Genomic DNA, 55,512 nt, shown 5'->3' on the forward strand with positions numbered 1-55,512 from the left:
GTGAGCTTTTTTAATAAAAAAAATGTTTATTTAATTTTTGATTTCTTCTTAAATTTAAATTACATGTATCCTGAAATCCAGAAAGTGTACCATACCAAGTTCGTTTTTGCGCAATATCAAAACAATGGAACTCCTATACCTGTTTATTATTCAATACTTATTGTATTAATATGTTAAGCATGACGTTTATCGAAATATATTTTAGTTTGATAAAATGTTCAGCTAAGAAACTTAAAAGAGTCTTGTTTTGTTTATAATTCTGATAAGTTTCATGTTAGGGTTATAGTATATCTTTTTGTTGAAAATAACTAATTCCACTTAAGACGTGCGCTAATTAACCAAACAAAAACTTCAACGGTTGATTTAAGTTTGGCGGCTATATTCATGAGAGGCTTTCTAAATGAAAAAGCTGTTACTTTTTTCCGAATTGTAATAATTGCTGATGGTGGCTTTATGTTTATATATTTAGCTACTGCGAAAATACCTAAACAAATAGTTCTACTACTTTAATTGTTACCTAACATGTTTTATCAGCAAATATATGAAGAGATTATGATCTAGACTAAGCAAAAAAAAACAGTGCAAATCCAGATTGTGGCATTCATGTCTTTAACATCAAAATAAAACTTACAATCCAAAAAGAATTCGGTACCGCATAGTTATAAACACAAGCGAATCAAAACGGGGGGAGAGGGGGGGGTAAGAAGCAACCCTCCCTCCTCCCTCTCGTAAAAACGTTCAAGTTTACTTTTTAAATCAACATCGGAACAAAAAGAATAAAAACACTCAAATGCACCATTTTGGACAAGAAAGTGTTCAAGTTTCGTGGTGGTTTATCCACATCCACCCTGCCATTTTTTTAATTATTTCAATTTCGGCTCTGAGGGAGGGGCGAATGTCAAAAAGTTGTGCTCCTATGTAAAAAACACTCTTACATCAATTCCTGTGTCCGCCCCTGAGGTTTGTTTTTTTTAACTCAGTTTTTTGTAGCCAATTGGTTATCTATGTATGAAAACCCCATATACAATTAATAAATTCAATTAAGTATGACCAAATGATTGACTATATTTGGTATTGAGTATAACCCTTGATCAACTTTCAACAAGGGTCATTTGTCACGCAATGAAGAGTCATTACTTAACGCTTGGTGATGGTTGGCGGGATCATTCTTAACGTTAGAAATTGACCATCATTCGTCGTACAACAGTAAAAATAACACCTGGGGTCAATATTTAACGAGGGCATTATTAAATGTTACACCGGCGTTTACATATAACACACTAAATATTAAGCATTGCGTTTTGTTTGCAACCTCTTTTTTTCTGTTCATATTTCAACAATTGCACTGATTATAAATAAAAACATTACATCGTTTCTATAATCATCTTGTTAAGGGTTGTTTTAGTTCACACAAACACACACACATGCACGCACGTTTACGCCCACACATATGCACGCACTCCCACACACATGTACGCACGCACGCAACACACGCACACACGCACAATAAGATGAAATGTATATTTCAAATGGTCAAAAAATATGAACTTATTAGTGCAGTAAAATGCTTTTTAATTTTGTAAATCAACGCATTGGTTGTTGTCTCGCTTAATTTGTTATTCTGTTTTCCTGACCTTATCCCGCATTCAAAGTCTCTGTTGTGAGTACTAGCAATTACATGAACCTTCTTTAAGTGCAATTATGCCAAACAATGATAAAAGTGGTCTGTCGTACATACACCTGCTTATTATTCAAATATATTTGTTTTGCAAAAATGTGTGAGCATTTGCTAGCGTGCGTGAGTTTGTGTGTGTTAGCGCGAGCACGTGCGTGAGCGTGTGTGCATACATTGGTGCGTGAGATTGTGCGTGTGTGTGCGAACCTGCGTTTGAGTGTTCCTGTGCTTGTATGCGTGTGTTTGTACGTCAGCTATAACAACTATAAACAAAATGAGCTTATTGGAACTATTAAATGTGTTCATTTATAATCAGTGCAATTCTGATTCAATCATATAATGTTGAATTAATAATTTAAGAAAAAAATAAACGATAGCTGTAACAAATATTTGATCAGAGTTTTATACAACACTAAACTCTCTGAAGTGACATGACCATTTTATTAGCATGAAGAATCTGTCGATTAACGTCGTGCTAAACGTTTTAGTACAATAAGTTTTGAATACGAAACAAGAGTAAGGGTAAGTTATTTGATATAGTGCAAAAAAGTCGGTAAGATACGCCTTTCGACAAGATACTCTTCAGTTACATGAGCTACTTAGTAAGCTAAATAACTATATATATATAATATAAAATGCATTAATTCCGCTGTTGACATTATGCGCAGGTACAAAGGTAAATTTCATTTTCAAGTTTTGAAGTAGGTGCAAAGTTGTTTAGTCATCAGTTTGAGCCACATTATCAATTGTAACGAACACTCTATTAACATACGTTTTGAAGAGCTTAAGCTGTGTATTTCAAAAAATCTTTTTATTTCGTTGACAAGAGCATTCAGTGCAGCCACTCGCGTTCAGCAATTGCATATGATGCTTTATTTCAGCATAACAGACTTGGATGGGTGCGCTTGGTTATATTAATTTAAAACATTATAATATGTATATATTATTAATAATTGAGACAATGACCTCTTTTACATCGTCAACATCTGGAATTTGAAATAACAAGTTATCTACCATTTTAATGTATTTATATTTCGCCCGAAGTTAGTTTGTTCCAGGCGTCATTAGTTAGTATAACAAAATTATCGTTAACGTCAGTTTGTGTGTTAGAATCTGCATTCAGAGTCATGACAAATGGCAAGTGATCAGACGTCAATATCCTACTGTTATCAATGGTTTTTATTGGGTTAAACAATACTTATTGTGTATAAGTACATTTGGCAAATACATAAATTATATACTTGATATGTAAAGATTTAGGAGATACTGCATTTATACCTCTGTCCTTGTCGGCGATTGAAATGACATATGCATATAGTTAGAACGTAACTAAAATATGATATTTTATTATTCGGTAATTTAGAGGCTTTAATCGTGCGGTTTGCTATATGGTCAAATATTAACAGATCCATACGAGTCTTTTATGCAACAGACTTAGGACTATGGTCATGAAGCTTTGCAACACAATCACCAGCAACTATAACAGTCATGACGGAGTGTACAATAAGAGGAAATAATCGCTTCTAGACCATCAGTAACCTAAATATAAGATGTCATATCGTTTTAGCAGGCAAAATTTACACAAAAATATACACAGGTTTATCCAGAACATTTCCGGCGAAATGAAATATTTGTGCGACAGACTACAGAAACCAGCTCAGTAGCAAAAACTTTAAAAATAAACCGGTTTAATGACACTGGATAAACGCCAAAGACATAGAACATAAAAACAACATAAAAACTCACAAACAAGAAACATGGAAGAACAGCACAAACCTCCACAAACAGCACAGTGCATACATGTTATATATACAAATCTAGGTATGTTGATAAAGGTGTGTTAGGTACCGCATTGGAACGGTCCGTAAAATGTAAATTTACTGGGGGTTTAAACCAGATTAAGTGCACAAACGTAATTCCTATCCCAACGATCCTAAACAAAGAAAAAAACGTAAAAGGTAATTCTAAACCGCGAAAACAAGCTAAACATGAAACACTATTATTTTCAATTGCGCTTATTTGACATAGAAAGGAGCACTGACGACATCTGATCAAGGACGGTCCATGACAAACTTTCGAGAAGTGTATAAACCAACTAGTATATACGTTCACTGTGCTTGCGTTCGGCAGTTTACCCGTAAATATAATTAAACGGCATTACTTTGCTTAAGGTGTGCATTATCCTGAACATAACTCTGATTATGGCCTTAAATCGCGTTACTCCGAGGTTGAATTTTATCGCCACCTAATTAGAGTATAGTTTGTTTTAACCACAAACATAATTCAGTTGTGGTTTGAATAACTACGTAGTATCTTGGTCTATGTCTGAATTCTTTTCTAGCTCGTTTCTTGTATAATTGACACTATTTCTCCAGACGAAATGCATTGCTTCAGAGTATGCGAACAAGCAATAAACTGATTAAAGGGACTTTCGTCATCAGACAAACATGCATTAACGTCATTTGTTTAATAATAAATCTAGGAAACCTGATGTTGCTTAACTTTTTGAGATAGAAGGGTCTACTCCTGTCATTCCTGGGCGACTTCCTTGTGAATAATAATCTGATTGGGATGTAAATTATTCTAAGAACCCTATTACAACATTTCATTATGCGATTTCGATTTATGTTTAGTGCATATCAAATTTACAGATTTAAGTTTTATCTTTATGATAATTGATCTCCGATTAATAACATTATCATGCTGGGGATCGGATCGGAGGTTTGATGTTTATTGTTTAAACTATAAAACATAATTTCCCATTGTATTGTGTTTACCCAAAATAATAAAGATACACGTTTCAAAGCTGTACTTCATTATTTTTATCTAGACGATAAATACACTATTGGTTTGCATACAATTATAAATACAACATAAATGTTTTAAATGTTATAGAATATTAAAAAAAATAAATAACGATTGTAAACAGTGTTATCGTTTGCAGTAAACTCACAACTTAATGCTGACGATGCAAATGGTGTGTTGAATTAACATTGCTGTTGTATCCTGTACGTCTGGTTTATACGTAAGTATAGCTTCGACTCATGTTAGATTGTGTCACTAACTAGCAAAACTTGTCAAACTGAGTCGAGTTGAGCAGCGTTTTGAAATGGCAAAAATGCAGATTGGACTTTTAGTAACTATTGCAGGACTTACCAAATTACCGACTGATTCCGTTATGATGTGTATATTAGGAACCAGTAGAATTGACAAGAACAATGATAAAGATGAAAGAAAATGACTAAATAATATACAAAATGCATGCTCAAGTAACGTTAAACACTATTGCAACCTTTTGTACTCTTATTAAAACCTCGTACCAAATTCATATTTTCACAACAGCTTTGTTTCACAATTATTAAATAAAGAAAAGCAACTCTGTATCACGAACATAGATCCCTTTACATGGCGATGTGTTTTCATAACAATTAGAGGATATTTGTTGAATTCAGTGTAAGATCGTATTTTATTTCACGAGTGGTCACATTTTTTTTTCACGAGTGGCGTAGCCACGATTGAAAATATTATTTTTCTGTGACCGCGAGTGAAATAAAATACGATCTTACACTGAATTCAACAAATTTTCTTTTTATTTCATGCATATATCGTGTTTTTTCAATATATTTCCCCGCTAGAGTAAATTTTGTGTGACGAAAGGAAGTAACTGGGGCATAACCGCAATGTCAAAGTTACCTCCTTTTTGTGCGAGCAGTCCGTCCACTAAAAAAAAATCCACACTTTATTGAAATGGTTGTTGGAATTGATTTTTTTTAGATAAATCCCTACTTCCATCAACGAAACCTATCATTTTTATCATTAATTGAGGCACAAATCAAGTATTTAAACAAAAGCATTTCGGAAATAAAAAATATTGTATCGCGTAGATTACAATTAAATGAAACTTGAGCATGTGACATTTTTGTACATTCAAGAACAATTTCAACAGTTTTAAATTAACAATGATGGATTTATATAAGTGTGTATTTATAAAAGCAACGGAAATATGTGTTTTGTGTTTTTCGTAGTGTATATCTAGTCATTGTCGCTCTCAGACTCTGGATCTTACGGGGAGTTGAATGTCACGTTTCCGTTAAATTTTGTGTTTACGAAGACCCCAGAGGAAATGTCGAGGATGTGCCCGATGATGCTTTTGAAAAGGATGGGGCGCAGACTTTGAAAGTTTTCTCGACAATATGTCGGAAAACACCATGGCCTAGTATTTAAAGGCTAGTTTGTTTTCAATCTGCTTTAATTGTTCAGGTTTTTATGGCCGATGATCTGAGCTATTTGATAAAACTGGACTCATTATCGTTCAGCTTTTGGACAAGCCTTTTCTGAGCATTATTATTAAAAAGAAAACTGAATTTTTGAACTGATGAAGGTAAGCAATTGAAGGAAATTGGTCAAATTTAAAATGCTTGTGCATACATGCACGCGGTTAGAGTTTGTAGGAAGAAATGATCCTACCAACTCTATTTCTAGCACATGTGGTCAAGTAAATATTCAACCGATACCTTCCAAGCGGGTTAATTGTAACAATGAAATAGTTCATACATAAATTAGTAAGTTTGTTCTTTTTGAATAGTTATAATCAATCGCAAAAAATGTTTGTTTTATTAGAACTATTGCATAATTTGATTTTGACAATTCTATACGATTCGGACAATGTGTATATTACTGCACTACAGCCGACAACAAACATGTACTTGTTACATACATGTACTTTCCAAGTCAAGGGAAGCAAATCTTATAACAGATGGAAAAAATAGTCCCGAGTTGTCTGTACAGAGTGGAATGATCAAATGTTATCATTTCACTCGAGCCAAAGTAAAATGATCAAGTTATCATTCACCAAAATATTTCATTCTTCCACCGATATGCATGAAATAATATGTCATCACTGTGCAATAACATGTGTTGATTTGTGTTTGTTGTTAACTAGTAAGAGGGACCTTGATAATTTTAATTTCTAGTTATTAGTTCTTAATTAACAGTATGAGATGTCAAACAAAATCACTGGACAATATGAAGTTGCTCGTCTCAAACATAAATGTGTTTCAGATTTTTTATGTTTTCATCTTTATACACTGAAATCAAAATCAGATTCGCCTGGTAACACTAATCTTTAATAAAATTGTTTGTACCGCCATGACATTGCATACAGGATTTGTGTGGAATTATAAATTCAATTTGATAAACGGTTATATTCAGTTTAATTCTTAGGTAAATCAAAAGTATTTTGTAATTCAATTGTTCTCGCAATGGAACTAATTACCACCCAAAATGGAAACAGAAATTACACTTAAAAAATGATAATTCCACACTGAGTGTTGAACTCGTACTTTCGTCAAACGAAATACGTCTTGCAATCTCAACTCTTAAACTTACACACTAACACACTAATCAACAAATATGATAAAGAATTATACAAATAAACATAATAATACTAGTATGGATCATTAAATGATACAATAGCCTATTACAAATAGTGTAGTAAAACTCGTAATAATAGGCAAAAATAATAAATTATGACAATCATGTAGTTTTGTTAAATATCATTCATTTACACCTCAACTTCCATTATTAATCGATGAACGCAACATCTTCGTTTATATTCGGATCGCAATTCATCGCATAACAATATACAAGAAAACTATTGATCTTGTTATTGTTTGTATTGTGTCAGCAGGTCCCATAAAATATAAATCAACATTTTAGAAAGTGTCAATTTATATATTCTAAATGTAATGTTGCCATAAGTGTTTCAATTCTACATTTACAAGTGATTTCAATTGTTGATCTTTTCCCGCGTAATTGTGACGTCATTTGAAAAAAATGGTTCCGGTTACTGTCGGGTCGTTCTATATACAGAATGGGTAAGAAAGGATTACTGAAAGGTTTTCTTAAATGATGTGAAGATTTTTTTTAACAATTATTGAATGAAATAATGAACTATTGGTGCAAATATAAGAAATGAATTGCAGAACGACTCCACGCGTACTTTGACCAGCCCAATTGCGTTCATATCCCCGATAATGACATCAACCCCGCAATTCATTCCTTAAATAAAAGTTTATTATTTAGACCGCTGGGAAACATCGTTTTAAGTTTATGTATTCAGAATGATTCCTTAGTAGGCATTCTTGATTATTAAAAACAACATCTATAGGTAGAAAAGAAATATCTGACAACGAGCAGTCGTTATGTTGTAATCCAAATTGGTTAGCAATAAAAGGTCCCAATACGTATGTATAATATCACTAATATTTTGTCATGATGTACTTAAACATATTAGAAATGGTATGACTGATTTAGCATTAGGTTTTGTTTGTGTACAGCATAACCCATCATCCTGTGTCGTATTTCTAACTAGCGCCAATCCATCCTCTATAACATCTTTAGGGTAATTTATTTCTTCGAAATATTTTTGCAAACTAGTTAGAGACCTACTGAACACATTATAATTTGAGTTATTAGATATGTAGCGTTTAGCCTGGCTATATGGAATGCCACGTTTGAAACCAAACATCTGTTTCAAAAGGCACTAAAGTATTGTTCTAATTTACCCATAGATAGGGAGGCATATGATGGAGCCATAGGACTACCGATAGCGGTACCCATAGTTTGCAAAAAACTTCCATTGTCAAAGTCAAAGCAATTGTTTTAAATTACAACTTTTAAAAATTTGCAAATATTATTTGCAATAATATTTCGATTTTCAGTATCTTTCTCTAGAATAAATGAACACGCTTCAATACCGTCTTTAAGCGGAATATTCGTGTACAATGACGAAACATCAAGTGTTACTAAATAAGAATCTTTTTCCAATTTGATATTCTTAACATTGTCTATAGTATATGTAGTGTCCTTAAAGTATGATTTGAAACTCTGCATAAATGGATTTAAGAGATAGTCTATATACTTGGATATATTTTCTGTGCTGGAATTGAATGCAGACACAATTGGTCGACCCTGGAAACCAAGCGGGAGATCGTCATCAGCAGGTTTGTGTGTCTTTGGCAGTATATAAATTTGTAAATTATATATTTATATAATCGTTTATATTTTTTATGTAAATGTTGAAATTTGTTTTTACATTTGTTTGTATAATTTGCACAAAAAAAAACATAAACCACAAATGATTCGTGCGACAGTTCCCTCAAAGGCAAGTTTCGCAAGCATTCAGAAGCGATGCCTTACTACAACTAATGATCAGTATGATCTATGTGGTTTTTAATACGTTCTTAGAGAGTTGATATGATTAATATGCAACCTTACTTCCTTGACTTTTTCCCATTCCATACCGTTCCGAATGTCTATTGCTTAGAGCCAAAGACGAGCATTTTGTCGATTGCGGGTCAAGCACACTACAACATTTATATGTACAGCCTATCACTTTCACTTATCTAAATCAAAGCCAACTTCTACAACAGTATCAACTCATGTATATAAGAAGAAGAATATTGACCATTTACCGCATAGACAGCCTACTTTACCTAGTTTGTAGTAAATGTAATAAAACAAACCTTTAGAAAAGTATCGATACAGCAATGGTTGTTTCTAGCCTTCGGACGCATCACAAGTTTTCGAACATTTGATAAATGTTTTGCAACCATTCCAAAAAACAATGGGATATAATGGGAAAAATGAAAGAGAACCAAGTTAATGTATTACCCACAATTAGCACGGTATGCTGATTCCAAGGTTACATAATACCGCAAACTGGACTCTGATTCGATAAGAAAACAATCAAACATCAATGAAAGTAATTGAAGATATTCAATAACAAATACATCGTCAATATGGCAAATTTCTAAATACCTACAAGTGTTTAGGGTTGAGCCTGCAAACCTTATGTAAGCACATTTGAGTTTGTGTTGATTGGCATATTCCGATATTTTCGACGTGTCGACGCCAAAAGTCAAATTTATGTTCCACCTCTTGTCACGAATATTAAACCTTTATGTACAATCTGAAGAATTTACTTCAAAATCAAATTTCATTTTGATTTGAAAAAAACCCCCATAGAAGTTCTACGCCAACTAATAGTTATATGTCCTATATTATTGACTGCTTTGGTGTAGCTATACTTTAACTTTGCCCTTTAGGGCAGGTTGGCCCGGGCATTTCAGAGAAACGAATAGGCTGAGTCTAAGGGAACACAATGTACTTTATTAGTGTTGGATATGCACGCTCCTTCTTTCGCATTTCTTATTTTACCAATTAAATATACATGCAAACAAACATACAAAGTAGTTGCCCCACATGTTCAATATTAATTTAGCAATATGTCTTTGTTTGCATAATTTGCGACCTTAAACCTGACACAACACTCCCACGATATTTAACGGTGAACTTTGTTTCAAAACTACACTGGAAAGTCGGTCACCTGTTTATTTTAAGCAATTTCAGCAATTTATAATACATATATAATTAGTCGCCCAGATATGTGAAATGGAAAACATATCCTAAAGCCGACTGATTAGTTATTAACTCATATTAGAACGATACGAAAACATAATTGCCTGACATGAATACAAATGCTCATTCTTGCGCAATATTTGTATCACTTATTTTGCTGAGATTGTATGCTTTTGTTCGCTATTCTAGACTTATTGCAATGTGGTCAAAAGAGTCATTGCTAGAGCGCTGGTATTGCAGGTTAGCCAAAGGGGTAAAGTGCGCTAGAATACTCGTATATTCGTGTCAAAATGTTTAGTCGTAATTGCTTTATCATCGAACTATCGACATTTATATGTACTATGAAAATATAAACAACAACAAATGGAGTTACACTACTATAATATTAGATTCAATACTATACATGAGCTGTGTACATGCTGTACTTTGCTTGAGCTGCGATGCTATATATGAGCTTTATAATTTATATGATACACGAATATATACTTTATTCAAGCTGCAATACTTTATTCAAGCTGCAGCACTTTATAAAGTATGCAATACAAGAAATGAGTTGTTAAACTATATGAGAATTGAAATTATGCATATAAGATGCAAAACAATAAACGAGATGCATTTATATTTTGATAGCTGTGTGAACTTAAATTAAATATTATAAACTAAGTGTTTGGATTGGCCTTTATATTTAGCTGAACAATTTTTAATGGAATCACTGAGGCATGTCTAAGGTTAAGGATAAGATCAGTATTGAAAACAGGTCCTTGTTTTGTTACCTGGAAATGACTTTGCCTTTCTGTTAATCGGTTACGAGTTTTCGCTAACTAAGTTTTCTGCTTAATAAAAATAATATATACAGTTTGGCCTTAGTTTTGTTTTGGCCTAAAAGTGGCATAACTCTTAGATAACTGATATATAGGTGATTATCCCAAAATCGAACTTGACCAAGACATTATGTACATACAACAAGTACAATAAACCATGTACAGATGACCAACTGTAACAGGGTAACCCCCTGTCACCCCCCCCCCCCCACACACACACACACACACATACACCCAAATTCTCCCTGATTGTTCATTTAACTGGCTGATAGACTTTACTCAACAACATTCAATGGTCTTGAACAGATTTTGTTGAAACATAATTTTTGTTTGGCACCACTTTTAAAACAGTATAATGAGCATACAATGTACAAAACATACCCCTTTCCTATCTGCAGTATTTGCCATAGACACATTGCCTAAGAACAGCCCTACGTTCACTTGTCTTTTCAGTCGAACATAGGGCATAACTTTAAGCGTTAGAACAATGTATTTAATCGTTGCTAAATTAAACGAACCCAAAAACACTACACCATTTAACTAACTGAAATATCTCTTTTTAATGACATGAAGTTATGCTGCAAAATGTACATTGTCTTTTATGTGGAAGACCCCAGGAACACGCTGAGTGACACAATTTCCGTGAACGTAATACTTTGTCAAAGTTAATTGGAATGAAACAAACAATAAGAAGTTTGTAAGCATTTATTTACAATTGCATGCACACCATTCATATCAATCCACCGTCATCCACCTTTTTGTTTTTTATAGGGACTATATTACCGTGATGGGTTTGGTTGGTCAATCAGAGAGGAGTATTACAAATTTCAGAAAGAGACGAATATACAACAAAACCTCTTTTAAAACGTTGCATATTCAAACTAGAATAAGAAGATATTTCCTGACATTTTAAGTCAATCAGTTGTTTTAAACACACTATATGCAGAAAGGGGAAATTTAATGATTCTGCTCAAACACATTAAACAGAGTCACCATATCCGAACATCTTGACAAACCAAGTTTGAAAACTGTCTGTAAGTAAACAAATGCACCGAAAATGACAAAGAAACAACTAGGCATTTGTTACACCCATGGTAGAGATACTTCAAGCCCTGTCATAATAATGAAAAATGAAATTAAATAATCACTTACAGAACCTAAATTCTCTGCACTTGATCCAGTCTTGAACAATCTTAATATTTTGGTATAACATTCCTTACTTTATGTGATATATTATTATCAAATTAATTATTGCGCCTCCCAATCCCCTGTGCATCAAGAACATGCTTTAAATACAGGTGTATTTATTACAAGATATAGTTTGTAGAAGTATTTTATTGAAGCAATTTGGAAACGGTAGATCTACTCATAATGATGCATCAATCTATGAACATGTTAAACGTCCAGTGAGGCTTACACTAATGAAAGTCGTTTAGTCTATTCAAGTAGTTAATAAATAATACATACTATTTTTAAATCGACAGTTAAAAAAGGCAATTCATTCTTTTTACAGACTTTAATACTAAGAACGATTAAATTACTGTGAAATTGTGTTTTATTTCATTAGCCTTTATATATTAATAAAATGTTTAACGAACAGGAAGCTATTTCCTTTTTAAGATATATGAGCTATCCAACAATGTGTTTTATAAATTAGAGTTAAAGACCGTTCATGGATGACGAATTATCAAATAAAAGAAAACGTCATACAGGCGTGATTCAAGGTACCGTTTACAAAATAATGCATGTCTATGCTCTTCACTGCATATAAAAAACAAACATTCAAAAATAAGCAATTGTATTAAAAGTGTTTCCGATGTCCTTAAATGCTAAAAACAAATCCATGGCGTATACAATGGAACGCTTCTGTAAATTGTTCCCGATACGTAGTCAATTATATAAAAAGACGTCGTCAACATTGACATATAAGAGCCATAATGTAAAAAATGTTTTCGTTTTTACTCCTCTCCTCTTCCTTTACAGGCCACTGGCGCCATCACTGTAGTGCCTTCGATTGTCTGAATGAGAAAATATATTTAAGAACAACATAAATTTGTATATATATTATTTTATTAAGATTATTTCACCAATTTTATGCATGTGGCTGTGGATAATTACGTACAGTTTTTGTGTTACAAGTTGCTCTTATATCGCTGTTATTGAGAGTATTGACTTGATTATATTGAACACAAAACAATTACCTGGGCCAGGTCCCGTCGTTATTTTTCAGTTCGATAACGACAACCTGTCCAGAGTAGAGACCCGCATCCATAAGAGTGTTTTCATCATTGGTAAGCGGTTCGTACATGTTGGTCATATAACGGTTCCACAGTCGAACCTCTGTGCCGCTCTTAATGTTAAACATCAGCAGCATTTCCGACTTCAGGTAACCTTAAATAAAGTATTTCAATTTTTCGGCGCATATAAGTTTTGGTGTTGCGACAATTTCCAAAAAAGAAAACAAAACAACAGGTAAGTAAAGAAAACATTAGCGTTTGCAAAAACGAGCACATAATTTCACAAGAACAGATACACGTTAACATTTAGATTTTTTTAACATGCATTAATGATGTCGAATGCTATAAATGTATCATGATTTATGACATTACATCTGTATACGTTATATCTGGCTGTAAATATATTAGAAAAAAAGTTTGCTTTGATGAACCTGTTATACATTTATATTTTGATACCGGTCGTAAATACCCAAATTCGTATGGAAATGAATTCAATTAAAGAGACTACGTACCTACTGTGTCTGTACGCGAGAATTCTCTCAATACCTGATCGTTTTGATTGGCATGGTCACAGAGCTTTAAATTCCATCGATAAACTTCTACTTTGAGAGATCTGCTGTACACACCCTCGACTATCACTTTTCTTGGCAAAGGCTCCTGCAAATATATATTTCAAAAATGAGGACGTTCAATACAAAAGCATTTGGCATGACCAAAGTTAAACACGAGTTGATGCACAGTTATGACAAGTAGGGTTTGGATAATATCCTTAAGGACAAATGTTATGCATACACTTTTAATGCTAAAAATATTAGTACTAAGGGACATCCAAACAAGTATAATTTTATTAATGTTTGTACAAAAACTCATTTCTAACCAGCACGTTTTCAGGCAATGTGAATGCGTTGCGGATGATTTATCAAAGGCACCCTCAATTTGACTACTATCCTGTATTTAAGATAATAATGTAGTCATGTGACGGTTATATATAAGTTCGATTTTGTTATGCATTCATTGATAAGACATTGATCACAAGACCACGCTCCATGCAATACCCAAATTTTGAGAAACAGCGTGTTATTATATTATACGTGTGTGTGTGTGTGTGTGTGTGTGTGTGTGTGTGTGTGCGTGTGTGCGTGTGTGTGTGTGTGTGTGTGTGTGTGCGTGTGTGTGCGTGTGTGCGTGCGTGCGTGCGTGCGTGCGTGCGTGTGTTTGTGCGCGCGCGCGCGCGCGCGCGCGCGCGTGTGTGTGTGTGTGTCTGTGTCTGTGTGTGTCATACGCTGGATTTCATGGACGTTTTTGAATACAACGAAGGCTTTTCGGAACTCTCGCGGAGAAAAATTTGGAAAATGCAAGATGTTTTTTGATGAATACATTTCGGTTTTTTATACGAAATAACGGTGGAACATAAAAAAGCCAATACAGCAGCAGGTTTACAATTTAGTTTGCATATTGAGAAAATTGTAATCAGAAACAAAAGATTGCTTTATATAAATAGTATATCTTACCTAGAGTTATCGTTGAATATGATTAAAAAAGCGTAAATGCCGCATGATAGGAATTGACAGTGACATATTTACAAATCACAACTTAAAACACAACACTGTTGAGTGTGTATTTGTTGATTGTTAATTTCTTGATTGTCTTTCTTAAAAACAGAAAAAAAAACGTTTTGTTTTTGATTCCTGCAGTACATAAGTTTACATTGCACTTTAAAATTGTTGAAATAACTAGTCAGAGTTATGCTAAGGGACAATTAGTAAATTTTAGAAAGAATTTTAGTTCTCAAACAATGCACTTCCTTTCATTTAACTTTCACGTTGTATGAATTATAATTAAATTCATCCGGTATTTGTCAAGTAATGCTCCAGACAAGAAAATGTAAACAAGAGGCCCATAAGGGCCTATGCTCTACTGGCATGGCTCTTGTGGTCAATTTTAATCCAGAGCATGTATCTATGGGTAAAAGTTAACAGACATATAGTTCACGTTTTGTGTTTGGGTTACCAAAAATCAAATTGTCTCATTTTCATCTTAGACTTGAACTTACATGTAAACTTAAATAGAATTCGCTCATGCAGACCTGGGTTAAACTAGGTTAGCTAAAAAAAACATTTTTTTTAAACTCTCAATGCCCTTACTCTAGGCATGCATGGGCGGATCTGGCTAGTTTTCGAAAGAACCGAGCTCTAATGGATATCTAAATACAAGTTTCATTGAGATACAATCAAAACTGAAGACTGTAGCATGTTCACAAGCAATTGTTTACACACGGACGCTCGGACGCACATACTACGTACAGAATTAACATCGCATAAACTCTTCTGGTCTTTGGCCAGTAGAGCTAAAAAGGAAAATAACTCAGTGATTCTCTTAAATAGAGTTATGGACTTCGAATCAATTTGCGTTACAATTCTTTGAAGGCTAATCATATTCCATTATGTAATTTTCAAATTTTGCTCCGGACAAGAAAAGAGTTACGTAGGGCAGTTTCTCTGTAGTCACCCGAAAAGAGTTATGGTTCTTGTACATTGCACTTTCTTGCATTATACTTGACAGTAAATTGAAGTTTTATAAAATTCCACCCAGAAGTTATGACCAGGTTTTGTGGAAACAACTATTTTTTTTCCATTTATAAGACTTTTCAATAATCCTTTTCTTTTGCTTTTAAAGTTCTGACATGATCATTTCCATTCGTTATCATCGAACTGCTAGAATAAAATGTAAATACCTTGCACATTTGCAACAAATGTTCAGTTCATAAAACTGTTCCTACAAATTGTTCTGCTTCTTTACCCTTTAAAAGCATTCATTTGTATGTTAATGTTATTCATATAAAAAAACACATTTGTTTTGCATTTCTTTTTAAAATTTTGAAATCATCTATTTGTATGTTGTTGTTAAAATTTTTATCTAAAAAACGAATGTATTTTAATCTTTATTACTCAAAACCAATCCTGCCTTTTGTATTGGACTCTTCTTAAGACTGCTTCACTGTGTTGTGCTTTTTTGTATATAAGTATGTATATCTGTTAATATCCATTCATCCCATTTCAACGATTCATTTGAAGGGACTGTACACCAGATTGGCACCAAAAAGGTGTTTTTTGCAACAAATCGCATGACAATTATTTAACTGAAGGTGTTACGCTTTGATATCATAATTGTAAAAAAAGGTACCAAAATGTAAAAAAATGCGTCGGAAACCGGGTTCGAACCCGCGTCGCCAAAATTGCAGTCAAGCGTCGTACCCACTGAGCTTAGTCCAAATAATTGTACGTTGACGGATTTATTTTAACGATTTTTGATATGGCAAATCCTTCATGTACAAATTGTGTTGTACCAGAAGTAGGTAGATGTTCCGATCGGGACTCCGGGTTAAAGCATATTGTGTCCATAAAATATCATAAAAACAAGAAATATTACTAGATAATGTTATTTTATATTAGTTCTGTACACAAAAAAATAAATATCCAACGAATAATTATGAGTTTGATGGGGTTTTCTTCATTTCATTCTGTCAAAACATAACGCAAGGCTGCAGTTCACAGTTCTACAACAATCGGAGCACTTCGGTCATGGCCGTTTCAACGTATATTACTCAAATCTGTAAAGTATAATAAAGCTTGAAAGTTGTTCTGCATTATTTGAATACGATTTGTGAATTTATCCATGTGTGCAGTGTATATATGTTATAAAATAAACATAGGCTGATTAAAATTTCCATGTGTCAGTACTGAAACCGCCCAATTTACAAAATACTATTTGTACATAGCTAGGGATCGTTTTAAAACAAGCCTTTTTTGCTGTCTCCTACAGCAATTTTGTACTTGTAAGCTAGAGGTATGGTTCTTGTAGAATGCACTCTTCCTCATTGTATTGTGCCAGTGTATAAAGTATAACGAAAACCCATCCAGCAGCTTTCAAGTTATGGTCCGGACAAGAACAATGGCAACAGACGGACATACAGACCGACCGACCGTACGGTGACTTTAATATACTCCCTTCATTCAAACTTCGCTTGTCGGAGATACAATGATAATTAATTTCAGTACTATAATGGATACTGGATAATTCCTTCATGTCGTAAAGATATTTAATAACTAACTTCCAACCACACCCGCTCAACTCTGACAAGGTGTAAAACGATTCATTCGTTAAATTGATAGCGATTCGTTCAGGAAACGGCCAGCGATCTATTATAATTGTATTTCAAAAGTATTTGACAGGATGAGCCGCTGATATTTTGTTCATGCTATTAAATTATAACTAGATGACCTACTTTAACATAGTCACACAGTATAGAATTCAGAACGCAGTATCCCTGTCATTGATGTGGATATCTATTTATTCATTTGGTTGAAGATGAGTGTGGTAATGTGCACCTTTGATTATTTGACGAAAAACACCACACTTTTGGGAGATTCTTTTATTTTTTTAATACACATGACACAGTTACGTTTACATAAACATGTAACCGGTAAATTTGTCCATAAATAAAAACAATTGTAAGAATACTATTACTACATAACATAGTCTAGATATGATATACATACCACACATTAAATAAAAAGTATCGGTTACATTAAATTATTACTTGTCATCTTCTTGTATAAGTTTCGATGATTAAATGTGACACTTGTAGTAATTCAGTTAGTAATGTAAAAGATGCTTTCATTAACCAAGGTTTTCGATTCCTTAAGCGCATAGCAAGAAATACGCAATGAAAACATGTAAAGTCTAGGTACCAGTCAATAGATATGTATTAATATGTTATATTTTAAATGATGAATATACGTACTTATGGTGATTATTTTCATTCGGATTAAAATTAAAACAAGTTGCTACTTTATCCGTCATAACCTTTTGGAGTGAAGGACTTTGGAATGTTCATGCTATATGTTATTATTCAAGACGTTTGTTGTATTTTAAAGAGCACCATTTGAATTTTATTATAGTAATCATACGCATTTTTAAAAAATTAATATGAACGTGACAATAAACAACAGAATGCTGTATTCCACTGGGTTACTTTAACCCATTCTAACTAACTTTTCTGGATGTAACAAGTTCAGAGGCGAGTCCTCAACTCAAACTGATGCTATTAAGAAACTGCTTTAGTTATTATTAATTATAGTTTGGCATAGTTCCTCTAATGAGTTTAAACATGAGGTTACTTCTTGATAATTAGGTTTTTTTTGGGATGCGCTACGTATATCACCCACCCATTCACACAAATATTATACCATTCAACACTTGTAAATATCATTTCCTTTTTTAAGTCATATATTTGAGATAAATATGTACGAACTAAGGATGACTTCGCAAACGTTCTAAATGGTAATGTTATGCCTAACCTGTTGTTAGATGATATACGTTCTCTATCTAGACGGATTTGATAACAAAAACACACTCTCTTACCAAAGGTTATGAAGATCGAGAACACCGTGCTAAAACGTTTTTTAAAAGATTTGAATTAATGATGTAATTTATATGCAAGCATGGATCAGTACTTATAATGAACTTTAACTCGACTCAGGTTTCACAGATATGAACAGTATGAACATTATGAAGAACTGAACTCACAATTTAATCAGATACGCTAGTATGTTTCAATGAACTTGGTGAAAAGGAAGACGACTGATTGAGCATTAAAAAACAAAATGTTGACGACGTACAATAGACGACCTCCATGGAAATGTGAACTATATCTGTATAGGCGGAACAATAACTATGCGAAGTGTTAAACTATTTTAGAGATTTGCCGGACAACATACTTTGGTGTCTTTTTTCAATTTGACAAGGGAAATACTTCTAGTTTGACTGACATAGTTCCATTTTAAGGTTAAATGTGTGATACAGTAATGTTTGATTATATATGATGTAACTTACGAATACAAAAAAAATAAGTTTTTCGTTTTTTTTTTTTGTTTTTTTGTTCGTGGGGGGTGGTCCTACATATGACTTTGAATTCAATTTGAATAGGTCAAGGGACGCAACACTTTTCCTATTGCATACTAGACTTGCATAATAGTATACGTATAACATATACGAACTATTACAACTCTTATCTTGGATTAAATGAAAATGCATTCGTGTTTTACGCGGTAAACAATCTCAACAAGGCAGTCAAAGGACGGCTATATCCCCCGCCGTTGTTTTTAGTATATTTTGTTTTTCTCGCAACCTGACTGGTACGTTAAATCTGACCAAAATAGTACACCACCACTAGTCAAGAGTGGGAATATAGAAAAAAAACCAAGTTGTTTGATCGGTAATCTAAATATTCTTGGATATATGAACATATTATAACAGGATATTTGTTATTTATATTGTGTAGTGTAGCTCAGATCAATGTCAAGGTTATTATGGCTAAACAATAAGGAAAATGAGTCATTGATTTATAATATCGATGAAATAGCAAGCCTTAAGTTTTTTCGATAAAGTAATATGGTAATCAATCAATGCATAAGTAATTTATAGCTCGGAAACGAGCATGTGTACTCTGACCTATCTCCTGTGACCTTGAACTTTGAGGTATGGACCCGGGTCAAGGTCATTGCACATCGTCTCAATGAGGACAACATTTGTACTAAGTAATATGGTAATCCATCCATGCATAAGTAAGTTATAGCAAGGAAGAGAGTATGTGTACTCTGATCTTTAGATGTCTCATGTGACAATGACCTTTGAGATATGGACCCAAGTCAAGGTCACTGCACATTGTCTCAATGAGGACAACATTTGTATTAAGTAATATGGTAAATTAACAATGCATTTGTAAGTTATAGCGCAGACACGAGTATGTGTACTCTGACCATTAAATGTCTCTTTTGACCTTGACCTTTAAGGTATGGACCTGGGTCAAGGTCACTGCACATCGTCTCAATGAGGAAATTATTTGTTCCAAGTAATATGGTAATCCATCAATGCATAAGTAAGTTATAGCGCAAACACGAGCATGTGCACTCTGATCTTTAAATGTCTCGTGTGACCTTGACCTTTGAGGTATGGACTCGGGTCAAGGTCACTGCACATTGTCTCAATATGGACAACATTACCAAGTAATATGGTTATCCATCAATGCATAAGTAAGTTATAGCGCGGACACGAGTATGTGTACTCTGACCTTTAAATGTCTCGTGTGACCTTGACCTTTAAGGTATGGACCCGGGTCAAGATCACTACACATCATCTCAATGAGGACAACATTTGTACCAAGTAATATGGTATTCCATCCATGCATTAGTAAGTTATAGCCCGGACACGAAATGTTACAGCCAGACGCACAGACGGACGAAGAGACAGACAGACAGGCAGACAGACGGACGAAGTCCATTCCTATAATCCCATTCCCACTCCGTGGCGGGGGTTGAAAAATTTTAAAAGTTGTGCTGGACATCAGCTTGTTGAGTTACATTCGATTTAAAAGATAATCACAACCAGCCATTTTTTGAAGGAAATGTGCATGGGACGGGAGAAGGGGTGTTAAATAAGACATTGTCAGATGAGTTATATCTTATTGATGTTGCTATGGTTACTATTTTGTCTACATAATCATCCAATTTGAAACTGCGTAGATATTATGATGGCTGTCAATGTAATATTTTTAGTCTAATAAACTTCCATCTCATTGGAGTTTGCCTTTCATCAAAACAATGCCTTGTTCTAATCTTGATAATGTTTAACATGGTTGTAGTCTCCTTTATTCCTCTCTTTTCTAGTATATTTTTGAGATACTTAAAACACAGTTGTTAAGTCAGGGAAATGCACATATGTGTATTATGCCCTTTATTTAATAATTAATTTATGACTAAAAACTGAATTTTCATGAATAACAACATTGTTTTTATTTAACCATTGCGCGGCAACCATTTATGTATTGTATTGTCACAAGAGGGTTACAATTCTTACTTATAATTTGCAGGTTTGTTAAACTTCCATCTCCTTGAAGTTAACGTTTGCCTTGTTTCAAACTTAAGGATGAAATGTTAAATGGTTTATTTGATCATTTGTATGTTTGAAGTCTCCTTCATTCCTTTATGTACTAGCATATTTTTGAGATGCTTGGAACTTAAGGGACATGGTATAATACTATAAATAATCAATGACAAAAAATGATTTTTTAAAAAAACCTAAAAAAATCAATATTTTTTTTTAATTTTAGGAAAACCCATTGCAATCTTATATTAATAGTGTCACCAGAGGAAAACAATTGTTGTGCTTTTTATACAAAAGTTTAAATAGTATGTCTTGGAACAATACTTGATCTAAATGATGTAAAAATGTTAATGTTTTCTGTATGTATGTTGATAATCATTAAGAAGTAAACATTATCTAGAAACACACTTTCTTGTTGTTATACCTCATCTATGGAATCTTTAATTTCTTAGTCAAAAATTTGAATTTCATAAAAAGTTAAATGTATTTGTGTTTGTAAAAGAATGAGCTTTCTGAATATGATAACTCAATATCGCCCAGATACCATTTGGGCCCATGGTGAGTCACAAACCATAAACAAACAACTATCATTTTTCATAATGATTCATCATAATTGTTACCCTCTACTGAACCGATTTATAAACATCCAATAATTTTATCATGAAAATCTACTAATATAATAATTCAAACTGAAAACTAAAAACACAAGTATTAACATACACTTCAATCATTTTGTTTTCCTAAAAAATATTATTTTAAAGCTTAATTAATTTTTAAAAACTTGTTTAAAAAACCTGTAAGAAATGAATTATAATATTAAACATATTTTAAGTTAAATGTGCTATATATGAGGTTATTTGTGTGTTTATAAATATGGATGTGAACTCGTTCTGAACCAATCGCTATCGTTTACTATACAAATCGTTTAACCATTTGTGGAACGGGTATGCAAATGGTATACTACCATGGTGTCGCGGGGTCAATTTGCCCTGCTCTATATGTTTGTGTTAGTGTCATATGTCTACATGTATGTTTATCCAGTACACATACCTTCCTAGTCCATATTTCTTGTAATAATCCATTTTCTATTATTTCATTCCTTTCATTCTTTTTAGTCATTCCTATCATCCACTAATTCATATACTAATTTCACTTTCATTTTCGCTTTCACTTTCTATATTTACTAAAGTAGTTCGCCTCGTGCACAGCTGGTGGCGGTATTTTCCTCGTGCACAGCGCACTCATATTTTGTCGATGGAGACGTAAACATCGTTTGATAAATTTGGAAACTTTATTGTTTTATTTCTTCATAAATGTGTATTTGGATAATTCCAGTCGCCCTGAGAGACGAACCATTTTCATTCGCGACAATTCTATCCAGACTGATGTCAAAATATGTGACTGATGATATTAGAGAAAAAACACTTTGCTGTGAAACCTACATTTTTTAACCATCAATTGTTTCTCCACTATATTGCAACAACACGTTTTACCATTTAAGTAACGTTTAAAACCGAAACGAAATTATGGACACATACCTGGTGATCTGTAATTGAATACCACGAGACCAGCGCAGTCCAAGCCTCAGATGGCACGAGGGTGTAGTCAAGGTCATCTATCAAGTGTTTTTTAATAGTCTTAGTGTTCTCTGAAAGAGAAGAAATGTTTGTAAAAAATTAAGAGAATAGAGTGTTGAACAGTAACAACGCCAATTTAACATATTCGTCATTAATCCTGCCTCAGAGATAGAAATAATCAGGATCATCAAGCGTCTATGAAACGACATCGTTACGCATTTCTGTAACCCTACATGCCTAAATGGTCCACTAGCAACTATGTCTCTAAATACAGATATACCCCCATTTTATTTAATGAAACCAGTAAATACACGTAAATCAAATTGCATACAATATCAACAGTGCTAATTGTGACCAGTTCAAAAGTCCAATTATTCTACCATAGCGTAACAAACATTGTATGACGACTCTATTTGAATATGTATATATATTTAACTTAGTACTGAATCATTAATTGTCTACGTTCATGGTTATGTAAGCTAGATTCCTAAAAGTAAAATATGGTATTTTTACATTTTTACATTGTATTAAATCATGATCTGCTTATATTGTTCTAGAATGTTACTATATATTTCATGCAAAGACGTTTTTGTATAAACAAGATAATTACAGAATTTGATAGAAAGTTATTACAGGATTTGTGTTGTATGTTCTGGGATATTCCTTTTTATACGTTCGAAGGGTCGTATTATGTTATGGCCTCCATCGTCTGTCCGTCTGTCTGTCCGTCTGTCCGTCTGTCCGTCCGTTAGCAATTCCGTGTCCGGGCCATTACTTGGTAACTAATAAAGCGATTTTCAAATAACTTTATACAAATCATCACTACATTAAAAGGATGTGTCGCGCGCAATTTCCAGGTCCATACCTCAAAGACTAGAATCACCATGGGGGTACGTTAGCAATTCCGTGTCCGGGCCACAACTTGGTCACTTATAATATCATTTTCAAATAACTTTATACAAAGCATCATTACATTAAAAGGATGTGTCGCGAGCAATTTCCAGGTCCGTACCTCAAACACTAGAATCACCATGGGGGGCGTTAGCAATTCTGTGTCCGGGCCACATCTTTGTTACTAATAAAGTGATTTTCAAATAACTTTATACAAATCATCACTACATTAAAAGGATGTGTCACATGCAATTTCCAGGTCCATACCTCAAAGTCTAGAATCACCATGGGGGGACGTTAGCAATTCCATGTCCAGGCCATAACTCAAAGACTAGAATCAAAAATGGGGGTCGTTAGCAATTCTGTGTCCGGGCCACATCTTTGTTACTCGTCCGTTAGCAATTACGTGTCCGGGCCATTACTTGGTAACTAATAAAGCGATTTTCAAATAACTTTATACAAATCATAACTACATTAAAAGGATGTGTCACGCGCAATTTCCAGGTCCATACCTCAAAGACTAGAATCAACATGGGGGGACGTTAGCAATTCTGTGTCCGGGCCGCATCTTTGTTACTCGTCTGTTAGCAATTCCGTGTCCGGGCCATAACTTGGTAACTAATAAAGCGATTTTCAAATAACTTTATACAAATCTTCACTACATTAAAAGGATGTGTCGCGCGCAATTTCCAGGTTCATACCTCAAAGACTAGAATCACCATGGGGGTGCGTTAGCAAATCCGTGTCCGGGCCACAACTTGGTCACTAATAAAGTCATTTTCAAAAAACTTTATACAAATCATCATGACATTAAAAGGATGCGTCGTGCACAATTTCCAGGTCTATACCTCAAAGACTAGAATCACCATGGGGGGCGTTAGCAATTCTGTGTCTTGGCCACATCTTTGTTACTAATAAAGTGATTTTCAAATAACTTTATACAAATCATCACTACATTAAAAGGATGTGTCACATGCAATTTCCAGGTCCATGCCTCAAAGTCTAGAATCACCATAGGGGGGACGTTCGCAATTCCATGTCCAGGCCATAACTCAAAGACTAGAATCACTAATGGGGGGCATTAGCAATTCTGTGTCCGGGCCACATCTTTGTAACTCGTCCGTTAGCAATTCCGTGTCTGGGCCATAACTTGGCAACTAATAAAGCGATTTTCCAATAGCTTTATACAAATCATCACTACATTAAAAGGATGTGTCGCGCGCAATTTCCAGGTCCATACCTCAAAGACTAGAATCACCATGGGGGGCATTAGCAATTCTGTGTCCGGGCCACATCTTTGTTACTCGTCCGTTAGCAATTCCGTGTCCGGGCCATTACTTGGTTACTAATAAAGCGATTTTCAAATAACTTTATACAAATCATCACTACATTAAAGGGACCTCAAGCCGAATCTTCTTCGGGCGTATAATGCTCCGTTTCGGGGTGCTCTTGTTAGAATATACGGACATTTTCTATAAAAGTTTTACAAGTGATCGAACCTTTCTTAGTATTATGTGAGGATTGCTTTTCAACCGTTTGTGGGAACTATTTTGAACGTGTTGTTATAGTGTTTCAATTATGCATGTGTATTAAAATCTGATGACATAATTAGAGATACTAGGGCCAGTAAAGACATCTAATGCTCTTTTAGACTTTTTTCTTTATCATATGTATTTATATTTTAGTATCGCTCACAATATTTCTTTAGTAAAGCTGTTAATAAATAGCATTTGGTGATTGTTACAATATCATAAAGAGTATGCTTCCCTTTCTAGCCAAATCGATCAAACATTTCTGGAACTGCGTTGTGCTAATATTGCATGTTAATGAACTGTCTCTATTAGCTTAACTCATTCTTTGGGTGTATTTGTGCGTTTAAAGGATTTCTCCTTTAGAATGTATTAAAAAAACTGCGTTGCGCTAACATTGTCTGTGAATGAACTATCTCTATTAACTTAACTCATTCTTTGGGTGTATTTGTGCGTTTAAAGGATTTCTCCTTTAAAATGTATTAATTATATTATTTGATTCTACTTTACTTACAGTTAAGTTATGTTTGCAAAAGGTCAAGGTTAAAGATTTAAACCAAGATCAAACATAATATGTTTGTATCAGGCAATATCCGACTGTACCTTCAAGCAAGGACGAGTTGTCAATAGGTCCAGGGTTGGCACATTCATCTCCCACATTGTAGTTGTCCCGGCTGTCATAGCCCACATAGCTCTTCCATTGCTTAAACCACTTCACATCTAGTACGTTCCTGTAAACACATACAAAATGTATTTGATTAGCAAAATAACATGTTATCATTATCAGTAAACAGAAAATAATTATAAATACCGCAGTAAAAACATCGATATTATTACTCATTTATATAAATGAATACTTCTTAAAAGCAATACGCCGAAAATAAAATTTCATGTTTGCCGTTCTGAATGTCTGGCAAAGCAACATATTGGTTTCTTAATACTTGCATTTTAGCAACAGGTAGTGGAGTGTTCCTGCATTGTTCTTTGTTTTATTGTATTACAAATGGCACGAACTATATATAGATAAGCTCATAGTTCAATTAAGCTAAATAAGCTATTGATACGGTCTGTTTTGTTGATATACATCCGAAAAGCAATGCAAACACTCGTCTCAATACGTTTTATCTACGCAACGTTTTTCATTCATAACAAACGCTCATAACACTTTTCATGTGATAAGCAATAGCTTCCTCGGCACAAACTAATTCCCAATTGCTTCATGTTAGACAAACCTCGACTTTAATCTTTATCGTTCGTAAAACTTTGATATGTGAAATATTGTTGCAAAACACCTTTCCTTAATCAATACTACACCGACAACTAAAATGACCAGCACAGTAGTCGAAACTAAAGCATAAACATCGTTTAGAAGCACAAGGCAAGTGATCGAATGACAAAGATATAGAGACACAAACGTATAAACACCACATATACAAAATACAAACACCACATGCAGGTCGAACACGTTTTTCAAATTGTTTAGCGTTCACCATTTACGTTAACACAATCCAGCCGCTCGTCAGACAGTTCGCAATTTAACATGCATTTAAATCAATTCATAGAAGAAATACTGATTACTGACTTATTATTACCAAGTTTCTCCTTTAATAAGCGGCCTTTGAAGTTGTGTACTGATGAATGATTTTTGCTCTTCGACTTGAGGCACAGTGACGGATTTAGGCGCAATGTTTCCCGCGCTCCCATAAATCGTGTCCTTGAAAACAAATAATATAGTTAATAATATTGCAAAGACATTAGGTCACGTTCAAATTAATGACCATTTAAATTTTGAAGTTTAATAAACATTGGAGTTATATGAAGCAACCATGTATCATATCTAATCCGCTCTTCAAAGAGACTACAATGCAAAAGTTTGAAATTTGAACGCTCTATGTGTGGATGTGGACAAAAATGATATGAGTGATAAACAAACCATTCATGTACTGATAAGTTACGGTATTCGATACACAAATATGTTTTTAAAAATGTAATTATAATAAAAAAAATTGGACGTATAATTTCTTCACATTCTAAAAAGGCTTAATATCAACGTTAAATATAATGACATGCTCCTTAAGCCTGAGTTTGTATACTTTGTTCGTTTAATCGTCAGTTTGGATAACATAACTACGAAAAGAAATGTTGTTTAAAAGTTGTTCTTGTGATATGTTTTTTTTTCTTTCTAAAATCTATAGTTTATCTTATAAATGCCGATTTGACAATTACTGAAAGAATACGTAGTTCATGTACCTGCAAATGCTCTTGTTTGCGTGTTATAGTTTGCGTAAGCTCATCGCTCCCGGTATGAACATCTTCTATTGTGCCTAATGCATTGTCTGTCAATATGAGATTTTGAATGACATCATTTTTCTTGAATTCGTACAGTGGACCCATGGATTTTCTTAAAGCTTCATTCAGAGTTTGTTTTAGTGCAGCTATTTCAGTTCCTAAGCTCTCATTTGTAACATAAAGAGTGCTCTTTAGATTTTTCTGGACTATGGAATCAATTTGTTGCTGTTTCCTTAGCGCTGTTTCCTTTACCTCCAAACATGTTTTTAGTTGTGCCGTTAATTTGCTCTCATTTTTCGCATGAACTTGTGTTATCTCATTTTCTACATTACTTTGTATCTTGTTCAAATAATTTTCAATGTCTTTTCGGAAATCCCGTACAGCTTTGACATTTTCGTCTTTTGCTGAAGTGTTTTTCTCTCTGCTGACACTAACCTTATTTTCGAGGCATTGTGCGTCACCCAAAATAACCTCTAACTCATGTCTTATTCCGTTCAAACGATCTATGCTCGGATGGGAAACCTCAATGAGGTCAACCAACTGATTTTCGCAGTTCAAGTGTTTTTGTATTAAACATCGTCCACATATCACCGCCATGTGCTTTCGGCAAAACAATGATGTCTTCTCATCATTATGCTGTTTGCAGATCTGTTCGTGAATGTCTAAATTGCCAAGCGATCCCACTTCTTTATCGGCATTTTGTTTTGCAGTGGCACCTTTATCTATAGCGTGGTGTCTGAATGCCTTTGCCTTTGTATGAGTTTGATAACAGATATCACATAAATATCCCTTACAATCATTACAGTATCCAATTATTTTACTCGTTTCTGATCCTGAAACACATAAATCACAATTTTGATGGCTCGTCATAATGTTTATAGTTCCTACTTTCGATTTCACTGGGAAAACCAATACTTTGTGGGCGTGTTTGTTTAATCTAGATAAATGTTAAACCGGGTCATCAATGATAAAGCTTACAGCCTAGTTTAAGTTTAAGCTTGTTGCCATGTTTATCATATATGATTTACTTTCACAACGTGAACAGTTTTTAATTGATATTTGTTTCTTTTCTCTTTTCCAAATTACTTGTATGCATCGTTATAATGTAACACACTACCTTCATTTTTGGTAGTTCAAGCTCTTAAATAAAATGTGTGCAATTGATAACATTGGTGCATTATGAGTGCCGGAGTATGCATTAAAGGGGCTTAATATAGGTCGATGCAGAAACGTGTTTTCAATTGTAAAGCCCCTTTAAGGGGATAAGTATATTAACACAATTGATTTTCAAAGTAACTCTTAATAATTGTTGAAAACGAAATATAAGGGTATTCACAGTATAACATGTAACGTACAGTTCTTTATTATTATTTGTTTTCAAAAGATTCATTTTAAACACGGCTTCCCCAAGACGAAGAAGAAACCGCGACCATATGCTCGGACCGTGGCGGTTGCCTTCAAGGTTCCGGTTTTAACGCGGGTGAACAGATAAATTGAAATTAAAACAGTATTATAATTTGATATAAATGTGCAGATGCTATCATTTTTTATGTTTGTAAGATTGACAAACTTACACAGTTACGTTCATTTTTGTTTTTATAATTTTAAAAGCTTAACAACACTAAAAAAAGTAAATTAACAGTAAATTTTCTTGACGATTATTACAAAGTGGAATATAACTAACCTGCTAGGTTTTTGCAAATTAGGAAAACCCTTGAGTATGGATTTACTATGTATTTGCGTAATCAATAGCCCACACTCAATTAAAGGGTTTTGATATGTAAGTCTATTGCTAACAAGGGTTTGAAAACACCGTGCAACCATTGTTGAAAATGAAAATTGAAAATGAAAATTGAAAATCATCAGAGAAAAAAATGAGCGTCTTGGTATCAGATACAAAAACAAAGTAATTTATTTCAAGTTTTTATTTTTTATTTTGTGAAACAAGATAATTGTCAAATCGAAAACTTTCTTCAACCACGTCAGGGTTAGCCGGCCAAGATTGCAAGATTTTCAAATCGGTGGAAGAAACATGACAAACAATAGTTTCTCATTCGCACTTTTGGTGGCGTTCCATCAGCCTTACAATCATTACAGTACCACACATATCGAAAACAGTTTTGGCAGTAGCCAGCTGGAGGGAAAATGTTCAAAAGATCATGTCGTTGACAAGGTTCTAACGTAAAGACTCCAGCACAACACAATTGGCATTCCCAACAGAATGTTTTGAAATAATCATTGTACTGTAGTCCAGCAAACCCAACGATGTCAGTATATCGTTTTGCCATAGTAAGTGAAGTGTGAATAGTACAGTCCCCGCTGTATGTTTAAATAGTTTGAAGTGCTCTTAAAAGCGTATACATTATTTCTGGAACTTGCATTCGTCAACTTTGCTAACCAATGTTAGAAATTTGAGCTAACTAGCGTATTGCGGCTGTCTACAGCATAACTGTGTGAATCAGAACTGGTAGTGTTTGAGTGATTAACACAGTTCACCTTTCCATAAAAATGAAATAAACAGAAAGCAAAAATACAAATAATTGTTTACGATTTATTCATAAGAAATTTTCCAACAATAGCCGATCTACAAATGTGGCATTCGCTGCTGGTAATGGAACATGCCTGACAAGATAAATGTCCACAGGGTATAAACACAATACACTTTTTGTTTGTTAAACAACTAGTACAAGTGTTTTTTTCGTCGATTTGTCGTTGCAACTCTTGTCGCGTTTCCTCTTTCATGCTGAGATGATGCCATAGAAGATCTCCTAGTGGAGCTGTTTTGCGAAATATCTTGGAAACTAATCGCATTTCAGCCAAAATGTTAACTTCTTTCTCCCTACCACAACGCTGTGAAATGTTGTTCAAGTCTGTTTTTAATTTTTTCAAGTCATTTTTTAGCTTTTGAACCTGTGACAATAGGTCTCCGGTCTTCTGTTTCGGTTCGCACATCTTGTTTGTAGGTTTAATGGAAATCGTTGTATTTTGCAATATCTTTACATTTATGGAGTAGTGAAAGACATTTTCTTAGCACGTCTAAAGTGCGCTTGCTACTCTGTGTTTTTATTAATGCTTTAATTTGCTGCAAGTCAGATTCACAGTGTTTTACACAATCTGTCAAATTGCTTATTAAGCTTAAAATTGTGCCTGACATGTTTGATATCAACTGAATGAATGGATTAAACAATTGATAAATGATACTCGAGTAATAAGAGCTTGAAATTATAATGCAATGGAAACACTGATTCGTTTTGTTTACAACAATGACCATCATAAACTCATTTCATAGGATAAACACTTGTGCATTATAAAAGTTTAAGCGTATGATATAAAAGCTCATATTCTACATTATGGGTATTCCTTAGCTGCAATACGTAGAGAGATGGCTAACGAATACAGATATAGCACATCTATTCCCCAGTATGAGAACAGGATAAACATACTACTTCAGAGATATCTCAAGTACTGTTCGAAAAATGTAGCAGCTGATGTTCGTTCAAGTTTGACAAAGGAACTCGAATACCTTGGACAATGTTCGAAAATACAGACAATCAACAATATGAATATGGACGTTATGGCACATAAAAGGCAGAAAATAACATTGCAAAGAGAAATCAATTTTCTAAAACAAGAAGGCCAGCTTTCTTCTCAAGCGATTCGAAACAAACAGCATCTGGTTAGAGAGCACAAGCGACACATACGGAAACTACAGGGAATTCTTCAACAAGTCACAAATGAAGTAGTCAAAAGCGATTTGAGCATCCCAGTTTGCAGAAAGGATTTGAACACACCAGTTTGTAGAAGGGATTTGAGTTACCATTCCGATACTGATGATACTGATGATAATGATGAGACACTGTCTGTGGCAATGAATTGGGGTGACGAACTTTTTGACCAGACACCGAACGAAGAAAACCCCAGCGTATAACTTTTGAAAAATGTTCTGTTTCAATGAAACGCAAATTATGTTACGATTTCAAAATAAAACCTTTCATACCACTTATTTTTGCTTCTCGTTCTTTGATTATTATTTTGTCATACAAATTGCTGAATAACACATCGATAAATGGAAATTTAGGATGACGATCTTTTTTATAAAACACCCGAAGATTAAAATCACAGCCTTTGATTTGAAAATAAAATAAAATCTGAACATGAAGTTATGTATCAGCAACTAAACAATTTTTCCAATATACTTAAGTCACAGTTATTATATGTTCCCAAATTGTTCATTTTGAAAACAATAATGTTTTACGAGATATTTGTCATCTACTAAAAACCCGTATCTCATTCTTCTTAAAGGGAGGTAATAGCATTAAAACCACCGTGAAGAAACAAAATTGAAAACAAGTACAGAGAAATATATTTTACAATTTATTGATAAATTTGATATTTTCCAATAACAACAGTTCTGCAAAAATAACATTTACTAGTTTTGATAGAACATGCATGACAAGTCAAATGGCCACAAGGCGTAAATACAATACACTTTTTGTCCATAACACAAATTTGACAAATGTTTTTTTCATCGTTTTGTAGTTGCAACTCTTTTTGGATGCTTGTCTCTCTGCTAAGATGATTGCAAAGAAGATCTCCGAGCGTTGATACTTTTCGAAATATCTTGGATACCGATCGGATTTCGGATAAAATGTCAATAGCCTTCTCCCTGCCACAACGTTCTGATATTGTGTTCAACTCAATTCTGTAGTTTTTTAAGTCACGTTTCATTTTCCTTGCCAGTTGTAACACATCTCCAGATCTAATTTCTGGTTGGCTCATCTTGCTAGGAGTTTTTTTTTATGAAACTATTTTGTAAAGTGATTTTACAATTTTACGAATTAGTGGCGAAAGTTTTCTCAAGACGCCAGATACGTGTCTGCTGTTGTTAACTACGATAGTCTTCATGTGCAACAATTGAGTTTCACTGTGTTGCATACGATCTGCCAACTGTTTTACCAAGTTAAAAGTTGCGTCTGACATGGTTGACATCAACTGAATAAATGAATAAATGAATGATACTCGAGTTATAAGAGCTTACAATTATAATGCAATAATAACACTGAATTATTTTGTTTCTACCAATATGCGGAGGATTACAATTTTGAAAAAAATCATACCATTTTTGATAACATGAGATGAAATAAAAAATTGCTTTATCGTGAACTTGAAGTGATCACTCCCGTTTGAATAACAATTGATCATTTCTCATGATAAAAAAGTTACAAATTACACAACTAATGCTTCTAATTTTAGTTTCTGTTTTATTCAATATGTAAGCCGATAACAAAGTACAAACATGCATAGCATTGAAAACATATCAATATACATAATTATACATAAAACATTTGCTTTCATGAAATCAAACACAAGCAAAAGTTTACAATTGTTATAATGTCAAACATTCAATGTGAAAAGTATTTTTGTTATGTAATGTGGTCACTCCCTGTTTTTCATCCAGACTTGTGACTGGCATTGGTCAGGATACCCACCGCACAAACAAGATCGGAAAATGGTAACTCTGAGCCAGAAACCTATTTTCCTAGTGTCATACACTACGCAAAATCAGCACCCATTAGAGGCCTTCCAGGCGACCTTCTACAATTTGTTACACCTTTAATGTAGAGTGCTGGACTACTCGGGTGTAACAAACGGGGTATTGCTGACTCGTTGTAGGTACAACGCCGAACAAGTGATGTCTGATACAAGAAGGCCTGTACTGGGGCAAGAATCGAGTGCCTCAGCCGCATTGTCCGATCAAAGAAGGGATTTCTGCGATCAACTTCAAGTACCTCAACCACAAGCTAGGCTCGAAAACTCGTAGACTTATTTCTCTTTTGAGCTAAGAGAAGGCTACAGAGTTCACTTTCAAACATACCTCTTAAGCACATAGAGGCATATTTGCTTGCTTTACTTGCAGGTAGGAAATGCTGACTATGATCTGAGAAAGCATTTCCTTTTATGTATCGCACCTTATGAGCAAAGAAGCGATTGTTTTAGTAAGAGCGAGATCGGAAAACGGTAACTCTGAGCCAGAAACCTATTTTCCTAGTGTCATACACTACGCAAAATCAGCACCCATTAGAGGCCTTCCAGGCGACCTTCTACAATTTGTTACACCTTTAATGTAGAGTGCTGGACTACTCGGGTGTAACAAACGGGGTATTGCTGACTTGTTGTAGGTACAACGCCGAACAAGTGATATCTGATACAAGAAGGCCTGTACTGGGGCAAGAATCGAGTGCCTCAGCCGCATAGTCCGATCAAAGAAGGGATTTCTGCGATCAACTTCAAGTACCTCAACCACAAGCTAGGCTTGAAAACTCGTAGACTTATTTCTCTTTTGATCTAAGAGAAGGCTACAGAGTTCACTTTCAAACACACCTCTTAAGCACATAGAGGCATATTTGCTCGCTTTACTTGCAGACAGAAAATGCTAACTATAATCTCAGAAAGCATTTCCTTTTATGTATCGCAACTTATGAGCAAAGAAGCGATTGAATTTTGAATTTTGAAAAAAAACATGAGGCAGCGCTAAAGGCAACTACTCGACAGGGCACACTTAGGACTAGCGCCCCATTCGCTTCGTCCACTCTCTATGCATGTACTAGCGTACAGAAAAGGGGTACTCGTGAGCATAGAGGTTGCCACTCCCTATTTTTCATTGCCTGAAGCGCGACATGATGACCATGAGCGGTTTCTAGTATTGGTACTGTACATCACCTTACACCAATACTAAGCTGGTCTAACGACACCTCCATACTCATGGTAGCCTCTCAAATTTTACTTTTGCCAAAATGTTTTTGCGAAGTTGACAAAATCATTGCATTGCATCCAAGACCGTAGCATATTGAGCAATGAGAAACAAATCTCGTCGAAGCTATACTTCTATGCTCATGCTACCAGACGCAAATAACAAATCACTTGCCAAAATCGCTTTTTGTATATGATCTAATGGCTATCACAGAGAATGATCGTATTTGTCAGGCGATGTCAAAGTGATCGACAACATGAGCTGGCCAGACTCAAGAGCGAAAAACTATGAGGTATCGCGACATACGGTTCTCATGTTCAAACCAGAAGGTCAAAAAACCTCTCAGATATTTTCTCTGTATCTCTGATGCACCAAGTTCATAGTGCGAGGAGAAATCTGAGAAGTTCAAACCCACTTTGGGCTCCCAGCAGACTAACAGCACTTCTAAGCTAAGAGCTTGCTACTGGAATGACGAATATTGAAAAATGTGGAGCTTATATACCCGATGGCCAAAATTAATGCGCATCGCATTATAATTGTGCATAAATGGTTAGGACTATTTTTTTTACCGTTTTTATTTATACGCTCATATGAAATAGTTCCAGAATTATCACTTGATTCCGCATTATTATTGTACAAATGGCTCGAGATTTTGAAATCTGTGAATGAAGTAGTTTTTCTATGAAGATTATGTGATATCAGTTTCAGCAAAATATCATTTTTTTCAAGTTTCATGGACTTGGTGGAATTTGTGCATATGGCTTATGATTGTGAGATCTGTGAGATTTGCTGCAAATGTAGATTTGTTGAATTTGATCATTATGAAGATTTTATTTTTTTTCATGAAATCTTGTGTGAACGCCAGTTTCAGTAAAATATCAATTTTTCATGTTTCATGGACTTGGTGTTTTTTGTGCATATAGCTTATGATTGTGAGATCTGTGAGATTTGCTGCAAATGTCGATTTGTTGAATAAATGAAGCCTATAAAAAAATTTTGAAATATTGTGTGAACGCCAGTTTCAATATCAATTTTTCATGTTTCATGGACTTGGTGTTTTTTTGTGCATATGGCTTATGATTGTGAGATCTGTGAGATTTGCTGCAAATGTTGATTTGTTGAATTTGACTATTATGAAGATTTTATTTTTTTCATGAAATCTTGTGTGAACGCCAGTTTCAGTAAAATATCAATGTTTCATGTTTCATCGACTTAGCTGCATTTGTTTGTGCATATGGCTTATGATTGTGAGATTTGTAATTTTTTGAGAGATTTGCATGAGCCTATAATTTTTTGAAAGATTTGCATGAGCCTATAATTTTTTGGATAAATGAAGCCTATAATTTTTTTTTGAAATCTTGAGATCCCGCGTTAATTTCTAGATTTTCAACAATATGAAGATTTGATTTTTTTTTCATGAAGTATTGTGTGAAATAAAGCCTATAGTTCGTTTTATTGAAATCTTGAGATCCTCGTCAACTTCTAGATTTTTCACAATTTTTCACAATTTTCGATGCATATTTTTTGTTGAGAGCATGAAATTATAATTCACAGTTGCATTATTTTTGTACATATGGCTTATGATTGTGATATCTCAATTGTTTGAAAATAAAAAAGCTTTTTCATACAATCTTGTTTGATTTTTTAAATTTCAACACAGCAGAATTTGTGAATTTGCTGTTCATGTTTTGCATTATTTTTGTACATCTGAGTATTTTTTTGAAAAAATGAAAAATGCTGCTGACAAAATGTTGAAATGTTGAATGTTTGTGTGATATGTGTATTTCGAGCCATTTTTTGAAGTATAACGCCAGTGGCTGTTATCTTCAAACATAAAAAGGGAAACCTAATTTTCATCGTAACCCTATTATGTGGCCCTAACCTAGTTTTATTTGTTCACAAATTTGAAAATAAAGGCAACGCCAAAGGCAGTTACTCGACAAGGCACACTTAGGAAGAAGCATCCGATTGCCTATATTTCCCCTCTCATTGTAAAGACTGTGTGGAGTGTCGGACCACGGCAAAACAAAGAGGTTGCCACTCCCTATTTTTCATTGCCTGTAGCGTGACATGGTGAACATGAGCGGTTCCTAGTATTGGCACTGTACACCACCTTACACCAATACTAAGCTGGTCTAACGACACCTCCATACTCATGCTAGCCTTTAAATTACTTTTGCCAAATCATTTTGCTGAACGAAAACATTGCCACATATCAATGTTCGGTCGTTCAAGAGGAATGTTTGTGATGAATGAAGTTTTGCACTTCGAAACCAAACTAAGAATGCAATGAGCCTAGTACATTTCACTTGTATTTCACAACGCATCTACATTCTAACATTTTTTTAAAAAGTGCTTGATCTTGCAATATTGATTTCAATTTCCATTTAAGCTGAACTTTATAGACATTGACAAAACAACAGACTTGCATCTTAAACCGCCGCATAAAGGACAGTGAGAAACGAATCTCGTCGACCCATGCTGGCACGAGCAAACAAATCATTTTGTCAACAGCATTTCACAAAAATGAAACATTTTAAAATGCAGTGCAAATTTTGCTCTTGTGCACACTATCAAAATGTTTACCATTTTACCAAGTTATGTTCCAACCAATATCGTAATCAATATGACAAGACCAAAGCTTAATAAATTTATGAATTACAAGCAGCATTACTGCTAAAATTTTGTTCAATCACAAATGTTCCTCGGTTTCAGCCGTGACCAAGTCTGGCTGTTTCTCATAAAAAAAATATAGTGAAAAACCGTTTGACTGTGGTTTCAATGAAAAAAATCGACAGACCAAAATGTAACCAATTTTATGAAAAAAATGTGTTATCTTTCGTGAACAATACTTTGGATGGCCAAAAAAAAATAACAACAGTACTCACAATAGCAAACAAGACCCGCGTTACTGGGGTAAGCAAGACAGCACAAACATTAAAAACAAACACATAAATCAGTATTTCTCCATTTGATTTTTATTTTTTGAAATGATTTACTGTATGTTAAATTTTCAATGTTCATGTAAAACACGAAAAACAAGTGTTGGAGAATTACTGATGAAACAAAGCAACGGTACAAAGCACATATAATACAAACAATATTTTAAAACGAACAAGTGTGGATAGGTAACTTTTTTCAAATAAACAATGACATTTCAAATAGATCGACGAATTCGGCCTGCTGTCTTCTGTCGGATCCCCTGTGTATGGCATCTCATCTGAAAAAATGAAATGAAACGTGTAAAAGACGAAACATTCTTACATACAATAGCACATTAATGTTTACTCTGGTAAATTTTGGTTTCATTTATAACATTGGATTTTTACAAAAATGATAAATGCTTAATTTCAAAACATATTAACCATTCTCTCAGTTTTGATTTACAAATGACAGAGCAGTACACTAACAACGTGCTTAAAATTGTGATTTTTTTGACTTTTCAATTTTTTCAAAATTTTTGACTTTGGATTTTCACCATAGCGATTTCGCTTTTTAGCTATATACCTACCAAAGCGCATTTGCGTTTAAGCGATGTAGTTTTTTCACGCTGAGTACCCCCCTTATGAAACTTTTTTTTTACATTGAATTTAGAACGATTTATTTGAATCTCAAAATTAAGCACACAAAGTGACGATGTACAAATAATTTAGGGTGACGAGCTTTTTGGTTACCTCGCCCAGCCCAACTGAAAGACTTAAAGTATATCTATAAGTCTTTTAGTTTGGTCGGGCGAGGTAACCAAAAAGCTCGTCACCCTAAATTATTTGTACATCGTCACCTGGTTTGCTTAAATTTGTGAGTCGATTTGTCATAAAGAGAGTAAAATGTATGATAAGATGCTTAGCATCTTCAAATAATTTGACATTCATCTTTTGGTTTGACAAATAAAATGAGTAAAATTTATGATAAACTGTTTAGCATCTGTAAATAATTTGACATTCATCTTTTGGTTTGACAAATAATAGAGTGAAATGTATGAGAAATGCTCAGTGTCATGAATCGATTTGACACTTAGCATTTGGTTTGACAAATAATAAAGTGAAACGTTTGATAAACTGCTTAGCATCTGTAAATAATTTGACGTTCATCTTTTGGTTTGACAAATAATAGAGTGAAATGTTTGATAAATGCTCAGTGTCATGAATCGATTTGACACTTAGCATTTGGTTTGACAACTGAAAGAATTATTTATGTGCGATTGTGTACTAGAAGAATTTGCATTGTATGACTATTTCTAAATGTCATGAACAAATAATGTCATATGGTTTGACAAAAAAGTAGATTGAAATACCATTCATTTGTGATGTTTTACACTTGTGAAATGCAGATCGAATGCATTATTTTTGTGCATATTTAATATGTAACGCATACTTAATATCATTACAAAACTTGAAACCTACAGCAATTTATGATCTGTACAATGGAGAGACTTAACCGCAAAATTAAAAGAATTGCCATTCTTGAGGCTAGACTTGCTGTACTCAAAACAGAGTTACAGTCAGAACTGGAGCAGCTGAACAACTCCAATGACATGACAATGAACTATGGTTCAAAAACATTATCACCTGTACAAACTGAGGTTGAAGACTGGGGTGACTTCAGAAATCATCAGCGAGGAGGACTGGGAATCTGAAGCAAACAGGCAGCCCTTCACTCTTGGTGGGACATTCTGCAAAACGAGAAAATCTACAAACTGGGAAAACAGATGCCCTGTTTGTTTCTCAAAAAACTGTGGACATAAAGTGAACAGATGTTTGTTCAGAGAAGCCGCAACTCAGTGATTTATATTCTACATTATTGTTGTATGTACCATATAATACTGGATGAACAAGTTCAAAAACTTTTTATCATATACTACTGGATGAACAAGTTAAAAAATAAATTAGCACTTTGTATTTTACCTCGTGTTGTTTTACTTCAATGTCCCGAAACCATTTAAACGAACAACTTCCACTGAGGTCAGACCAGCCATACAGAGCTGAAAAAACAAAACATTTCTGTTGAAAAATGAAAACATCAATGAGTAAAATAAGAACAATACTTGTTCAATTTGTTTGCCACCCAAAACATGAATCTTAAATGATCTTGTTTTGGTTTGCATTTGGTTTGACAACTGAAAGAGTGAAATGTATGACAAATGCTGAATGTCATGAATCTGACACATAGCTGTAATTTTGCTACCATTATGTGAAATAAGTACAAAGAGCAAAATCAAATCATGTTGGTTCAGTGTTTTAGTATATTAAAGTACCAAGATGAGTTAACTTTACTGTTCATTGTAACTTTGAGATTTGTTTCTGATGAAATTTGGTGAAATTACTTACTTGTTATTGACAGAGCAGAACACACTGCATATTGGGTGAGCTTCAGGTTATATAGGCTAGGTTACTCCTCACAACTCTGAAACAAAACATTTTATCAACAAAACTGCACATATTGCTTGTTAGTTTTTTACATTTTTCATTCCATTAAAAGCATGGCTAAGTGCACATTTCATCCACATCAACAATGTTGAAATAATCCTGAAAACAAAACACTTCCTACATACAAACAGAAACAGAAAAACTGTTCACATGCAGAAGGTATTATGTTCCCAACATTTCTTATCATTCACAACAGGAACAAAATTATGCATTTATGGCATTGGTAGATATCAAACACAAACTGAAAATTTATCTAATAGCAGTTCAATGTAATAAATCAAACACAGTGTCTGTTATTAGATAAATTATCAGTTTATAAAAATTATTCCAAGCATATTTCCAAACAGACTAAGCACTGAGATTATGATATGACAGTTCAATTCATGGAATTAATTTTCAGTGATTTTACTTACTTGTAAATGTACTTTCTTGGGTACTGCCTTCAACCATTTTGATCACCAGCTTTCTGACTAACAGGACGACTGCATCTGAACTGCCGTCTCTGGTTTAAAAAAATAATTTTCAACATATTTTTCAAACAAAGAAATAGAAGAAGATATTTATCAATCTCGCAAGAGCTAAATCCATCATTTGCCATTTCTTATTTCTGTCAGTTTGGTCCCTAAACAAAGTTAAAATCATTCAAAATATGATATAAACAAGACAAGAGATATGAATTAACACTGCTTACTTTGTTTTTCAACATATCTAGCCGAGAATATAAAGTTTCTAAAATCGGCTTCGAGAATGTTCGAAACATTCTAAAACGAGCTGGGACCAATTTCTTTTGACAGAAGTTTTTATGGAATTCAATAGATACATCGACAAAACTTGCTGGTAATATGATACATCATATATTTAGACACAATTTCTCATAAAACTTTTAAACATTCATGTCATACTTACCGCAGGAAAGCTGGAAATACGACCTTCACAACTTATTTTTCAAGATGGCCGACCAGCGCACAGCGAGAACTCTGCAATATGACGTCATACATATCACGTCATATCATTCCATGAATTGCATTATTTATTTATTTTTTAAACTTTTACGAAAATAAAGAAAATACACTCATTAAAAATAATTTAAAATTATCTTAATTATGTATTATGTATCGTTTTATGAAATTAAACATAAGGAAAAAAAAAGTTTGTTTATTTTCAGAAAAACGAAATCGAAAGTAGAAATATTTTCTGAAATTGGAAATGTTTAAAACCTCGTAAAATCATTTATATCTCTTGTATATGCATAAACCCGGCTTGATTCAATCGCGAAAACATTATAGAAACTATAACTACCAAGGTCGTACCTTCAAACACAGAAAATATCCCAAATTTTACACACAAAGAGTATTGTTTACATGGGTTCAACCGTATCCAAGTGAATACGACAGACAACACTTTCCCTTATAATAATCAGCTCAGTATAGCTTGTACCGAAAATCGTAACATTAGTCTGTGATTGTTTTACTTTATTTCATGTTTTATTTTGCTTAAGTATCGTACTTTGTAGCATTTTACGATACATTCTGTGTACCTTTGAGGAGTTATGCATAGCGATTTGCACATATATATGACTATATGACCATTACTCGTTTGATAACAATGAGCAAGCATTGTTGTTCTTAAAGCTTAAGTGATTCCAACTAGATTACTATAGATAAACACAATAAAACACGAACAGTTCATACATTTTATTTTGTTACTATTCATTGTCTGTTCATCACTCAATTTATTGTTAACAACGTTTTGGCACAAACTGTCTCCCACGCCTGGCGAAGAACTGGCGAAGTGCTTCGTGATTCTCATTTCTCTCTAAGTCTCTGCTACTGAGCTTTTCAACAACTTTGTAAGTTTTGTCAACACTCGACGAGTCTTCTTGCACCAAACACACCAAACAGGGGTACAGTTCAGGGCACTGATGGCTTGGGGCTCTCTGTTCTGCTTTCTGTTCAGCCTCTCCGTTTTTGAAACAAATCAAACACGGATATAGTTTCGGACACGTGTGGATTTCAATTGCCATATTGATGTTCGCATTCAATTGCACACTATCCATGTTTTTCTGTTTTGCATCAGACCTTCTGAGCAACTTCTTCAAACACGTTTTGATGGTTTTCTTGAATCCCATAATTTGTACTAGATCAGTAGGTTTTGACAAGTATGACATGAGAAAAAAAAAAAGTTTTATATATGAACTATATTCGTTCCACTCATTGCATTATTTTAAGCCATGGACCATGCAATCTGCAATGCTAGGTACAGTGCTTGCTACTATGTTACTATGCTTCTATTTTTCAATCGAGATAAAACAAACAATCAAAATGCATTTCAACGCATTTATTCAAAGTTAAAACATCAAACAATTGTTTGAACCTTTTCATTCGGAAAGCACTTAATGAAGTATCATAAATGTTTGATTGAATTGAAAACTAATGTCAATTCTTTTTTTCGCTCACAAAAATGCTTGGTTCAATTTCGTCAATTTTTACTTCCTCGTCTACGGTCTCAATGTCTTCAAAATTATCACTATCATAACAGTAACCGTCACAAACGCAGCAATTTCTCATATAACAAGCTGCCCCGTCTGGGTTGTCAACTTGCATGGATTCGATTTCGCTCGATTTTTGTTCTTCAGCATCTCGCAAATAATCTTCTGCCATCTCCATCATTTTTTCATATTCCTTGATATCATCCATGGGTTGCTGAGAAGAAGATTCGCTTTTTTGCTCATTTTCACTTGTTTTCTCACAAGGCGTTGTTTGCTGTGTCGATGCTTGACTGGACATAATTGTTTGAGAATGTGTATGACAAGTAACAAATTTCAAGCCTTATAATACGAAAAAAATAATTCACTAGTAAATCGCATTCCATGATATAAATCGAAAAAAAACTGACAGTGAACTCGCTCACAATAGAAATATGACGGACATAAGCAACCTTAATTTACAAATTACCGGCTTCGTAGCGAGACTATGTATGGGTGATAACAAGCACGAGTCTACGTTCAAAGAAATCGTCTCGATACTTGACAATATCGAAAAAACTTTTCTGCAAAACAAACTAGAAACGACCGAGTATCGCAAGAAATGTGGCGCACTACAGCAAAAGGTGTTTAGGTTGATCAGAGAGAACGATCGGTATAAGCAAACTCATGTGCACAACTCGAATACGGACGATAGTCAACTATTGCAGGACGAAGTTACACGCTTGACATTGAATCTGTCACAGCTGACTGCGGAAAACAATCAGCTTAAGCAAAATAACACTGCATTGGAAGACGAAGTTTTGCGCTTGAAATCTCAAACAGACAACCAGCGATTCTTAGACGAAGCTGCCTGTATGGAACTATTCAACGAAAACACTCAAGATTTTTCATGAATTACTTTACTTCTGCCACTTACAAGTGAATATTACGAAATTCAATAAAAAGCAATTTCAAAGCATTCGTTTTTTATGTTAATTTTTTGTTATCCTAAGTCTTAGAAACGCAAATCTCAGAACGTTGTGCTTAAACTGTTCTCTTGCGCTTTGCTTGATTCTGGCCAGATAATCTTTTCCTTCTGAGTTACCCAATCTTTTGTAGTAACGTTTAATGTTTCTTCTATTCATTTTTCGTGCCGGGTGGTTTATCCAACAAGCAGGACAAAAGCCGTTGTATTTATCAAAACAGCTTGGACACGCGGAATGTTCGAATGCACATTGTTTCATAACGAGCAAGAGATGTTACTGTAGCCACCGCACCAATGGCAAGCTCTGAAACGTTTTCCGAGTCTCATATCATACGAAATACATTTTGAGTTTTTTGGACCGTTGTTGTGAGCCATACTTTATTTAAGAGGTTCAAAAATATTTCACTTATATAGTGTCAAGCCGATTTTATTCAGTTTATGTAATTCAAATGTTTTGACAACAGTAACATGGCAAGTCTTAACTGTTGGTGCAACAATAAATTACTGTCTATATTTGCTGCGTTTTACACATTTACGAAAACACAAGACAAAGAATATTTCATTTTTTCATTTTTTATTTTACAATTGAATCGTTATCTACAAAAACTTGAAACATCATAACACACTAAATGTCTCCAAAGTCCTGATACTCAGAGTCCCCAGGTTCATTGTTCATAAGTATGGTTTTATCGTTTCCCACATATAGCCTATGTGCTTCAACAGAAAATCGTTTAGAATCTCAGGTTCAGCATAATCGTTTGAACTGTGTCTCAGTGCTGTCCTCGCTTCTTCCGTCTCACAATACTTGATCTCTCTGTACATTTCAACGCACCTCCTGATCTGGTCTGCCTCATATTTTGACTCCTGAATAGTGTATATTTGTTCAAGTATTTTCGCAACTTTATCATGATCCAAAGGGGAAGCCGGCGAAGAATTTTCAAGATCATCGCTAAAATTCCCATCCTCGATATCGTCATCATCTGAAAGGACAACAGCTGTAGCTTCATCTTTTTCTTCCCATGCCTTGAACCTCTTCCTTATCGGGCTAGCAGGTGGAGTAAGAACGTCTGCTTTTACTTTTACTGCGCTGAATTCTTTCTCATCCATGCTCACATCCATACAAGACTCTGCCGCATCTCGCAAATAGTCTTCTGCCATTGCTTGTAGTTTTTCGTCTTCAGTTGAGTAGTGCTGAGGAGATGATTTGCTTGACATGTTGTAGATTGTAGATTGTTTGTAACCAGTGCACAATTTGGAGACCTTATAATAGCAAAAAAATAATTCATCGATATTATTCATCGTCAAAACTTTCATATTGGTTTTATGTTCATTTATTTCAAATAGAAGCACATTGTAGCTTTTTGCATAAATATCAAACAAGATCCATACAGTCATTGTCCTTGTCAAACATACCAACTCTCATCGATTCGGTTTGCTGGGGGGAGGTATTGCTGTATTCTATTTTCTGTCTTTTTACAATGTTATCCATCTCACCATTTTCCACTTTTCTTTTCATTCCCGCATTGGAACTGGAATCGTTTAAATCCATCTGCGGTTTGAACATTTCATAATAATTCATGAACATTTCCTTATCCAACATATCAACACTCATCGATTCGGTTTGTTGCGGTAAGGTATTGCTGTTGTCTGATTTCTGTGTTTTTACGGTGTTAGCCATCTCATCCATCTCACAGTTCATGGCATTGGAATCATTCAAATCCATCTTCTGTCTGTACAATTTACAGTCGTCGCACTGGCAGTCCTCAACTTCGTAAAACTTACAGTCATAATAATTCAATCTGAAAAACTTACAGTCGTCACACTGGCAGTTGTTTGTCATGATCTCTTTGCAGTTTGGTTTTGCCATGATCTCTTTGCAGTTTGGCTTTGCAGTATTTTGCAATGTTTTGCAGTCTTTTGCTTTTATACCAATTAGAGATTTGCATTACAAAAAGGCGAACATCAACACGTCACTTTTGAACTTTTCCCTTGTGCTTTTCTAAATGGTGGCGAGGTAATCATGCCTCATCTCTCTCAATAACCAGTCGTTAGTTTTTATTTTACCCAATCTCTTGTAGTATCGTTTCCTTTCCTTAATGTGTGCTAACGCAACTGGATGGTTCAACCAACAAGCAGGACAAGAGCCGTTGTATTTATCGAAACAGCTTGGACACGCGGAATGTTCGAACACACAGTTTTTCATAACGAGTAAGAGATAGTCAATGTTACTGTATCCACCACACCACTCACAACATCGAAAACGTTTTCCGAATCTCTTATCATACGAAATACTTGATATACATTTTGACATTTCGGCTGTATCGGCCGTCATATTTTCTTTGTATGTTTGTATGTTTGTATCTTTGAATGATTTCACAAAGTGTTAAATGTTTTGTAGCCACCACAAATAATGGAATACAGAAAACGGGGGTGAAAATAAGGGGGGGGGGATTTTCAACAAGGGGGGGGGGGGCCTTTTCTATCAGCCTATTTCCCCAAGTCCATTCCATTTCCATTTTCATTTTTCAAACATCAAAACAAAACTTCCCAGTTTGCTGTGATACAATATTGATTTTTGCTATCGTGTTTTTTCGAATGATTGGGAAAAAGGCGATATTGTGGAAAAAATCAAAAACATATATGAAATCAATAAAATACGAGGTCATATTGCACCTATCATTGTGTAAAAACATTTCAATTTCTCGATTTCAGTAATGATTTTTTTTACCTCTGATCTAGTAAAACAAGACAAAAAGGCGTTATTCCAAGAGTAACCAACGATACTTTCACCACTTCACCTCGCAACGATTTTACATGGAGAATCAACGATGACTTGTTCTAAGCTTGTTTTTGTGCCTGCTTCAATGTTTTCAGCACGTTTGATAGGGTACGGTTTTATTGTATCTGATAAGTTGATATTTTCGCTAACAAAACTTTAAGAACCATTATAAGTTTTTGACATAAAGCCGTATCAAAATAAATAGCTTCTGCAATTATACGACTTGCTGGCTCGCCTCTATTTATATACTTGAAAAGCACTTCTAGCAGGGAACACCCTTTAATATTAAAGTCTGACGTTGATATTGCAAAACAACTATATACACTTCTTCAGCTGAAAATTCTAGTCATCTACACTACCAACCACGCGTATTTTGCACATTTCGCACATCGCCGCGATTTTTCCTTACCGCGGAAGTTATCTTTTTAATTAAATTTTCGCTATACGCGGCGATTGAAGCATAATGTCCACCGCATTCTACCGCGTCGAGCCATCGCGATACGCCGCGATGCGAAGTGTAGGTTAACAGTAATTAAGGAAATTAAGGTAAATTTTCTGAAAATTGTTTCTCTGTTCCCGTCCTATATACATAATTCTAGTCAGTTTTATTAAAATTGAACAAACTTGATCCGTTATCTAGAAATCTTGTTTCGTACTCAAAACGTAGTTTGATACCTAAAACAGTCTGCTTTGCAACTGTAAAAGTATAAAGACGCTACTGCCACTTTGTTCGAAAAATCGCGGTAAGTCGCATCGCAGCGATTCGCCGAGTGGCATATTTTCGAAAGTCGTACGCGATAGCAGAAATGAACACGGCGACGACGCGCACCAACGCTTTGGCTACCGCGGAATATGTCGCCTCGATTACTTACGATGACTCAATCACTCCCGTGGTGGTAACGGGTTTTTTTTTTTGGTTGGTAACGTACGTTCATCTGGACATTCAACGGTTTGTCTAAGACATCCGGTTGTTTAAAGGCTACCGGAAGGGGGCCAACCATCGTCAGTATCCCGCATGATCGACAATTAGTCTTTAAGCATCATCACTTTTGATGCCCGGGCGGTCTCGGGCGGGCTCACGAGGTACATAAAGTATTGGCGATATTTGATAAGTTGCTGAACAATATACTGATCAAGTAATGTACTGGAAATTATTTGTGTTTATTTGAGCATTACATAATTTTAAAAGTAAAATGTACGTATATGCTATGTACGCAAAACTTGGACGTTTAGTACATTAAATGTTTCAAACAAAGATATTTCGGACGTTTCGTAGCAATTGCAACCATGCACTTACGGACAGTTCGCATCCATTTGGAAGTCCGTTGTTTTTATTCACTAGCAACCGAGATATTTACATTAATCATGTCATAATCTCTGATCTTAAATGATACAGCCTTAAAAGTGATTGTTCTTGCGATACCGACTACCTCTTTCTCAATTTGTCCGTATATCGTCGTTATTTACTAGATGGTATCACTGAGGCATATCTAAGGATAGGGATAAGATTTATTCTGAATACTGGCTGATTAGCATTATTATAGTTAACTTATAAGAATTATTAGGCTTACAGTATTTATATGGTTATTCGAACTACAGCAAATGCAGAAAAAACTAATGCAACTAGGCGCAATATGGGGTGCACTTCGATGTTGATGTTTTTATCCTGGAAATATGACTACTACGTCATTAGAAGCATGTACATGTATTGCAATACCTATTTAAAAAGTATCGTTCTTCTTTAATCAAGGTTTACATTGCCTTATAAAAAGATGTTGCTTAAGGCAATAATATGTTTACATGGAAATGCTATCATTGTATAACCTTCTTTGATTTGCAGTAAAACACTGGAGGTGATGGTGAATTAGCATTGTTTTGGTAACATGAATTTATAAGTCTATTTCGGTATCACATAGTTGGAATATGGCTGAATGAAATACCATGGTGATGTAGCAACGACAACTGACAGAACTACATAATTATACAATGATGTATCCGTTCGATTGATAAAGAGATACGAGTATAGATTTGTTAATGTTTCAAATTTCCTGAGTAGAAAACAGTAATGGTGCCCATTGTAAGAGGCAACAAGTTTTCTATGCTTACCATATTTAAAAATGGCTCTCACAAAATCTTAAGCAGGGCACTTCTGTTTTATCTCGAAGCAGTTAAAGTTTCAAATTATATAATTAATATTGGCTACCGCCTTGAAGCAATCAGGCACCAGTGACGATTATATTAGTTAATGTGTATGGTTGCGTATATTGAATGCTAAATGAAGTCAAACTCCTTGGACTATTGATGTCGCTTACAATAGTTATAAATAAATTAAGATATGGCTAGTATACCTAATGTTGGTCAATATGAATTTCAATGATGTTCATAAAATTGCAAGATATCAGACAATAATTAATGCCATATTAAAGTAATTTTGCATGTTTGTATGTAGTTCTTAACAACTCTCATTATTCAAAGTAACTACAGTGATGGGCGACTTTGTAATTTGGCTTTCTGCAGTTCCAAGGGTGTGAATATTAAGAGACTTGGTACGATCATTGTAATACAGTTATGAAAAATAATCATGTTTAAATACTGTGTACACGGACCGTATTTATTAAGCATCTTAGTGACAATAAGGGCAAAATTTTCATTTTCGAATTTGAATTTTGAGAAAAGGAACAATGTTTGTAAACAAAAAATGAAAATAAGCAAAAAAATGGTCTAAACAACATATGCATATGAATAAATCTGATGAAAAGTAGAGGGTATTTAAAAGTCGTTGTTAAAAATTACAAAATTTTCACGAAGTTGTAAATATTCACTACAATCTTTTATGACTACGAGCCAAACTCGATTTAGTCCTTGGAATTATTTATTGTTTAACTAAACAAGTTAGCATGCACTCTATGCCACTTTTAAAAGTATTATACTTCTTTTTAATAGTTGCATATTACCAAAGAATTTTAACGATAAAAAAACATTCATTTGGACCAAAAGTTAGTTTTCCCCGTAATGCATCTAAAACACTGATTTGACTCTCAAAATTACAGAAAAAATAAACATTGAAAAATGTTTTTGGGGTTTTAGATGGGTGCGAACCCACGCCGGTAAAGTAACGAAAAAAGAAATCGAATCGCTGAACCCGTTAGCAACACTATTGCAAATTGTGGTCTTCAAAGAAATATGTGAGCAAATACATGTATCAACAATTGCTTTCGCTGTCAGTATCTTAGTTTGAACACGACTAATGCCACACTGTATTTCGTAATAAAGAAGTGTATATTACAAACCATGAACGAGTCCATTTAATACTTATTAATCAATGCATACGGGCACCAAATTAGAGACAAAACACAGCATTTTGTAAATGTTGAGAAACCTCCTAGGAACGGAGAGTTAAAACTATGTAAGAACTCACTGGAGATTTTATCCGGTTTGCCGGACATTGTGAACCTGCACCAATATGTAATAATACATGCACAATTTAACTTTTTAAGCTTTTACACTGACGTTCAATAAGTGAGAGAACGCCAAAAAGGATATTCAAACTTGTCACGGCTAACCAACCTGAGCCCTTTGTTAATCGAATGACAAAATAACTGGCATCGAGGGTGATTTAAATCAGCCAATCGGAAAATGCCTTAAAAGCCTTGTTCAAGGGATGTTTGGCATGACAATCCTCTGCTGTGCATCTCCTGCTGCTAATTGTACTGATGTCACCGTAGGGGCCAATTTCCTGTTTATTTGTTTATTGGCTCAGGACCATTTGGGGTCCATTTCTTAAATAAAACCTCCAAAAATGCACAGCAGGATAATAAGATTGGAGATCTGATAAGACAATTAGGCAATTTGATTAAGATCAATACACAGATGTACAATACCCGTTTTCTGCTGTTGTTGTTGTTGTTATTTTTTTGTTTTGTTTTTATTTATTTTATTTTTTTGTTTTTTTGGGGGGAGTCACTTAAAAAGTGTTAAACTTGGCCTTTAAGGCGAAATTAATTAGTTTTTTGGTACGAAATGGATTGAATATGGTTAAATAAATTACCATTGTGATGTAGTCGTGACGCATTTACACAGACACTTGTATATGTGTTTGATGGATAATAATAAATGGGTTTATTAGTTTATATAATGAATCAACTTATTTTAGCTCTTTAGTCAAGCTCCAGTCCGTTTCTTAGGTAGAAACCAGTGCTGGTGTGTACTGTCAAGAGCAAACGGTTCGCCTTGTGTGAGTGGCGAACACCTGAATGTTTAACATGTTAACAAGTTCACGTTGGCGGTTTAAGTGTCAATATTTATAACTGACATTGGCTGCAAGATTGGAGCAGTCATAATTCAGTGACAATAACATCGTTTTATATGAAAGTTGGCGTATACTAAAGTTAACTACTTATTAAAGACAAACTGTTCAAACCATTGATATCGCGATGAAATTATAGAAATATATGTATCAATAGCTTGGATGTGACAAGTATACTGGATACCCCATGTGTATAAAAATAAATTTTGATATTGTATATCAAATATCAAACAGATACAACAACAAAAATTGAACATCTTATTGAAGTCGTTTGCTAGAGACGTTCATACCACGAGTTGGCATATTCTTACTGTGTCTCTTGTGCTGTATTCATATTAAAGAAATGCTTACATTGCGTCTTGCTTCGGAAACAGGTTTCATCCGCATCGTTTTGACGTCGTCGGATACTCCCTGTACATATTTGACGATGGTGTTTGCGGTAAACATAAATACAGTTAAGGGAAGCCCTCGCATATTTCAGAAAAGACAACACACCTCGCCATTTTGACCCAATCAACATATAAACGCGCATATCATATGGCACAGCACAATATACATTTTAGTTTATTTTTTCCAAAGAACTGCGAACTTAAAGGGTTTTTGTTTGACCAGTGGTCACTTACGCTGGTGTTGTGGAACAATACAAAACTTGTTTGAACACTTGCACCACAGATAATATCATAAATTTATATTTATTTTCATCAATCGATGGGTAATGTGATTTAAACTTAGAAAAGTACCAACGTCACAAAGATACCAAACATGCAAATGTAGTTGTTATTGTAGTTGTAGATATCATGGTAAAAAAAACCGGCAGCAGCTATACGTAATCCGTATATGTTTAATCATAAAGGTATCACAAACTTTTACACTCAACATAAAAAGCACAATTATAGTCTGTACATCTAGTAAGATAACCACATACATGATGGATATAAAGATTCAAAATGAAGTACTCATGTAGGAGACAAAACAAAACACAACAAAATAAAATGATGACAAAAATTAATAATTGTAATCATTTACTTTCACGGATATAGCGTAAGTCTCATGCATACAATACAACAACTATACAATAATTACCATACAATATACAGTTGAATCTCGCTATGTCGACGTCGGATAAGTCGACTTTCCGGTTATGTCGACTTTTTTTCCGGTCCCGAATTTATTCCTTCTTATTCTGTATAAAATAAATTTGTTTGTGTCGATTTTTTTATCTCGACTTTTTCGCTATGTCGACCTCGTTTTTCAGTCCCAGTGGTCGAATTCCACACATTTCCTATGTTCTTTATGTCGAACTGTAGATCGAGACGTAGGTGTGAAAATATTCATGACGGTTTGCGGCAAGTCGCAAAATACGTGCGTGTCAATATAACAAGCTATCATAATTGGGGGATACAAAAATGTAATGGGTAAGTGCGAATAATTAAAGTTGTTTGTTTATATATTTAATTAAAAAGACATTTATTGCTCAAGCTCTTTGGTATTGTATAAAACATGACAATTTTATTGATAAGATATCAATCCCGAATGGGAACAGAAAAATAACTTCAAAATGTCAAATGTTAGTTCCACTGCTCTGGTCGACCAATTCAGAGAAGGACCCGGTATAAAATCTTACAATGTAAAAATGTATGCAATTATGGTTTTATATGTGTTTTGTGTGATCCATAAACGTAAAAGAAATAAATTTGACACAAATAATTTTCTTTTGTTTCACTTTATTTTTCAATAATAAGTTTGCTGTTTTCACGACGAAAATATTTAACAAGACCGTTCAATTGTGGATGTAAACATCGGACAATCCAACTCAAACGTGTTGGGATTGGTGATATTTCTTGTAATTCGGATGAGTCGACTTTTGTTATCTCGACTTTTTTCACTAGGTACCGAAAAAGTCGACATAACGAGGTTCGACTGTTTAACACCGGTCCTAATTTCTCGAAGTAGCTTAAGTCTCTTATAACAGAATCAATTTACGCTCATTATTTTTAATGATTTGTGTAATGTTCTTATTTTGTATATCTTTTTTTATAATTTTTGAGCTTTTTAAAAAAGAACATTCACATGATGATTATCCCGATTAACTATTTTTTGTTTTTGTTTATTAAGATAAATAAAACTTGTGGTGGCTAGATAAAAAAGATACCTTTAACGATTAAGATGATGCTTGAGGCCTGTACCAATGCCATCAGTTTTTATGTTTGTTTTTAAACCATTTATTTTGGACACTTGTTTACCAAAAAAACCCATATATTTTATCAATTCAAAGCATGTTTTTCATGTTTTGAAATATCAACCATTACAATTTTGTTGTCGGTACTTAGATAAATTAACAGGTCTTTGAACCATATTTATCGTTACTTAATTTTGTTTGAACCAGACTTCTCAATAACAAACATTTTGCCAAGTTCCTCAATAAAAAGGAAATATTTGTTGTAACGTAAGTTCAACCATTAGGTCAAAATCCGTCTGTATTCAATAGGAACATATCAATATTGATACGGACGAGAGTGTGGACAAGATTTTTGAACATTTGACCTGGTGGTCTTCATTTCAATCGGACATGATCGACATTGACATCGATATTATTTAATTAGGCACATTTTTGTTGAATTACAGTTAGTAGAATATATGTCCTCTTGTGTATGTAAATTTAACCTAGGGACCTACCTTTGCCCAACATAATCAATGTGAAAACAAGTCCTAAATTGCAGGAAAACATGCACGCTGTCAAAGATATATGCATATAAAATTGTTTTACGATATATGGCATCCTAGCCAATTACATAACTGCATGTACCATTTCAACAGCCATAACAGGTGTAATATTTTGCAATAAAATTTATCATAAAATATTAGAAAGATATGTAATAATTCGGAAATTAAATGCAAGTTAAACAAATACAGCTGTTCAAACAATTCATTCATTTTGACATGGATATGAAACCGAATTGTTTGAAAGTTGAATATTCACAATACAACGTACGTATGCACTTTCTCCTGTGACTGAAATCAATGTACACAGTAGCAGAAAATGAAATTCGTCGTATAAAATTCTCTAATTATTTGGACAATTTTAATTGTTTTAATTGGTCCTATTACGCCTTCTCTTTTTAACCATACGAGTACCGCATCAACTCTAAAATGCTTCCAACCTCTTATTTTACAACTTCAGTAATTTCTATCTTTAAAATATGAAACAATTAGATATTTAAGAATCATGGTTTCTTTTAAATATTATAGTAGTGTCTTTAAGCTGTTGAATATACTGATTTTAAACAGGTTTTGATTACAAATATTGAGTTGTTCCAATATAAATTTGAGCCCATACATATACACAATATTTCAAATATTTGACACCCACGATTCAAAACATTTAGTGTCAAAGTACAGAAGCAAAACATATCAACCTTAACATTTCTATCATACTACATACTAACAATAATGGTCAAATATTTTATATAATTAATAGTAAACATAACATGCATGGAAAATATCTATATATGAGCCAACACAGCATCACTACAAGCGCTCAGAGCTACATTCGGATAACTCTAACAACAATGCACACGAACAATATCAATACATTGCATATACTTCAGCCGCTCGTCAAAGAGAAGACAAGTTTTCGAAGACTGTCTTTGACCTAGACTGCATTGGAACTAATGTTCTGTCCAAGGATTGTAAACATGCAAAATGTTGCATATAAATGAGGCACGGCGAACGACCAGCGATGAACAACGAAACATAACTAAAAGTGTACCTTAAGCATTTCATACTCGTGTGTTCTAATATTCCGGTGAGGAATACTGTTATATGCTGAGGTTAGTACGTATATATAAATATCACCATTACAATTTCTATATTTTCAAAATGTTTACACTATGTTTATATTATGGCTCGCTTCTGTAAAATATTTCCAATATATAGACAAAATGTGTGCATCTTATTTGTTAGCAAACACTAACGTATTATTTCATGTTGTTTTTTTCTCCACGCTTCGGTTCGAAGACACTGACACCATTTTCGGAAACCCTTCAATTGTCTCTATAAAAATAAAAATGTTAAAAACAATACATATAAAACAAATATATCATTTTACATTGAGATTATTTAACAATTACAGACTTGCGTTTGTGAATGATAGCGTGCTGTGTTGAGTTAAAATTTGGGCTGTTCTTGCTAAATCTGAACACAGTATTTTAATTCAAAGCTCTGTAGTTCAGTATAATTATATGAAATAGACATCATCGCCATCGATATGATAATCGTCATTGTCATGATCACCATTACCACCATAAACAAACATTAATAATAATAATAATAATAATAATAATAATAATAATAATAATAATAATAATAATAATAATAATAATAATAATAATAAAATAATAATAATAATAATAAATAATAATAATAATGATAATATTTATATCTCAAATTCCATTCCTTAAAGATGCACTCTTACTCCTAAATACCATTTACAACAATTAATAAAATTGTTTTTATATTCCAAAAAGGATGAATAAATTGTTAAAATGAAAAAATGGTTCTTATAAAGGATACCGAGTTTGATTTTAAAGAAATGAGCATAACACACGGTATTTCTACCTTATGTGACTATAGTAGGCCACAGTAAATATTTTAGCATTCACCAATCACTTCATATTTTTGCGCTTTATGCTATGAAATTCACTGTTACAATATTGTTATCAGTAATTAATATTTTTCATAACTGCATTATTTAGGAAGAAGTTTTATCAGTCAAAATTGATGCTTGTAATACATACGTGTGTATTAATTTTGAATAAAGTGTCACTTTAAATGAACTGCCTTCTATCAATCGATAAACGATGACCTTTGGAAATGTTCGGATCGCATAACAAATAAACATGATAATTATTTATCTTTTTACTGATTGTGTATTGTCAGCAGGTCCGGTACAATTTGCTTTAGCATTTTATGGTGATAATTAAAGAAGTCCAACTTCAACACAAATATTTATTTATTTATTTATTTATTTATTTATTTATTTATTTATTTATTTATTTATTTATTTATTTATTTATTTATTTATTTATTTATTTATTTATTTATTTATTTATTTATTTATTTATTTATTCATTTATTCATTTATTTATTTATTTATTTATTTATTTATTTATTTATTTATTTATTTATGAAACATTTAACATTTTAGAAAGTGTTAATTTATTATATTTAAAATGTATGGTAGCCATCAGTTTCAATTTTACGTTTAAAAGTGATTTCAAGTCGTTGATCTCTTCCCGCGTTATTGTGACGTCATTTGAATAAATGTTTTCGGCCGGCTACATTCTGGTTGTTCTATTTACAGATTGGGCATGAAAGGGTTGTTGAAAGGTTTTCTTAAATGTAATGAATAATTTTTA

General features: G+C 33.9%; 2 protein-coding genes and 1 long non-coding RNA gene across 3 annotated transcripts in view; all 3 read right to left on the bottom strand.

The window, feature by feature from the left end:
• Positions 1 to 11,608: 11,608 nt before the first annotated feature.
• Positions 11,609 to 28,297, bottom strand: LOC128245685 (uncharacterized). Its single transcript, XM_052963910.1, has 7 exons — positions 27,346 to 28,297; positions 26,688 to 26,809; positions 25,699 to 25,826; positions 22,637 to 22,746; positions 13,667 to 13,811; positions 13,119 to 13,308; positions 11,609 to 12,935 (listed from the first exon to the last, which is right to left on the bottom strand). Exons 1-7 carry the CDS (start codon positions 28,252 to 28,254, stop codon positions 12,914 to 12,916), a joined length of 1,626 nt encoding a protein of 541 aa, XP_052819870.1. The 5' UTR covers positions 28,255 to 28,297; the 3' UTR covers positions 11,609 to 12,913.
• Positions 28,298 to 37,212: 8,915 nt separating this feature from the next.
• LOC128203520 (uncharacterized) lies at positions 37,213 to 40,943 on the bottom strand. Its single transcript, XR_008255968.1, has 7 exons — positions 40,872 to 40,943; positions 40,468 to 40,538; positions 39,975 to 40,063; positions 39,463 to 39,538; positions 39,040 to 39,116; positions 38,704 to 38,807; positions 37,213 to 37,355 (listed from the first exon to the last, which is right to left on the bottom strand). It is a non-coding gene; the product is annotated as an uncharacterized LOC128203520 (long non-coding RNA).
• A 13,143-nt stretch (positions 40,944 to 54,086) lies between these two features.
• The window catches only part of LOC128203593 (eukaryotic translation initiation factor 4 gamma 1-like), a 10,380-nt gene continuing 8,954 nt past the window's right edge, over positions 54,087 to 55,512 (bottom strand). Inside the window, exon 10 of the mRNA XM_052905083.1 lies at positions 54,087 to 54,148. The gene's annotated coding sequence lies outside the window, so the exon portion shown is untranslated. The remainder of the gene's footprint in view (positions 54,149 to 55,512) is intronic.

The sequence above is a fragment of the Mya arenaria genome, chromosome 9 (genome assembly GCF_026914265.1).
Source record: "Mya arenaria isolate MELC-2E11 chromosome 9, ASM2691426v1".
Taxonomy (NCBI): domain Eukaryota; kingdom Metazoa; phylum Mollusca; class Bivalvia; order Myida; family Myidae; genus Mya; species Mya arenaria.

What these genes read in the sequence shown, in the direction of transcription:
- LOC128245685 (XM_052963910.1), bottom strand. Translation starts at nt 28,254, where the DNA reads ATGACGAGCCATCAAAATTGTGATTTATGTGTTTCAGGATCAGAAACG. An exon ending in CAACTCGTCCTTGCTTGAAG is followed by an intron (nt 22,747 to 25,698) that starts GTACAGTCGGAT and finishes CTTCTCTTTCAG; the next exon opens with AGAACACTAAGACTATTAAA. An exon ending in AACGACGGGACCTGGCCCAG is followed by an intron (nt 12,936 to 13,118) that starts GTAATTGTTTTG and finishes TTTCTCATTCAG; the next exon opens with ACAATCGAAGGCACTACAGT.